Source organism: Macaca fascicularis, chromosome 4 (genome assembly GCF_037993035.2).
Source record: "Macaca fascicularis isolate 582-1 chromosome 4, T2T-MFA8v1.1".
Classification (NCBI taxonomy): domain Eukaryota; kingdom Metazoa; phylum Chordata; class Mammalia; order Primates; family Cercopithecidae; genus Macaca; species Macaca fascicularis.
The window spans coordinates 56,007,421-56,079,509 of record NC_088378.1 but is presented as its reverse complement, the minus strand read 5'-3'; positions in this window follow the sequence as shown (position 1 = coordinate 56,079,509).

Genomic DNA, 72,089 nt, shown 5'->3' with positions numbered 1-72,089 from the left:
GGTACTTATTTTTTCAAACCTCCTTAAAAGCAAACTTCCAAAATGCCACATTCCATTATCCTGAAACTCACCTTTAAAGGTAATGGGACATTAATAGATACCAATTGTACGACAAAAAGACAGAAATGCATATGTAAAGAGTAGACTAGATAAGTGTAAGCCATTCATTGCTACGCCAAGTAAAAATTACGTTTGAGTGAAAAGGTATATTTTTATATCATTGCATTCGGTAATGAAGTGACAGGCACGTAAAAATCGTGCCTTTTCTTTATTTCTATTGTACTTACATGGAGATAAATGTCTGTGTGTTTCTGTTTTATTTGTGGTTCCCATTCTAAGATCTCATAAATTATTTATTTTTATTTGGGTTGTGTCGTCTCCCAGGATTTTACTTCAATGTGTTCGCCAGTGATCTGCTAATTTTTATTTTAAAGGGGAAACATGAACAGAATCTCATTTACATCTAAAGCATGAGCTAACTCCAAATACTATTGCTTCTCCCTGGAACTGGTTTTTAAAATCGCAGACTGGGCTCTTACTTCAAGCCTGACTGTTTTTCCCATCTCAACTTTATGTCTGTGCGATTTGTGAATTGTAAACAACAATCATTTTTTAATGTTCTTAGGGAAATACTTTGGCTGCATTTCAAGCCTTTTATGTATTCTCCTCATGATGTTATCTGTAATTAAGCTTTAGATAATTAACATTTCCCTCAAAATCGGTATCTCTATATCTTTCCCCCTTGTTTGTTACAGAACATTAAATTAAATTCAGTACTGCTTCCACTCTGTCCTCATCCCTGATCCCGAAGGTCAGCCAAGTTTTAGTTTAGTTTTTTTTTTTTTTTTTTGCATGTAAATAATAAAAGAAGTATGGATCAAAAAGTAGCATTTGATGTAGTAGTAAAAACCGGGGTTGGAGACTAGGAAAGAAATTGTCTTTATGCAGCTATACTATTCCTTTTTCACTCAAACTACTCTCAAAAGCCTTCTCAGCCAATTAATGGACTAAGGCAGCAGGTGACGGGATGACTGGAGTCGAGAAGCTGATTCAGCTACACCTCTTAATGCATCCCAGCTACTTTTAGGAGCAACTTGGCTCATAGGTGGTTCTCTAGACTGAAGAGGAGGCATTTTACTGTTCGGGGGTAGTGATAATACACTGGGAAATAGCTCACACAAACCATTTCACCATTATTTTGTTATTTCAGCTATTAGGAAAATAGATGCTACATTTTACATCTAGATGGCACATATCTCTGTAGGAATTCCAACTCTTACAGAATCCATTTTCCTTTATATTCTTGTAGATGGGGGAGAGTAGTAGTGTGAATGAAGCTTGTCTAAAGCATGCGGAAGATGAGGAGAAACCCAAAGCCCTTGACATTGAAGCTATACGACAAACCTGCTGTATACTTTCCCTGGAGATAAAAGTAACCTGTAATGCCCCCAGAAACATGGCTCTTGTTTAACCTCTGCTTAAACATTGACTAAAGACACAATAGCCTCATCTAGCAATGTGATTCTGGAGACAGTGCTGTGGTCTGCAACTGGAGATGAATGGCCAAGCTAAGCATGCAAAGATGGGATGCTGTGTGTGGGGACAGATCTATAGAGTCTCACTCTGTTACTCAGGCTGGAGTGCAGTGGTGCAATCTTGGCTCACTGCAACCTCCCAGGGTCGAGCAATTCTCCTGCCTCAGCCTCCCGGGTAGCTGGGATTACAGGTGCCCACCACCACACCCAGCTAATTTTTGTATTTTTAGTAGAGACAGGGTTTCACCATGTTGGCCAGGCTGGTCTCCAACTCCTGACCTCAGGTGATCCACCTGTCTTGGCCTCCCAAAGTGCTGGGATTACAGGTGTGAGCCACCGTGCCCGGCCCAGATCATTTTTTAATGAAAGTGGAGTCTACCACAAAAATTCAACACATATCTTCAAAAGGGAAAAGGTTATCTTTCACAGAGGGTTTGAATGTAGTTATTAAAAGGTAACAAGCTTAGTATAACAGGAAATGAATTAGGGATGTTTTAGTCACACAAAATAAATAATGATTCATGTTTACTAAGGAAGAAGCTGAAAACCTTTAGTATTTAAGACTGCAGGTGGGGTACTAAGTGCCTCATTACAATTATCAGTGGTTGACGCTGGGAAACCATCCTTCTAAAGAGGGTCAAGACCACTTTCTGCCTCTCTGGACACAGATAACCATGAAGGTTGTAAAGACTGCTCTTTGCAGAGAAATAGCAAAGCCAGCAATCTATTCTTACCGATGTTCTTTAAGAGCTCAGGCCTCTCATACTCAATCATCTAGTACACATTTCCACTGCATATGGTGACAGAATAATGTGTATAATATATGTAGCAGGGAGCCATGGACTGAACGTGTGTGTACCCCAAAAACTCATGTTGAAACTTAATCCCCAGTGTGATGGTATTTGGAGATGAGGCCTTTGAAAGGTGACTGGGTCGCAAGGGCTCATGCATGCATGGGATTAGTATCTTATAAAAGAGACAAGGAACCGCCCTCTCCCTTCCTATGTAAGGATACAACAAGAAGGCACCATCTCTGAACCAGGAAGCTGCACCAGACACTGATTCAGTTGGTGCCTGACCTTGGACTTCCCAGCCTCCAGAACTGTAAGAAATAAATTTCTGTTGTTTATATGCGGCCCAGTCTATAGTATTTCTGTTATAGTAGCCATAATGGACTAAGATACAGGATTTCCATTTGAACCATAGTTGTGTTCAAACTAGTATTCTGATGTGCCTGTGCAATGCTGGGAAAGGGTCCCCTTTTGAGAGTGACCAAGAGGCCCCCTGGACAAAAATACTGAAGGAAAAAGGAGATGCACAAGAAGAGGCCCTTGGGGAGGGACACTGCTTCCGTGGATAGCAAAGTGCCTGTCACACCAGGTAAGATCTGCCTATGGTCATAACTTTGTCTATGGTACTTACATGTTGTACAGCAAATTTGTCGATGGCAATCTACACAATGCTGTCACCTTCACATGCGATAGGAGGGCTATGCAAAAGCCTATATTTTGTTTTTCAAAAATTATCTTGCTTTAAAACTAGTGAAACCTACACTAGAAAAAATCCATGAAATTTATTTATTAGAGCCACAAACCCAGAGGTTATTAATGAAACAGAAATGTTTTCTACCCAGGCATTTCATACTGAAGTTGAAACAGTATGAAAATAAATGTAGGGCGTGGTGGCTCACACCTGTAATGCCAACACTTTGGGAGGCTGAGGTGGGTGGATCACCTGAGGTTGGGAGTTCAAGACCAGCCTGGCCAATATGGAGAAATCCTGTCTCTACTAAAAATACAAAATCAGCTGGGCATGGTGGCACATGCTTGTAATCCCAGCTACTTGGGAGGCTGAGGCAGGAGAATTCCTTGAATCTAGGAGGCAGAAGTTGCAGTGAGCCAAGATCGCGCCACTGCACTCCAGCCTGGGCAACAAGAGCAAAACTCCACCTCAAAAAAAAAAAAAAAAAGAAAAAAAAAAAAAAAAAAAGAATGTAACATATTTAGAGCAGTAGATTTTTTTTTTTTCTTGAAATGTTGTCTTCTTAGGGATATGAACATGTCCAGGCCAGTTATTCTCTCACAAACAGGATTTAGAGGGAGCTGTGTTTTCCATGGTGAAAATATCCAGATTCATCAAAAGAAAAACAAAACACTCACAACTAGCTAAACTCAAACCTTCAAGGGAATGACATGTGGAATCCCTCAAATGTTTACATTCAGAGTTCCAAAGATAGATATACTGTCTGCATAATTTGGTAAATACTTCTTTTGTAAAGTAAATATAATTTTTATTCTGAAAAACTTAATGACGGAGTTTTCCTCAAGGAAATTTTGGATTTAAAAATCCTGATTTAAGATAGCCAGTTTTATTTTTTCCTCTTTTTTTTTTTCCATAAAGTTGCAGGGCCAGGTGCGGTGAATCACGCCTGTAATCCCAGCACTTTGGGAGGCTGAGGCTGGTGGATCACCTGAGGTCAGGAGTTCAAGACAAGCCTGGCTAACATGGTGAAACCCCATCTCTACTACTAGTGGCACATGCCTGCAATCCCAGCTACTCGGGAGGCTGAGGCAGAAGAATTGCTTGAACCTGGGAGGCAGAGGTTGCAGTGAGCTGAGATTGCACCACTGCACTCCAGCCTGGGTGACAGGGGGAGATTTCATCTCAAAAAAAAAAAAAAAAAAAGGTTGCAAAGTAGTCCTTAACTCAGATTACTACTGGGAGATTTGATAAACAGGTGAGCACAGCACTATGGTTAATACCATTTGAATTGTACATGTATGAAATAAAAATATTACTCATTCCTCACAATTAGGGGTCAACTGGCTGGTATATGAAACTAGTGTGGATGTAGGGCTGGGCTGATCAGTTTCTTAGTTGGGCAGTGGTGGGCTACACAGAACTGTGTCCTCCATGACTTATAATGAGTCCCGCATTCTTGTGTTTGGGTGGCAACCATCCTAAGGACACTCATGCATACTGCGTGAACTTCTGTTATAATAAGACAATGAAGATAAAGGATATGCTTCGCAGGCTGATGATACAGTTCTCAGACTGATATGTTCTCAATTTAAGTCTCAAACAAAGGAACTACTGTACTGTCCACTTCAAATCGGATGCCAAGAAACTACAGATTCAACTCCCCCAGGACTCATGCATGAATTTAAGGTAATGGAGCTTAAATAAAACAGCAAGTAAACATTAAATGGTTGTTTTTTAAAAACGTTGGCAAGACCAATGTTTTGGAGTTTTGTGGCTTCTCCATTATAGAAGGTAGTCTTGTTTGTTATGGGAAGAAGAGTATGTGGGAGATCAAATGTTTTCAGGTGATTGTTGCAATTGGTTTGCACACGCGGCAGACACAGCCTGTAGCTGAGCAGGCAGGAAGGATGAATGCCTCGACCAAGGTGTGGGCAGGCTCTTCGGCTGACACGAAGACGGTGCCCACGGCATAGCCGAGGAGGTGGCAGCCAGAGCTCCAGCAATGGCTGAGGTGGTTTTCCAGACCTGAGAGCATCTCATACACACCTTCAGGGCTATGAGGGTGCTCAGCAGCAGGCGGAGAGGAAGAAAGCAAAAGGAAATGAACTAATGTAGCAGAGAAGTCTGTGTGTACAGGTACATGTGCGTCCCACATGGGCACTCCAGATATGGAACACACACACAGACACACACACGTATAAACTAAGAAGACCTGTAGCTCTGGGGTTGCTTCTATTTCTGGTGGTGACAAAGAGAGAGGCCCAGCCCCTGTTACTCAAATTGTGACCTAGATTTTACTCCATTGCTGGAAACCAGAGAATGGCTGTGTGTGGCTGGTACCAGCTCTTGCTGAAATATTACTGGTCAGAAATTATTTTAATTAAACAGTTGAAATAACATATGCAAAAATACTCTCTAGAGCACTATACATTTATGTCATAGAAATATTTTAAAACTAAACATTCATATCATAGCTGGATATTTGCTAAACCTTTCTTAAATAGAATGAACATATATGAGATATATGTATATGTTTACAATATGTATGTGTATAATGAGTTTTATGACAAGTAAACCTTTAAATAAAGAGCATAGAGAATGTTTCTTTTTACAGATTTATTTTATTTTATTTTTTTGAGACAGAGTCTCACTCTGTTGCCCCAGCTGGAATGCAATAGCGTGATCTCGGCTCACTGCAACCTCTGCCTCCCGGGTTCAAGCAATTTTCCTACCTCAGCCTCTCAAGTAGCTGGGATTATGGGAGCCCACCACCATGCCCGGCTAATTTTTGTATTTTTTTTTAGTAGAGATGGAGTTTCACCATTGTTGGTCAGGCTGGTCTCGAACTCCTGACCTCCAGTGGTCTACCTGCCTGGGCCTCCCAAAGCACTGGGATTACAGCTGTGAGCTACCGCTCCCTGTCTACAGATTCCTATTATTAATGTTTCCATGGGAAAAATGTAACAATGAACTTTCCTGACACAGGGTTTCTTTGGGAAGTAGCAGTGTTAGACCTATCCTCAAAGTAGAGCGTTGCTGGCACTATTTTCCTCTGGAATAACAGTTTGAAATCTGCTTGTAAAGTAAATTACAGGAAAGGAGAATATTTAATAAGTTAAAGGAAAGCCAAAAATATTTTACCTTAGCTAATAGTCTAAATATTCACGGGGCATTTATCATGATGAAATGCATGGCTGTAAGTCTCTAATTAAATTGCTATTTCCAGGCCTTGAGCTACAATGAAAATTCTATAAAGAAGGCTATAAACCAGTTATCAACCTATTTTAATCACTGTTTAAATTAATACAAGAAAATAGTATTCAAGGAGAGGGAGTAATTTTAAGTCACACTAGATAGGCTGAACATTCTAAACGAGATGGCAAGTACTCCACAGAAAAGGACTGCTTCTCTGATTTCTTTGCATGCACTCAGGGCATTGAACAGGACTCCGCAGAGTGAGTATTCCATAAATCCTGCAGACTGACTTGCAAGAGTCTCTTAAAAAATAATAAAAATGCCATTTAACTCAAGTTTCAGGTTAGAACATCCTATGAGGCTTTCCCTGGCCAGTAATAATAAACTCATCAAATAATGATGCCAACAATTGGACATGCTCACCAACCTAGTATAAAGGGATCAATGCTGCTAAATTTGCACAGAGGAAATCTTGCTTGCTGTTGAAAATCAAACATGAGGCCATTGTAATTCAGCGTCCATCCAAGAGCCAGAAAGGGAAAAGGTATGATGAAAAACAGATTAATTTGTGGTTAGATGCAAGGCATGCTTTAGTCCAAAGAGAACAGCTACCGTGGCACATTCCCTAGGAGTACCTGTATACCGGCACTACCCACATGGTTTCCAGAATTCCACGTACAGATGTTAATAAAGTCACTGGCTCAGACTCCTCTCAGGGAAAAATGACAAGAACTTTTAAATAGGGACATTCAAAACATTTATTCTACAACTATTTTTAAATATAGCAGTCCCCACTTATCTGCAGTTTTGATTTCTGAGGTTTCAGTTAGTTACCAGTCAACCAAGGTCCAAAAATATCAAATGGAAAATTCCAGAAATAAGCAATGCGTAAGTTTTAAATTGCACCAAGTTTTGAGTAACGTGATGAAATCTTGGGCCATCCCACTATATCCTGCCCAGGACGTGAATCATCCGTTTGTTTAGCAGATCCACACTGTTTACACGGATCACCTGCTTGTTGCTTACATGGTGATCAGACTGACTGTCACAGTATTGCAGTGTTCAAATAGCCCATATTATAATAAAGCCCCCAGAGCTCAAGAGTGGTGATGCTGGCATATTATTACAGTCCTATTTTATTATTAGTTATTGCTGTTAATCTCTTACTGTGCCTAAGTTATAAATTAAGCTTTATCATAGGTATGTATGCACAGGAAAAAACATAGTGTGTATATATAAATGTGTATATATACATATATATATGGCTCAGTACTTTCTGTGGTTTCAGACATTTACTGGGGGTCTTAGAATGTTTTCCCTCCAATAAGGGGGGACTACTGTATCTAGTATGTGCCAATTACTGATCTAATTATTGAGGCTCAAATCGTAAGCAAAATACAGTTTCTGACCTTTAGGAGATTAAAAAAGGCCCGAGGAAAAGAAGTATTGTATACTTTGAAGAGAACTAGATATAAATTACAGAGGAGTTACCCTGCTTACAAATATGCACCAAGCACTAGAAATTATATCCAGCCACAGCTTTAGCCTGGTTCTGCTTCAAGCTACCAGCTTGACCCCAGCACGATGCTTCATAACCCTAGTGAGAATCCTCTCATTTCTGTGTGGGCTCTGAACCTTGAACCTTTTTCCTCCTTTTTCTTACTTTGATCTGAGTCTTTCCTCTTAAGTCTCATTGTTTTGTTTTGTTTTTCCGGTCTTGACACCAGAGTTTTTACCTTTGGTATAGAGCTCTTACCTACCCATATTTCACCAAGCTTATATATTTTTAAATTCTTTATTTAGGAAGTTTTAAAATGTGCATAAAGGAAAATACTCATTACACAGTGAATGATTCATTAAACAATAAATTTCCATGAACCCATCACTGAGCTTCAACAATCATCAATTTCGCCAATCTTGTTTCATCTATCCATAACCCCTTTTTATTATAAAGTTAATATTATTTTCATTGCTTTAGTTATTTTGATTTCTAATTGTTACTGAGAAATAAAATAGTTTCCAGGCACAGGGTTAATGCCTAGCAAAGAGCAGATCTTAAAAATATGTGTTCAACGATTGTATTCAATAAATCTGTCTGCTTTTAACGTGGGAGTTTTGAAACTGTCTGAAGAAAAAACGATATTCTGAAGTCAGTGTTAGAAGGTGAGACTCAGGAGATTTCCTTTTTAGAACAGGCAAACCTTTTCCAGCTTTTCCTGTGCTGTTTCCCACCCACTACCCAGTAAAAGGTGGTACCCAAACAGGAAGAGGGGACAGAAAGCATCCCATAGTAGCAGAACTCAAAGTAAGGTTTATTTTTCTCTGCTCTCTGGAAACATTTAACTAAAGCAATCATTATTCTAAAATATGTAGTTACTTTGCAGGGTGATGGGGTCTTTTTTCTGGAAATACATTTACTCAAGCATATTTGGTTCATTGTATAGGTTTACATACATTAACCTGCATACAATATCAAACGTACCTGTTCCAGAACCAGGGACAAAGCAATACACGTCTCAGAGAATGCTGAACGAAACAAAACAGGCACAGGCTCTGCTGAACTTCAGCAAGAAGTGCCATCAGAGCAATTTCCCGGATCCGAGTTCAGCCCAAATCTACTTAAAAAATTGCCAGTGGAGAGGAAATAACGCTTCACTTATGGGTAATTAATACAGAACTAGTAAAAGTGCTTAAAATCACATTAATTGAAAAAAAAAGATAGTGTCATCCAAGGATGACAAATGAGGAGACCACATCCTACCCTGGCTTTCCGTCCATATCCCAAAAGATCATAGTAAAGTTAAAATCTCAACCTTTACTTTTACCAGTCCAGCAAAATCACGGTAAAATCTCATTTGTATGGATGGCATAAGAATTAATCAAACAGGCTGGGTGCAGTGGCTCATGCCTGTAATCACAGCACTTTGGGAAGCCAAGGCAGGTGGCCAACATGGTGAAATCCCATCTCTATAAGAATACAAAAATTAGCCAGGCATGGTGGCTGGTGCCTTCTATTCCAGAGGCTGAGGCAGGAGAATCACTTGAACCTGGGAAGTGGAGGTCACAGTAAGCCTAGGTCACACCACTGCATTCCAGCCTGTCTCAAAAAAAAAAAAAAAAAAAAAAAAAAGAATCAAACAGTATTTAAGTAATCTGGTATAGTCAGGGGAAGACAGATTGATCTGAGATTCAAAGAACCCAATTGTGTAAGCCTGGGCAGGTCATTTAGCTTGCCTGAGCCTCAGTTTCCTGGCTGTGCCATGCAAATACACTAAGTCAGAGGTTTTCTTTCATGTCTTAAAGCAGCAGAAACTGATTTCACAAGAAATGTTGCATGACTTTTCAATACATAATATACATAAGCGTGGAGCTACTCTGGTTGAAGTAAAGGCAAGAGCCCCAAGTGCTCAGCATCCCTCTCTCCCCCAGGCCTCTCAGGCCTTTTATGGAGGAAGAGGGTTTTAGGATCCCTTCTCTGGAATTCCTGAAGATTTGTCAACCCTAAAATCCTAAGACGGTATCATGGCTAAAGAAATCTAAGGTTAAACTGATTTATAAAACTACTGAGAAATGCAATTTTTCACGTATGAAACATTATTAATATTTCTTTTCTTTTTTTTTTTTTTTTTGAGACAGAGTCTCGCTCTGTTGCCCAGGCTGGAGTGCAGTGGCATGATCTCGGCTCACTGCAAGCTCCGCCTCTCAGGTTCAAGCGATTTTCCTGCCTCAGCCTCCCGAGTAGCTGGGACCACAGGCGCCTGCCACCACACTCGGCTAATTTGTTTGTATTTTTAGTAGAGACGGGGTTTCACCGTGTTAGCCAGGATGGTCTCAACTTCCTGACCTTGTGATCTGCCTGCCTTGGCCTCCCAAAGTGCTGGGATTATAGGTGTGAGCCACTGTGCCTGGCCGAAACATTATTAATGTTTCTATGTGATATTCTGGCTTCTAAAAAGGGTCTGCCACAAACGAAAAGCTATATAGTCTTCCCCTCTTATCCACGGGCAATAAGTTGCAGACCTCCAGTGGATATCTGAAATATTGACTAGTACCAGACTCTATATAAACTCTGTTTTTGCCTATACATACACACCTATGATGAAGTCTAAGATACAACAGAGAAATTAGCATGAAATTCTTTTTCCTTTGTCATAAGTTCAAGGACAGAAGACTGGTTCTTATGGTAGATCTTGGCACCCTCAGCATATGACTTTTTTTTCCTTTTAAAATTGAGAACTTTTACATTTTCATTTAAAGGAAGTACTTTATGGTGTCTCTCTGGCATATCCGAATTGCCAGTATCACTACTTTTGCACTTTAGAACCATTATGAAGTAAAGTAAGGGTGATTTGAGCACAGCACTGTGATAACCCTGCAGTCAATCTGACAACCAAGATGGCTAAATGACCCACAGGTGGGTAGTGTAGACAGTGTGGATTCACTGGACAAGGGGATGATTCACATTCCCGGCAGGATGGAGTGGGATGGCGTGAGGTTTCATTATGCTACTCAGAACAGTGCGCAACTGAAAACTTTTAAATTGTTTATTTCTGGAACTTTCCATTTAATTTTTTTGGACTGAAGTTGACCTTGAATAACTGAAACTGTGAAAAGTGAAACCATGGATAATGGAGGAACTGCTGAAATACTATTCCAAAGCTAAATCAATATACTTATTAGAATTTCTTCTCATGTACTCCATCTGAAGTCAACATTTCTTTTGAAATCATATTTCTGCATTTTCCCCCATTTTCTAACTAACCATGTATGGATGCAAATTATTTTATAGTTATTTAAATAAGAAAGAATACAAAAGGCTTCCTGGAGTAATAGTTTTAAGTAAACTGTTTAGACTAAAGTTTTCTTTATGAACTATTGATCATCACTTAATTTTAGGAAGAAAATTTTTACACTGGCATCTCACTTGAGCAGTCTAAATGATGGCACACACGGAGGAAAAATATTAACAGTGGTGACAATACTTACGATTTTCCTTCCAATTATGCATTTCTATATATACTATGTGCTATGGGCTAAGTTGTTGTATCCCCCCAATTCCTAGGTTGAAGCCCTAATGCCCGGTACCTCAGTGACTGTATTTGAGACAAGGCCTTTGAAGAGGTGCTTAATTTAAAACGAGACTCTTAGGGTGGGTCTTAATCCAGTCATACTGGTTATCCTTATAAGAAAAGAAACCTTGGATGGAAAATCGAGGCACCAGGGGTTGGTGCACAGAGGAAAGGCCATGTGAGGACACAGGAAGAAGAGAACTCAGAAGGGATCAAACAGGCCAACACCTTGATCTTGGACTTCCAAACTCCAGAATAAGTAGAAAATAAATTTCTGTTGTTTAAGCCACCCAGTCTGTGTATTTGGTTAATGTAGCCCTAGCAAACGGTATTTACACATACATATACACATACACAAACACTCTAGCAAAGGATGCTTTCATCTACACATCCACACGCACACTCCTCATGGATGATTACCTTCTTCAGTTGAAAGCTTCTTCATATGTTTAATAGCATTGCCAAACACCGAAAATAGCCCTTCACCAAACTATTTTGGAATTTGGTGCACTGTTATTATGTATGATAGATGTTTTCATCTCATAGTAAAATGTGTAGGTTAAGCCTGGAAAATACTACATTACAAAAAAAATTGAGCTGGGAGTTGTGGCTCATACCTGTAATCCCAGCACTTTGGGAGGCTGAGACAGAAGGATCACTTGAGCTCAGGAGTTCAAGACCAGCCAAGACAACACAGTGGGACCTCATTACTACTAAAAAAAAAAAAAAAAAAATCAGGTGTGGTGGCATGCACCTGTAGCCTCAGCTACTCAGGAAGCTGAGACGGGAGGATCGCTTGAGGCTGACAGATCGAGGTTGCAGTGAGCTGTGATCATACCACTGCATTCCAGCCTGGGTGACAGATGAGACCCTGTCTCAAAAAAAAAAAAAAAAAAAAAAAAAAATGCATCGAAAGATACAAACTTCTTCATGTTTGTTCAGTTTGCTAAAAAAGTTCAGATAATATTTTATACTATGCAGGGTTATACAGAGATGATGAGATTGGCTAACAGAATTTGGGGAGCAAAAATGTATTCTATAATTAGTCAACTTTTCCTTTTAGGTGAGTATTGCTGGATTGTTCCTCTGTTAAAGGCAATCACTAACATAACATTGAGTTTTGTTTTTTTTTTTTTTCCCCAAGGATTTGGTAGCTCTGCTTTGTAATATGTGATGATAGTAATAAATAAATAATTTCTCTGGCATTAATGATATTAACATTTTATGTAACTGATTCATTAAGGTCTCAAGTGAATGCTCAAAGCTGTTGCAATTCAGTACAAGTCACTTAGTATGAAACACACGCCTCCTACAGCACTATATTGGTTTTAAAATTGATAGCACCATCAGGTCTACAAGATCTTGAGAAGAATTTCATTTTCTCACTAGTCTAAAGTGATTGTGCTATGTTCCCTGACCTTCAAAAGCTTTTTGTCATTTTTCTGCCGTGTAGTGCAGAGGTTCTTTCCTCTATCCATTTCATTTAAATATGTGCTATGTGGGTAAATCCAATAAACTAAGTAGTCATTTAGTTAAAACCCTTGTGGGGGTCAGAGCTCTAGGGAACATTTCAAGGCACTGATGTTCCTTCTTCAACTCTGATTTCCTAGATCATTGATCATCTTCTACCAGCTCTTTGAAATGGATCCTCTTACCACATGCCCCTTAATCCCCTGTGTTGAGAGGAATGCTAGGTCTGGTACCCATTGGTATCCATTCCCTGGGGGAATGAATGAAAGGAGAGGGAACTCCTTTTCATGATTAATAGTCTAAAATTCTCCCAAGGAGACACAAGCCCTGGACATTGCCAGACAAAAGTCCTTGAAGGTGAGTGGGGAAGAATCTCTTTACTGGCCTCGGTCCCTAGAGCACCACCTTTGCTCATAAACAAATCTCCTGTCGCTTTCCCAAAGATAAGTCACACGGTCAAAGGTGCCTGTAAGGTTGTTACCACGTTTTTCTTCCAGGGAGTGCTCTTCCTACTGGAGCGCACGTCAAGGTTGAGATTGTGAAAGAAGGTCAAGTGCATCCCAGGGCCTTGTAAACAATAAGTGCTTAATACTGTGGAATACAAATGAAGGAATGAGGGGAATGTGCCATTTCAAAAATGTGTAATTCAAAATAATGGCTTTGCACTACGTACGCTTTTCGTGGTAGGTTTTAGGTACACTATAAGTTAAAAAATGGGTTTTAACTTGAAAACAGGATTCCATGGTGAAATAAATCTGCTAAGCAGTGGGTTAAACCAGGTGAGAGGTATTTTTGAACTGCAAGACCCCTCATAACTTGAATTTTTGAAAGATGGCTGGAGCATTCAGGGATTCTGAAACTTGTTTAGCCACAGGACTTGTTTCTTCTGCAAGATATTTGGAAAAGGTTGTGCTAAATAGTCTTTAACTCGCAGAAGGGATTAACTATTTATCACCTTAGCTGACCAGAGCAGAAATTTTAGATCTTCCACATATTTGTGGGACTGACCTGGCAACAGTGCCCCAGGAAGGAAAGCTTAGTTACCTTGTTGAAATAGGTGCACCATTTCTAATTTTCTTTTCTCATTCTGTGTTCTTTTTTTTGAGATGGAGTCTTGCCCTGTCACCCAGACTGGAGTGCAGTGGTGCGATCTTGGCTCACTGCAACTTCCACCTCCTGGGTTCAAGTCATTCTCCTGCCTCAGCCGCCTGAGAATCTGGGACTACAGGTGCATGCCACCATGCCCAGCTAATTTTTTTTTGTAGTTTTAGTAGAGACGGGATTTCACCATGTTGACCAGGATGGTCTCCATCTGTGGTGGCTCACACCTGTCACCCCAGCACTTTGTGAGTCGGAGGTCGACAGACCACGAGGTCAGGAGATTGAGACCATCCTAATTTTCTGTAAGATGAATGCATGTGTGTGGCAGACGTATCACCGCCAAGTTTACCTTCAACTTTTATCCCATTAAAAAGACAGGTTTTTGGATGAGAGGCATTTATTATACTGTTTCATAGTAGAGTAAGATGATAGGGCACTATAATAAAGTTTCAAAAAGGGAAGAGAAGCAAAAATAAAATTTGAAGATGTGTAGCTATAGAAGATGCTTCCCTCTTTACTCCTAGGCTGATAATGGAGTCTGATAGAAGAAAATGCAATTCAAATCAAACCAACAAGAATACTAGGTGCCCTGGGGAAGCAGAGCAAGATGCTTGCTTGTGGTGACCCACCTGGCCGGGGACCAGCCTTGTCTTGGTAACTCAGCTGCTGTATATTCATTTTGTTACTTAGTAAATACAATACATTTTCCAATGATGATCGAGTCTCATTTAAATATGTATATTAAGAGGTTTGGTCATATTTACCTATAAGTTCAACAACAAAGAAATGATTATTTCAATGTATTAATCCACCCAGGGTAGCCAGTAAACACACGGTTATGAACACTATACTGCAACACAGAAAAGCTTAAGTTTTAGTGTTAAGTTAAAAATATGTAACTAAGCATATTATTTAATTGTATCTATAAAAAATAAATATAGTAAAAATTAAACTATGAATAGCAATTATCTTTGAGAGATGTCATTATAGAGCTTCTTTCTTTTCCTTTCAAAAATTTCTTAATGTGGGATCTACAACTTACAGTGTTTAAAACTTTATATGTTTTTAATAACCTAGTTTCATTCTCAAGTGTGATTTTGTTATCGAGGGGCCATTGTTTTTGACTTGAGTTACTCATTTCAAGTTTTGTTATGAATACAAATTGGAAAAAAATAGAGATTGATATACATGATTTTTAAAAATTACAGTTAAATTTCCAGGAAATCTTGGTCCTGTTGATTAGTAGATGATTGAAAAGACAATAAAGTCTGCCTCACTCTGAGTTAGAGCAGATGGCTTTCATTATAACCAAGGTATTCATTTTAGATTAACTTCCAATAACAGTTTTCCTCCCTCTTCAAAGGGGATGTGCTACTTTCACTTTCTGAAATCGGTGCCCAGTTTTGCACAAGATTTGTTGTTGTATTTGTTGTTGTTGTTGTTTTCCAATGAAGGTGTCAATCAAATTTTCAACAACCATAGAAGAAATCTTAAATAATATTTTCCTTACATCTATATTCAACTGTAGATATAACAAAACAAACCTGCCACCAGACAATAAGGGATATTTTTCCTTTTGTTGTCAATAATAGAAATCACATGCAATGTTGAACTCAGAATATACGACAAAAGTTTACAGAATCTCCTGAAATGTAAACCTAACATTACCCTTACTATGATCCCACTCAAACTTACTATGATACCACTTGAAGAAGAGAGATGACAAATGGCCAGCAACCCCCAGCCCCGACCACCAAATAGAAGTTATCCAGGTTTAACTTCAAGAATTACCCCCAAGAAATCGATGACCTGCTTTTTCCAAAAAGCCCAGATTTAACACTTGGGTGGTCTATATTGTGCCTTCGACATATAACCTACTTTGCCAAACAATTAAAAGATAAACATGTGCTATAATATATACTGTAAGGAAATGATGATACAAAATAACCAGGGAGCAAATCTTCCAGCTTAATACCATGACCAGGTATCTCTGACTGACTCAGTGTTATCCTCAGTCTGACTAGCTCACCTGTGGCCCCATCGCATAGAGGTATAACCCTGAGCAACTTTATAAATTACACTTTATGAATTACTTATGTGATACTGTACCTCAATTCGTAACACAGACCACATCTCTTTTTCTTAGAAAAAAACGAAGGAGGAGATGTGGCTAAAAATCTACAACTAAAACTACTGATTTCCTTGTTTATGCTACATGGAAGGAGAAATCTGTTAGCAAATCTGAGAAGGATCAAAATTCCATTCCCCACTTTCTTCAGTTACACTGTTACTGGAATGTGAATTTCATCTCCTGGCGTTCATTTCTCCTTCCAAAGCCTATGGACGATCCCATTGTTGAAGTATTGAAAGATCCTTTGCTGAAATCTTTGTAAACATGTCACATTTTCTTAATGCATATCAGATCACAAATTTCATGTAATTTCTCTAATATTTTGCCATTAATAGTATACTTTAGTGATCTTCACCCAGAGAAGCAAATATATTAGTGCCAGGTGCTCTGTGCTCACAAGCAAAGCTGAATGCATTTACATTTGTAAATATCCACTCCAGGAATATCATTGCTCTCTCTCTCTCTCTCTCTTTTTTTTTTTTTAACATCAATGTTTGCAGAGCCATCAACCATTCCAGAGCAATCTGTCTTGCTTGTCTGTGCTCAACTGTGAAAATGCATCTTGATCTCCTACTTATTCCCCAAAGCCATGACTCAAGCATAAAAGCAGATCTTTATTACTAATTGATCTGGTCTTTTCCTGTCCCCAAAGCATGTGCTGCTCTGACCACAATTCCGAAGAAAGAAAAATAGTAATTGAATATTTCAGTTAAATGCAAAATTGCACTTTCCATTCTTCTTCCAACTAAGGTTGACCTAGGATTTATAGAAGTCTTCTAATAAATCAAAGCAGACAAAACATGGTGTTCTATTTTCTTTGCTCTAACTAAAGGAGGCATTCAAATATATATTTTCCATTTCCATTTTTATATTTTCCAGGTTTTATTCTCCATGGGATACTGCTACTGCCTTGGACTTAGAATCTATTTTTTCTTGGAGTTCACAATTTGTAATTGATGAAATAATACCCTCTGGCCAGCTTATGTTATGAGCTAGATGTTTTAATTTTCGCTCTAAACTTTGTGAACTGTGTATAATTGCTCAGTAGTTTAAGATCACTTTTTCTTGTCCCATTAAAATGTTGGAAAACAAATAAATCTAACTGAATGGTTTTCCCTAAACTGTTTAAACTAACTTAATAATCTATTAATAATGTGCAATGGGATTTAACACTAAAATGGAAAAACACACATTATTTTGACAAATTACCCTTGGGGTCTGATAAGACTTAACTAATTATTTATGTACAGTGAAGAGCAATCTGGTAAACAAGCAAATCAAGCCCTGCTAAACCATGTGGAAATTTGGTTCCAATTCATCTCACACCTTCCAGGAATGACCAGCAAAACTACACAGTGGCTTATGAGAAAATCCACCATGTGCTGATTTACCTGAGGGTTGGAAAAGATGCTTACATTTAATTAAACAATCAGTAGGACAAAAAACCACCACCATAAAAGTAAAACTAAAAACATTGAAATGTCGTAGGTTTGCTGCATGATTTCTTTCAGTTCAGGATCATTTATTTTGAGACAAAAGCCAGTTTGTTTCAACTCTTAAAAAAAATCAAGGCATTGATTTAGGTAACTTAGAATAATCCCATCTAAATCTTTTCTTATACCCATGAGGAAACTGAGGCCCCGAAAGTTCGGTTGCCTTGTACAAAGTGACAGAGGTATTAACATTGACTTTTGGCTCATAAGCCAGGCCTCTTTCCACCACAGTGTGTCGCCAGCGGAATCTCATTCACAGGAGTGGCCAGCTCTAATGGAAGGACAATGACCCAACTATTTCCCAGATTTCTTTTGATGGCTCAAAAAATCTTTACACTTTTTTTTTAAATGATTTTTAAAGACGTAGTGCTATAGTTTGGTTCGTCTTCTCCAAATCTTATGTTGAAATTTTATCCTAAGTGTTGGATGTGGGGTCTAATGGGAGGTATTTGGGCAGTGGGGGTGGATCCCTAATGAATAGCTTAATCTCCTTCCTCGGTGGGGGCAGGGGAAATGTTCTCGCTCTATTAGAGAGAGCTGGTTGTTAACAAGAGCCTGGCGCCTCGCTGCCTCCTTGCTTCCTCTCTCACCATGTGATCTCTGCACATGCTGGCTCTCCTTCCCCTGTTGCTGTGAGTGGAAGCAGCTTGAGGCCTTCACCAGATGCACATGCTGGCGCCATACTCCTTGTACAGCCTTCAGAGCTGTGAGCCAAATAAACCTCTTTTTTATTATAAATTACCCAGCCTCAGATATTCCATTATAGCAACACAAACAGACTGAGACACTTAGTCTACTTCAAGTTGGATTTCGGGATCTGTAAGCACTTTATTGATAATATATATTGCTATCCTTGTTTTTTTCCTGTATTTCTGTAAAACATCAGTGTTTTCTCCAAAGAAAAATGAATACATAAAAAATAAAAAGAACTATGTTGGCCACGTTTAGCCAGAAAACTTGGGGAATCATTTTATGCTATATACCTGTTTTAGAAATAAAAATTTTTCTTTAAAGAAAAGTTTTAGAAAATGCATTTGGCCACAGAAATTTTGTGTGTGTGTGCGGCGGTTGTTTTAATAACAACTATTCACATGCTCTAGAACACCTAGCATCCTGTCTTGCATTCACATGGTGCTTGTGATGGTTAATTTTCATCTGCAAACTTGACTGGGCCAAGGGATGCCCAAGTAGCATTATTTCCGCATGTTTCTGTGAGGGCAGTTCTGGAAGATTAGCATTTGAATTGATAGGCTGAGTAAAGAATAGAGCCCTCATCAGTGTGGGTGCGCCTCCTCCAATCCATTAAGGTCCCGATGGAACAAAATGTTTAAAGAGGGATGAATTCGCCCTTTCTTTTTGAGCTGGGACATCCATCTTCTCCTGCCCTGTGGCATCAGTGCTCCTGGTTCTCAGGCCTTCAGGCTTGGACTTAATCACACACCCCTGATTTTCCCAGTCCTCTAGCTTGCAGACAGCAGATTGTGGGACTTCTTGGCCCACATAACTGTGTGAGCCAATTCCCATAATAAATCTCCTCTTAAATGTATGTACCTCCTATTGATTCTGTTTCTCTGAAGAACCCTAATACAGTGCTCAATAGTTGCCTAAGAATTTGAATTGGTACACACTGGCTGTATGAATTCCTTTAAAATACTTCTGCACATGTACCTTACCCAGATTTTTCCATGGTCTCTCAATGATTTGCTCCCAAAGACTACTTCTAAAGGGATTAATTTTCAATAAGTCTTTGAATGTTTGCCATTCAGGGAAGAATACGTTGTTTTTATTTTTAGTCAATCATGACCCTTTTATACAAGATGTCTAGGTCAGCAAAAACTTTTAGTGGGAGTATGATTTGAAAGAGCAGAGAAAGTCAATATTCCACTTGAGCTTCTAGAAAATATTTCTAGTTTGGACTCCGTTGGGACCTAAATTGGATGGAGGAGGTACACACAGATTGGCATGATTCTGCTTCTTGAATAGGTGGCAGCCACACAAGTGTTTGCTTTAAAATTATTCTTAAAATTTGGCAGATATATTTTACACACTTTTTATGTGCACCTTTTTTGATTTTTAAAAAGAACAGAAAACATCACCTAACTATATGCCTAACGATAGCCCTGCCTACCCACCAAAAGGTGAGAGTGAGACCATCATCTGCGTGGCTCTTCTTGAAGTCAGCTCCACCATTCTGGCCTTCTCTAGCAGACACCGGAGCGAAAGGGCAGAATTGGGAAGCTGTGTTCTATTTCTAGCTGCTAAATTCATTCTTCAGAATATGGTATCTAAAGCGATGGTGAATTTCTGTCACATTCTGACTCACATGTAAGCATTAAAATATATTTCTGGCCAGGCACAGTGGCTCACGCGTATATCCTATAATCCCAGCACTTTGGGAGGCAGAGGTGGCAGATTACTTGAGGCCAGGAGTTCAAGACCAGCCTAGCCAATATGGTGAAATCCCCATCTCTACAATAAATACCAAAATTAGCTGGGTGTGGTGGCACATGCCTGTAGTCCCAGCTACCCTGGAGGCTGGGGCAGGAGAATAGCTTGAACCTGGGAGGCAGAGCTTGCAGTAAACTGAGATGGTGCTACTGCACTCCAGCCCTAGCAACAGAGCAAGACTCTGTCTCAAAAACAAACAAATAAAATAAAATAAAATAAAATTCTAAAGTCACCTTACAGGAATTTGGAAATTCACTTACATTATCCAAACCTCTGTTCCCTGCTCTGGAAAAGGTTGACAATCAATGTATTCTCATATTTATTCCCTATGGGATTCTATATTTCAATTTGTATTTATTAGAGATCATAAGGTTATTAGCCATTCTCTTTGTCAGGAAAGCCTTTATTAGTATTATTGTTCAAGTATTCCAAGGTACTCTATTGTCAAAACCTGATCTATATCAGTTTTGTTTTGTTTTTGTTGCCAGGCTGGAGTGCAGTGGCACCATCTCAGCTCACTGCAACCTCCGACTCCCGGGTTCAAGCAATTCTCCTGCCTCAGTTTCCAGAGTAGCTGGGACTACAGGCACGCGCCATCACGCCCAGCTAATTTTTGTATTTTTAGTAGAGACAGCGTTTCACCATGTTGACCAGGATGGTCTCGATCCCTTGACCTCGTAGTCTGCCCTCCTCAGCCTCCTAAAGTGCTGGAATTACAAGTGTGAGCCACTGTGCCTGGCCTATATCAGTTTTAAGAAATAAAAGACATTATAGTCTTTGCATTTTAGCCTTCCTGAAGAGAATTATCCTTGTTCTTATCCACAGGTAGTTAAAACAATAACCTTCTTAAACATTTTAACAAGCTGATGGTAAAAAATGACTGAATATTTCCAAGTTCTTTTCTCAGCCCACAGGCTCTGGAATATGAATTAGGTGCACTGATAAAAATGTTGAATCTTTAATATTTCACACCAAAAGAAATGCCTCCAGGTAGCTTTTAGCATACTGCTGTAATCTTGGGTAATGAATTAATCATACCCATCCTTAACATAGAATGTTAAGGTGGAATCCACACAGAAGAGTATGGATCGGATAAGCAAGCACTTTTGCTCCTGAAAACTATTTCAACCACTGCATTAGAGTTCATAGAATTGACTAATCTCCACAGACTAGGATCTAAAATTAATATAGGCCCCAAAGCCCCAGTCTCAGAACAGTGCCAGATAAAAATCCCAAATCAGACTGCCAGAAGTGCTTCCAAGTAGAAGAAGGGCACCCAGGGAACCAGTCATATTAATTCAGTAAATAGGAATTTATGCCACTTACCTTTGTCCTGAGGCCTTTCTGATTAGCAACCCATTTACAGCTAAATCGGGAGGGATTACTTCATGGAAGCCTGGACTAGGGAGGGGCTGTTTGTATGTCTACCAACATTTCTGCCTATCTGGGTGGCACATAATTAATATTGAGGTTCATTAGACGTTTAAATGCCAATAGTGGTCATAACAAAAGAACACAGTCAGCCAGGCGCAGTGGCTCATGTCTATAATCCCAGCACTTTGGGAAGCTGAGGCAGGAGGATTGCTTGAGCCCAGTAGTTCAAGACCAGCCTAAGCAATGTAGTGAGACCCGGTCTCTATAAAATATTTAAAAATTTTTAGCTGGGCGTGGTGGTGTGTTCCTGTCGTCCTAGCTACATAGGAGGATCCATTGAGCCCAGGAGGTTGAGGTTGTAATGAACCATGATTGTGTCACCGTGCTCCAGCCTGGGTGACAGAGCAAGACCCTGTCTCAAAAAAAAATAAAAAATAAAAAAAAGCACAGGCTGACTCACCAGTCACTCTGTCACTCTTTCACATTGTGGCAGAGGCTTTGGCTTACGTGTAATTTTGATTATATGGAATTATTTTATTCATTGAATATGAAAGGTGATTTTATGTTTCCTTATCCACACCTCCAGTGAACTCCTCCACTCTCTGTTATCTATGGCTTTAGTCATTTCTTACAAGTGATATTTTGGAGCCTAGGGTGAGTAGCATGAAACTCGTGAATAAAGGTTGGTTACATATGTGTGGTTGGACCTGGGAAAAAAAGGGCCCTAAGCTGGCAGGCTCCTTGCTTATAACTCTGGGCTGCTGAGGGGCAAGGCAGAGGTGCCCATACCGACTCACTAGTAGTCAGTAGGGAGGAATCTTCAGAGGCGGGAGAACATTTACAAACATGTATTAATATGGTCCTGTATCAACACATCACATATTATTTGTAGATGACCATTGCTTCCCTCCCTTTCTCCCTCCCTCCCTTTCTCCCTCCCTCCCTTTCTCCCTCCCTCCCTTTCTCCCTCCCTCCCTCCCTCCCTCCCTCCCTCCTTCCTTCCTTCCTTCCTTCCTTCCTTCCTTCCTTCCTTCCTTCCTTCCTTCCTTCCTTCCTTCCGCAAATATGTGTTCAGGTTCTATTGCATCTAAGGTACCGTTCTGGTAATGCAGATTAGACAAAAGTGTATGATGTAGATTCTGTCCTTTAGTTTCAGCACGGAAAGCAGAGTCAGGGAGGAGAGGGAGCGATAGAGAGAATCCATGCCATGGTCAAAAGCCGATCATGAATTTCACCTGCATTATTAACAGTTTTATTAATTCTGTAAGATCAGTTTATCCCATACTCATTCTACAGGTTTCCTACTTCTAAATATCAGCTTTGTTTAGAAAGTATCATTCTTTTTAGAAATTTTACAAACAAGATACAGAATATAAATATAGAATGAGAAATTGGCACGTATAAATAACTGCCATACAAGGTCAAGTGAGATAAGTTCTGTCAGAAAAGTACAAAGTGTTATGAGAATTTAGATAAATAGAGATTGATTTGGGAGGAACAAAAAGGAAAGTGCTAGAAAGAAGCTACCTTTTAAATTGGCCACAAAGAACACGCGAGATTTCAAGGGACAAAAGAATTCAAGAGTTCAAATGCCATCTACAAGAATGGGGCAGGGGAGACAGGGACAGGTTGAAGTTTGGCAGCAAAAAGGCTGTATTAAAAGTGATCACTTTGGTGTATACGTGTTAAGTTATAGGGCTGCGGCAAAATCCTAGTGGAAAAGTCCAAGAAGTAGATTAAAACACAGCTTCCAGCCTTTTGAACCTTTTTCAGTCCCTACATATTGAAGATAGCTGACATAGAATGTGCATAAGTTTAAAGGAAAGAGGGCTGAGAAGAAAAAATGATTGAGACATATGGAATGTTCACATTTAGGAGCAGAAAGAAAGGAGAAAAAATAAAATCCTAGAAAATTGTAGCATGTGCATGCCAACGAAGCGAACGTATTAAAGGTTGTGAGGACACTGACTCATGTTTAAAAATTAAAACTGCTTTGACTTTTAATTTACAACATGTGCTCAAATACATCCCATATGGACCAAAGACTTTTAAAGAGAAACAGAAAATTTAAAAATGAAAAGAAGCTACAGATAAGTATTTATCTGATGTTAGAATGGAAAAAGCTTCCTAAGAGTAAAAGCAAAGTGGACTAGTCAGGGTTCTCCAGAGAAACAGAGCAAATAACAGATATATGTGCACACAGATATACATGTATCCTGAGACTTTCATACCTGCATAATCTCATATCAATTTCTTATAAATCTCTCTATATTTATATATATACATATATAAACATATATATACACATTATACATACATATACCCATATATAAAGATATTTATATATGTATACACACATAATGAAGTTTATTATAAATAAGTGACTTATGAGATTATGGAGGCATGCAAGTCTCAAGGTCTGTAGGGACAGCTGGCAAGCTGGAGACCCAGGCGAGTTGATGGTGCAGTTCCAGTCTGAGTTCAAAGGCTTGAGAACTAGAATGGATGATGTAGTCCCTGTCTCAAGACTCATGAAGAGCTGATGCTTCAGTATGACTCAGAAGGTAGTCAGGCAGGAAGAATCCTCTTTTACTTGGAGAAGGGTCTTTTAGTTCTATTCAGGTCTTCAACTGATTGGGTGAGGCCCACCCACATTAGAGTAGGTGATCTGCTTTACTAAGTCTACTGGTTTAAATATTAATCTTATCTGGAAAAAATCCTCAAATGAAACACCCTGAATAATGTCTGACCAAATATCTGTGTACCCCATAGCTAAGTCAAGTTGACACATGAAATTAATCATCACACAATGTGAGATATGGCTACATAAAAGTTAAAAAATCTATATAACCAGGAAAATATTTTGCAAAGATTAAATAGGTACATCCTGATATCCTCCCCCCCCCACCTTAGTTGTGTCCTATTTGTAGCCTCACCCCTCCGAGGCCAAGCTGCAAGAATGACTTCCCAGAGCAGGGGAGGATGTTCATTTGTTCTCTTGAGCAATGCTGGAAAGTCAGGAGGAAGAGGATTGCTAAATGCTGAAATCTGTTTCATCACAGTTGAACTTATCAGAGGATGGGCATGGGGCCCATCAGATCCTTTGCTTCTCCCAGGGTGTGAAGAAGATGTACTTCTGTCCATGGGGCCGGGAGGCCTATTGTTCTGTGCTAGAAAGATGATCCAGCAAAGGGGAAGTTAAACAGCCAGAAGGATCGTATGAGGAAAAGGGAAGCAAGGAGTAGGAGAAGAGAAATGGTTAGAAGTGGGTATCTTGCTTTGGACAATTCAGGAGGAGGAGGGATCTCTGTCTTGACTTCCAGTTAGTGCTTTAGAAAGAGATGGACCCTTGGCTGCTCCTTTACCTACTCAGGTGCAGCCACTTCAAGGTACGGCTTCGTGGTATGGCCTCATGATATGCTAAGTGGTAGGGCTGCTTAGGCACAGGGAGGCCTGGACATGTAGCTTCTCTGGGCACCTTTTGGTTCCCATATGATGTGTTGGTTCCCATATGATGTGTTGGGGACCTGCCCACTGGAGGGTCTTGGTCCTGAATTAAGAGCCCATGGGCCTGGCACAGGCTTACCATGGTGAGGTGAGGAGACCTCTCCACAGGGAATGGGGGTGGACAGCTTCATCCCCAGAAGAATGAGGCAGAGAGGCAGAGGGTGCTGTAGCAGCCATTCAAGAAGAATCCAGTCAGCTGGGAAAGTAGGGGGAGGGAGAGAAAGGGAGGAAGATGGGGAGAGACAGAGAGGAAGGAAGGGAGGGAGAGATGTTAGGTGGAAAGGCTGGCAGCACGCCCAGCGATCATGTGAATCCAAGTTGCTCTTCACTGCACTCAGAGGTTACCTGAGTCCCTTCCACTTGAGATGCTTAACTCCACCTTGGAACAGAGCCAGGAAAAAGTTGGGAACAAGAGAGACAGCAATTACCTCAAAAAACCAAACGTTACTATAAAGGGCTGTTTAAAGGATAAGTTCAGACTAAATTAAAAAAATAAAAAAGGCCTAACATCCATTTCTGCCTCTCTACCAAGTGACTGTGAGCTTATAAGGAAGACCAGGATAATTACAGATAAAATAAACATACCACATATCTGCACGTTGAAAGATTATATTGCCTGAATTTGTAAACCTGGTATGTTTCCATTTATTTATTACAACATTAATAAAAAATGTCCAATAACAAATAAAGGAATAATGCCAGAGATAAAAGGTTAATTGCTTTTACTTACACAGAACTCTTTCAAATAAATAAGAAAAATGCTAAGACCTCTGAGGAGGAATGGGCAAAAACTAAAACAAAATATCCTGGTAATTTATAAACTAGGATATAAGAGTAGCTAATAAGTATATAAATACTTAACAAGTTAACCAAGAAATAAAAGATAAAATAATAATTAGTACCATTTTCACTTATCAGAAGAGAAAATACTGACAACTTATCAATATATATCAAGGACATTCAAAGTGTTTATATCTTTTGATATATTCTACTTCTAGGAAATTATCCTATAGAAACCATAAAAAATGTGGACACATTTAACAATGAAATTCAATGTTGTTCAAGATATATGGAAAGATTTGAAATTGTAAAATATAATACCTTTCCCAAGGTCACAAACAGATAAACATTTACCTAGTCTCATTTTAAAGAGAGACTAGAAGAGAATCTTACACCATAACTTTTCTTGCTAGTTTATTTCAGTCTTTTATCAACTTTGCAGTAAAGCCATCTTTCACATGTCTAATTGAAATACACCCAGCTTTAATTTAAGCCCATGTTTGGGCTCAAGTGGACACAATGAATAACTCCGTGGCATTGTTTCATTAAATTAAAAGACAACAATTCTCTCTTGGACCAAATTTTTCTTCCTTCTTTCAAGTGAACACACACTTCTGGCACTAAAGATATTTCTGACTGCCTAGGATCGATATCTTTCTTCTTATCTGGCCCTTGGCACCCCACCTGGCCAGGTCCTAGATGCCTGTTTGCTCCCTTAGCCTATGAATGGGAAATGGGCCACAGGGAGACAAGCACACAACCGCAACATGGTGTGGAAAGAGCTCAGGCTGAGGTCTACACATCTACATGGGGTCTACAGGTGCATAGAAGATGCACCCAAATCAGTCTGGTAGAGTCACGTATCAAAGAGGAGGAGAATGTCTTAGTTCATTTTGTGCTGCTATAACAGCATACCAAAGGCTGGGTAGTTTATAAAGAACAGAGTTTTATTTCTCATAGTTCTGGAGTCTGGAAGTCTAAGATCAAGGCATTGGCATTTGGTATCTGGTGCCCCCTCTGGAGGGGGCAATGCTGTGTCCTCATGCAGTGGAAGGCAGAAAGTCAAGAGAGGGGGAACTCCCCCTACACCTGATCCCATTCACGAGGGAGGAGCCCTTATAGCGTAATCACATCTTAAAGACCCACCTTGTAATACCGTCACATTGGCAACACCTGAATTTGGGAGGGGGATCCATTCAAACCATAGCAGAAACTGTAGAGCTGAATGGAATTTCCCCAAGTGGACAAGGGCAGTGGAGAGGTGGGAGGGTAAGTATAGTTATTTCTGGTGTGAAAACATATATGAAGGTATCTAGGTGAGAGAGAGTGTGTCTTCAGAAACTGAAAGACTATGCAGTGTGGTTATGCAGAGAGGGTGCCAAGCAGGATCATATGAGCATGAGTGGGAGCTTGGGGGCAGGTGACAAAGCCTTGCAATAACATGAAGGAGTTTGAGTTTCAACCTGTGAACACTGGAGTTAGTGAGTATTCTAAGCAGGTGAAACACGATCAGACTTCAGTGTTAACCAAAACCACACAGATACTGTGGATGTAGGTTGGAGGGATAATCTGGAGGCACATGTACCAGATGGAATGAATGATGGATCCAAAAAGAGCAAAACTGGGGATGGAACAGAGAATCAAGAAGGCTTCGAGACTTACTGGATGTGGGATTGGGTTGAGAAAAAATGAGGAGGTGGTGATGACAACCTAAAAATGTTACCTTATAAAAACATTTGGCCTCTCAGTAGATCTCATACTTGAGTATGCATGAGAATCATTGGAATCCTTGTGAAAAATCTTGATTCCTGGGACATGCCCCAGATTAATAAAGTTGGGGAGAAGGACCAGAAACACATTAATTAGCACTCCAGGTGATTCTGATGTAAGTCTACCTTGAAAACTATAGCACGGCTGGGCACGGTGTATTACATGCCTGTCATCCCAGCACTTTGGGAGGCCAAGGCGGGTGGATCACGAGGTCAGGAGATCAAGACCATCCTGGCTAACATGGTGAAACCTCGTCTCTACTAAAAATATAAAAAATTAGCACATGCCTGTAGTCCCAGCTACTCGGGAGGCTGAGGCAGGAGAACTGCTTGAACCCAGGAGGCGGAGGTGGCAGTGAGCTGAGATCATGCCACTGTACTCCAGCCTGGGTGACAGAGCAAGACTCTGTCTCAAAAAAAAAAAAAAAAGGAAACTACAGCGAAGGTTTTTTTCTTTTAATTTTTCCTTGTAAATAATTTGCAAATTACTACTCCCAATGAATAACTGGTAGGTAACTATGCACAATGAAAGGAACAAAAATATTTGACGGTAGACATGGTAGACTATCTCTATGGTCTACCATCTGCCAATCTAGAAAGTGAGTGGTGGAGGAGGCGGACCATGGGGTGATTTCTATGAAAGAGCAGCAGCATTTAGGGGGTCGACATGGGAAGAGAAATTAGTGAAGATGGGAAGGAGAGAGCAGCAAGAGAGGAAAGGCAAGGAAGGAAAGGTAGTAACCGTGGGGACTAACTCAGGAAGCTCTGCCCCAAAAAATACAGAACAGCCACCATGGCACTGATTATAAGTTCTCAGGGCCATCCTTTCAGACTGCAACATTCTCTCCATCTATTTAACTTTTTAAAAATTAAAAATACATAATTCCTGAATAATACAAAGAAACAAAATTCAAATTCCCTAATACCATGAAATTTTTTCACAGGTTTAGCCATGAAATCTAATTCGTACAAAGACTAAACACATGAATTCTGGGGATGCTACTGATAAGCATATTTAAAGATTATTATTTCTAGTAGTTCAAACCATCAAAGCATTTTAAAAGGCCTCTAGAAATACTTTTATGAAAAGTATATGCACCTCTATTTACAAATAAACATTTTTTTAAAGATTAAAAACTTGCTCCCAGCTGCATCAATAAACCTGTCATAGTCACATAAGTCTAAGGCAGTAGGCAATTTGGAAAAAGCTCACAAATTTCCTTCTTGAGCAATTTCTGATTAGCAAAAGTCTAAAGAGAGCTAGTGAATCAGCCTGCACAAAGCATTTGGAAGTGTGTAATCACATTCACTGACATCAAATGCATTATCCTGGAGGCAAGCTAGTGAAAATATCAGTGGGATTGAAGTGGGTAAAAAAAAAACTTTCAGAGATAAAAGCATCTTTAAAGTTTTCTGGAAAATTTAGTTACTGTCTATCGTACTTGAAACAAAATGAGAGTTAAAAATATTTCTGCCCCTAATCCCTATGGGACACCCATTACATTTTACTGCAAAGTTCTATTGAATGAACTCCCAAGTGAATGTGGGTGGACCCAGACAATGACATCTCTTCATAGGTCACAAGGAGGTGAGAAACAATTCTTGAATTTCAGAACTTCAGCAAAGTGTAGTCTAAATTGGAGTGGCCCAAGACAGCAGATTTGAGAGTAAGTCTAAACAGGTCACCTCCAACAGCAGTCTTTAGTTTAAAAATCCCACTGGGGCAGATGAAGTCAATTGCTTGAAACTTCTCATGTGGCTAGTGGTGTTTTGGGCTTTGCTGGAAGGTCTCTGAGTTTTACCTGCCTGATCTCTTTCAGCAGACCTAGAATCTTGCTTTCCTCTCAACTTCCTCCTCCTCCTCCATGTATCACATCTTGGTGTTGTGACCTGAGTCTACTCTGCTCTCCAGCCAAGGCCCAAACTCCAGGACCTTGACTCTGGGTTCTATTCCTGAGACTGATGTACTTGCCACTACCAAGAGATTGGATAGGAGTTTGGATAGAGTTTCATATGTATTTGCAATTAGATGTCACAATGACATGTATTAATAAAACATGCTCTATATAGAAATAAAATGAAGAAGACATATACATTTTATTATTAGATATTACATAAGACAGTTAAAAATAATGAGATCCCACAGAAAACATGCTGGCTGAGGTGACTTACTCTTATAATCCCAGCACTTTGGGAGGCAAAGGTGGGAGGATTGCTTGAGCCCAGGAGTTTGAGACCAACCTGGGTAACATAGTGAAATCCCATCTCTACAAAAAATAAAAAATTAGGCAGGTGTGGTGGTGCCTGCCTGTAGTCCCGGTTACTTGGGAGGCTGAGGTTGGAGGATCACTTGAGCCCAGGAGGTCGAGGCTGTAGTGAGCTGTGATTGTACCACTTCATTCCAGCCTGGGTGACAGAATGAGACCCTATCTCAAAAAATAAAAAATAAAATAAATAAATACATTTGGCCTATGAGTGGCTCTCATACTTGTTAAAAAAATAGATTCTTGTGCCTGTAATCTCAGCACTTTGGGAGGCTGAGGTGAGAGGATTGCTTGAAGCCAGGAGTTCGAGGCTGCAGTAAGTCACGATTGCAACATTGCACTCCAGCCTAGGCTATAGAGCAAGACCCTGTCTTCCTCTGAAAAACAAAAGATAGATTTCTGAGCCCTGCCCCCAGATTTGTGACATCAGGCAGGAGAACCAAGAAAGTGTTTTTAAGGAGCAAAAAGTGTTTCTTTAATTTTTAATTTTAATTTTTTAATTTTTTAAATTTTTCCATTTCAATGTTATGTAAATTGCTATCCCCCTCTAGTCATCAGTAGATACCATGCACAAGTGAAGAGAACAAAAAAGTGATGCAGTATAGACGGGCTATGTATTTTGCCTTTGTGCCTTGTAAATAACCTCCTTTAGCTACTACATGAGCACAAGTAATGGACAAAGCTTTTTAGGTCATCTGAGGAAAATCAGGAGTTTTCAACAGATATATATTATTATAGCAAGGAACAAGAAAACACAGTATTTTTTTCTACCCTGGCATTTATGCTTGACCAGGTACTAGCTAAAATAAGCAGGTTTTTTTGGGAGGGTAGAATATAGCTTTTTGATTACCTAGAGTTTGTTCTTTTAGAGATAGACTGCTGGGGAGGTAAGATCTTATCTGTGGTGAAGAATGTATCTGAACAAACAGCAAAATGAAATTCTAAGTTGTCTCCTAGCTACTGATCTTAGCTGGCATCTGAGAAATTCTGTAAATGACACCGGCCCCCACGCGCTGACCCTGATATGCTAGCATGCCGAACATCAAAGGCGTGCGTGCACACAGACTAAAGGGGAAAAAACTCCTAAACCTTAAGGGGCTGAGTTCTATTTTTGAAAAACAGCTTTGATGAAAAGCCCATAAAATTACGTAAAACTGGGGTCATTTAAAAATTGGGAAGAACTCTCCCAGGTTGTTCTAATTTCAAATAATGACTTTTTTTTTTTTTTTTTTTTTCATATTAAACATACAGCCTATGGGATTCTGGGTTTCTGTCCCCCTCCAAGTAAAGTAGAAAACAGATTCTCTTACCTTTTTTTTTTTACTTCTTGTTCTTGGCTTCTAAAGCTCTGCTTGTTAAGTGAACTTCTGAGCTTATGAGAAAGATAAAGGCCTTTTTCATGTGAGGTAGAGGGGGAAAGTGGTAGGGAGGGACCGGGAAAATGTTCTTACTAATAACCTGCCCAAATTAGGTAAGCACAGTGGGTGAACCAAACGATTTGATAATTATTTTTTTCTAAGTAAAAATTTAATGGCTGAAAAGGGAAAGACCAATTAATTCAATGGGCAGTGAGTCTAGCTCCTAACTCGCATTTAAGACGTGTTTCATAATGATGGCGGTTGCCCACGTGAACGCCCGCCCACTGCAAGAATGAAAGTGAATGAAATCCCTTAGAAGACCTTTGATCAGGCGCTATCCCCTGACAGAAGTCAGCTTGCACCGAGAAAGAAGCAATCCATCCTGTTGAGGGTGGGGTGATGGCTACCACTACTCAATTAGACAAAAGGTGACACCAGGGGTTTATAATTCTCGAGGTGCCCCAATTAATTTATGTAGCTGCTAGTGTGTGTCAAGCTGAGTTGGGAGTTTAAAAATTTTTTTAATGTATTTCTTCTCAATAGTATTCATATTTATTAATGTTCATTTGGTAATGTTATTCCCCTGCAGAGAAAAGGAAACGTGTTCATCTTAGCATTTTTGCCTACTTCCTCTTTTTTCTCCTTGTTTTAATTAACAATTGCTCAGTGCCCTGAGGGCTGTCATTAATTAAAAGATTTTTTTAAAAAAAATCCTTCAGGAATAAGAAGAACTGATATTTTTTTCTTTTTAAACATGAAAGTGGTTTTAAGATTTATTTTGTAGTGGGTTTCTCTCTTTTAACGTTCCTCTCCTTGTGATTACATGTATTTCCAAAAGATTCAGTTGTTTTTATGTAACTATAGGAGTTCTCAATATAGGAAATAAAATCTCTTGATGTTTTATTAATTCATGCTTTCCTTAGAGTTTGGTAAAAGAGCTTTTACACCATGAGAATGATGCTTTAATAGAAAAGAATATAAACATTAGTAACTCTTATAATAGGGAAAATGCACGGTTTGGTAGTTTCTTTTCTCCGTTGTTCAAGAAAAAGGTAAAGATGTGCTTGGGAGTAAAAGAATTCACTGATGAAGGCAGATGGAGGAGATAAGTAGTAAGTACATATGCCTTGAAGCCACTGAGCTGTGACTTACCCTATCTAATTACTATTTTGACCACTTATAGAATTTTTTCTCCCTTTAGTCTATGAAAAAACAGATTAAATAAGAGACTATAAAGGGACCAAAATGATTCCAAAGGTGGCTTAATGAAAAAAGAATAAAATGTTCTGCAGTTTTATGGAAGGTTATAAACCTTATGAAGTGAGCCGTTTTCTGATGATAAAATGCTGCTGGAAAGGCGGTCCAGAACCTTCTCCGACACAGGAGAACAGTCTCTTTCAGTACCAAGGTCATCAGGAGAGGCTTACAAATATTTTATCACTGCTCATATCCCTTTTGTTGCAGTTTCTGAACTCCACTCCTCATGTTAAAATATCAATGCAAACCCTAGGAATTAATTTAAAAAATAATTTGTGTTTGAGTTGAATTGTAAAAGCCAGTTTGTCTTTATTGAGGCCTCTTGTGGGAAATCCTTAGTGAATCAGTAGGTCCTTTCTTCAGTTCCTCTTCTCCCTATCCTTTTTCAGGATGTGATAAACCCACACTCCAACCTTTTTCAGCAACACCAGCAGACGCACACTTCTCAGTGCGGTCATTTCAGTTAATAATCCATCAACCCCGCTCAGCACATTCCTCTCCTTTTCCAAATCGGGTCACTGCATGGCTCCCTATTGGCCCACTCTGATCTCCTCTCTCTATAGTCTATTCTTCAAAGGCTTTGGCCACAAAGGATTATTTGGCCAACTCTGTGGCAAATAATCCTAAATACAAATCATTAATCCTGAGTTTGTGCACTTCTTGACCTTTTGATTTAAAATACCTTTAAAATCATGAAAGCAAGGCTGGGCGTGGTGGCTCACACCTGTAATCCCAGCACCTTGGGAGGTCGAGGTGGGCAGATCACTTGAGGTCAGTTTGAGACCAGCCTGACCAACATGGTGAAACCCCATCTCTACTAAAAATACAAAAAAAAAAAAAAAAAAAAAATTAGCCAGGCATGGTAATGTGCACCTGTGATCCCAGTTACTCAGGAGGCTGAGACAGGAGATTCACTTGAACTTGGGAGGCGGAGGCTGCAGTGAGCTGAGATCATGCCACTGCACTCCAGCCTGGGTGACAGAGAGCCAGACTCTGTCTCAAAAAAAAAAAAAAGTTATGTTTACACTATACTGTAGTCTAAAAGTGTGCAATAGCATTATATCTAAAAATTTATATATATACAGACCTTAATTAAAATGTATTATTGCTAAAAATGCTAATGATCATCTGTGCCTTCAGTGAGTCATAATCTTTTAGCTGGTGGAGATCTTGCCTCGATATTGATGGCTGCTGACTGATCGGGGTGATTGTTGCTGATTAGGGTGATTGTGGCGATTTTTTTTATTTTTGAGATGGGGTCTCTGTCACGCAGGCTAGAGTGCAGTGGTGTGATCTCGGCTCACTGCAACCTCCTTCTCCTGGGCTCAAGCGATTCTTCTGCCTCAACCTCCTGAATAGCTGGGACTACAGGCATGCGCCACCACGCCCAGCTAATTTTTCTATTTTTGTAGAGATGAGGTTTCATCATGTTGGCCAGGCTGGTCTTGAACTCCTGACTTCAAGTGATCCACCGGCCTTGGCCTCCCAAAGTGCTGGGATTACAGGTGTGAGCCACCACGCCCGGCCGGCAATTTCTTAAAGTAAGACAGCAATGAAGTTTGCTGCTTCCTTTCACAGAAGATCTCTCTGTAGCATCTGATGCTGTTTGATAGCATTTTACCCACGATAGAACTTCTCTTAAAATTGGAGTCAATCTTCTGAAACCTTGCTCCTGCTTTTAAACTAAGTTTATGGAATGTTCTAAATCCTTTATTGTCATCTGAACAATGTTCACAGCATCTTCACCTTGGAGTAGATTCCATCTCAAGAAAACACTTTCTGGCCAGGCATGGTAGCTCACACCTGTTTTCCCAGCACTTTGGGAGGCTGAGGTGGGAGGATCACTTGAGTCCAGGAGTTCAAGTCCAGCCTGGGCAACAAGGTGAAACCCCCATCTCTACAAAAAATACAAAAATTAGCTGGGTGTGGTGGCACGTGCCTGCAGCCCCAGCTACTCAGGAGGTTGAGGTGGAAGGATCACCTGAACCTGGGGAAGCTGAGGCTGCAGTGAGCTGTGATCACACTATTGCACTCCAGCCTGGGCAACAGAGAGAAGCACTGTCTCAAAAAAACAAAACAAAACCAAAAACACTTTCTTTGCTCTTCCATAAGAAACAACTTATCCATTTGAGTTTGATTGTGAGATTGCAGCAATTCAGTCTCGTCTTTAGACTCCACTTCTAATTCTAGTTCTCTTGCTGTTTCCACATCTGCAGTTACTTCCTCCACTGAAGTCTTGACCCTCAAAGTCATCCAGGAGGGTTGGTATCAACTTCTTCCAAACTCCTGTCAATTTTGATATTTTGACCTTCTTTCATAAATCACAAATGTTCTTAATGGCATCTGGAATGATAAATCCTTTCCAGAAGGTTTTCAATGTACTTTGCCCCGATCCATCAGAGGAATCGCTATCTATGGTAGGTTAGCCTTACAAAATGTATTTCTTAAATAATAGGGCTTGAAAGTTAAAATTATTCCTCGATCCATGGGCTGTAGAATGGATGTTGTGTTAGCAGGCATGAAAACAACATTCATCTCCTTGTACATCTCCATCAGAGCTCTTGGGTGACCAGGTGCATTGTCAATAAGGAGTAACCTTTGAAAGGAATAATTTTTTTTTTTCCCTCAGAAATGGTCTCAATGTTTAAGCTCAATGATGAGCTTAAAATATTCAGTAAGCCATGATGAAAACAGATGTGCTGTCATCCAGGCTTTGTTGCTCTTTTTGTGGAGCAGAGGCAGAGTAGATTTGGCATCATCCTGAAAGGTTCTAGGATTTTTGGAATGGTCAATGGGCATTGGCTTCAACTTCAAGTCACCAACTGCATTAGCCCCTAACAAGACAGGCAGCCTGTCCTTCAGAGCTTTGAAGCCAGGCATTGCCTTCTTCTCTCTAGCTATGCAAGTCTTACATGATATCTTTTCCCAAGAGAAGCCTGTTGCATTACGGGCACTTATGGTCCCAGCTACTCGGGAGGCTGAGGCAGGAGAATGGCATGAACCCAGGAGGCGGAGCTTGCAGTGAGCTGAGATTGTGCCACTGCACTCCAGCCTGGGCAACAGAGTGAGACCCTGTCTCAAAAAAAAAAAAGAAAAGAAAAGAAAAGAAGAAGAAAGAAGAAGAAGAAGAAAAGAAGAAGAAGAGGAGGAAGAAGAAGGAGAAGGAGAAGGAGAAGAAGGAGAAGGAGAAGGAGGAGGAGGAGGAGGAGAAGGAGGAGGAGGAGGAGGAGGAGGAGGAGGAGGAGAAGAAGAAGAAGAAGAAGAAGAAGAAGAAGAAGAAGAAGAAGAAGAAGAAGAAGAAGAAGAAGAAGAAGAAGAAGAAGAATGTTTCATTATAGGGAAAATCTATTGTTTTGCATAGCCACCTTTATCAATGATCTTAGCTAGATTTTCTGGAGAATGTGCTGCAGCTTCTACATCAGCATTAGCTGGTTCACCTTGCACTTTTATGTTACGAAGATGGCTTCTTTCCTTAAACCTCATGAACCAACCTCTTCTAGCCTCAAACTATTCTTCTACAGCTTCCTTACCTCTCTCAGCTTTACAGAGCTAAAGAGAGTTAAGGTCTTGCTCTGGATTAGGCTTTGGCTTAAGGGAATGTTGTGGCTGGTTTGATCTTCTACCCAGACAACTAAAACTTCTTCCATATCCGCAAAAAGGCTGTTCCACTTTTTAATCATTTCTGTGTTCACTGGAGTAGTACTTTTAACTTTCTTCAAAAACTCTTCCTTTTGCATTCACAATTTGGTTGTTTGGTACAAGAGGCCTAGCTTTTTTTTTTTTTTTTTTTTTTTAATTATACTTTAAGTTCTAGGGTACATGTGCATAACGTGCAGGTTTGTTACATATGTATACTTGTGCCATGTTGGTGTGCTGCACCCATCAACTCGTCAGCATCCATCAACTCATCATTTACATCAGGTATAACTCCCAATGCAATCGCTCCCCCCTGCCCCCTCCCCGTGATAGGCCCCGGTGTATGATGTTCCCCTTCCCGAGTCCAAGTGATCTCATTGTTCAGTTCCCACCTATGAGTGAGAACATGCGGTGTTTGGTTTTCTGTTCTTGTGATAGTTTGCTAAGAATGATGGTTTCCAGCTGCATCCATGTCCCTACAAAGGACACAAACTCATCCTTTTTTATGGCTGCATAGTATCCCATGGTGTATATGTGCCACATTTTCTTAATCCAGTCTGTCACTGATGGACATTGGGTTGATTCCAAGTCTTTGCTATTGTGAATAGTGCTGCAATAAACATACGTGCGCATGTGTCTTTATAGCAGCATGATTTATAATCCTTTGGGTATATACCCAGTAATGGGATGGCTGGGTCATATGGTACATCTAGTTCTAGATCCTTGAGGAATTGCCATACTGTTTTCCATAATGGTTGAACTAGTTTACAATCCCACCAACAGTGTAACAGTGTTCCTATTTCTCCACATCCTCTCCAGCACCTGTTGTTTCCTGACTTTTTAATGATTGCCATTCTAACTGGTGTGAGATGGTATCTCATTGTGGTTTTGATTTGCATTTCTCTGATGGCCAGTGATGATGAGCATTTTTTCATGTGTCTGTTGGCTGTATGAATGTCTTCTTTTGAGAAATATCTGTTCATATCCTTTGCCCACTTTTTGATGGGGTTGTTTGTTTTTTTCTTGTAAATTTGTTTGAGTTCTTTGTAGGTTCTGGATATTAGCCCTTTGTCTGATGAGTAGATTGCAAAAATTTTCTCCCATTCTGTAGGTTGCATGTTCACTCTGATGGTAGTTTCTTTTGCTGTGCAGAAGCTCTTTAGTTTAATTAGATCCCATTTGTCAATTTTGGCTTTTGTTGCCATTGCTTTTGGTGTTTTAGACATGAAGTCCTTGCCCATGCCTATGTCCTGAATGGTATTACCTAGGTTTTCTTCTAGGGTTTTTATGGTATTAGGTCTAACATTTAAGTCTCTAATCCATCTTGAATTAATTTTCGTATAGGGAGTAAGGAAAAGATCCAGTTTCAGCTTTCTACTTATGGCTAGCCAATTTTCCCAGCACCATTTATTAAATAGGGAATCATTTCCCAGAACAGAAATTATAACAAACTGTCTCTCAGACCACAGTGCAATCAAACTAGAACTCAGGACTAACAAACTCAATCAAAACCGCTCAACTACATGGAAACTGAATAACCTGCTCCTGAATGACTACTGGGTACATAACGAAATTAAGGCAGAAATAAAGATATTCTTTGAAATCAATGAGAACAAAGATACAACATACCAGAATCTCTGGGACACATTTAAAGCAGTGTGTAGAGGGAAATTTATAGCACTAAATGCCCGCAAGAGAAAGCTGGAAAGATCTAAAATTGACACCCTAGCATCACAATTAAAAGAACTAGAGAAGCAAGAGCAAACACATTCAAAAGCTAGCAGAAGGCAAGAAATAACTAAGATCAGAGCAGAACTGAAGGAGATAGAGACACAAAAACCCTCCAAAAAATCAATGAGACCAGGAGTTGGTTTTTTGAAAAGATCAACAAAATTGATAGACCGCTAGCAAGACTAATAAAGAAGAAAAGAGAGAAGAATCAAATAGACACAATAAAAAATGATAAAGGGGATATCACCACCGACCCCACAGAAATACAAACTACCATCAGAGAATACTATAAACACCTCTACACAAATAAACTAGAAAATCTAGAGGAAATGGATAATTTCCGGGACACTTACACTCTCCCAAGACTAAACCAAGAAGAAGCTGAATCTCTGAATAGACCAATAGCAGGCTCTGAAATTGAGGCAATAATTAATAGCCTACCAACCAAAAAAAGTCCAGGACCAGATGGATTCACAGCTGAATTCTACCAGAGGTACAAGGAGGAGTTGGTACCATTCCTTCTGAAACTATTCCAATCAATAGTAAAAGAGGGAATCCTCCCTAACTCATTTTATGAGGCCAACATCATCCTGATACCAAAGCCTGGCAGAGACACAACAAAAAAAAGAGAATTTTAGACCAATATCCCTGATGAACATTGATGCAAAAATCCTCAATAAAATACTGGCAAACCAGATCCAGCAGCACATCAAAAAGCTTATCCACCATGATCAAGTGGGCTTCATCCCTGGGATGCAAGGCTGGTTCAACATATGCAAATCAATAAACGTAATCCAGCATATAAACAGAACCAAAGACAAAAACCACCTGATTATCTCAATAGATGCAGAAAAGGCCTTTGACAAAATTCAACAGCCCTTCATGCTAAAAACTCTCAATAAATTCGGTACTGGTGGAATGTATTTCAAAATAATAAGAACTATTTATGACAAACCCACAGCCAATATCATACGGAACGGGCAAAAACTGGAAAAATTCCCTTTGAAAACTGGCACGATACAGGGATGCCCTCTCTCACCACTCCTATTCAACATAGTGTTGGAAGTTCTGGCTAGGGTAATCAGGCAAGAGAAAGAAATCAAGGGTATTCAGTTAGGAAAAGAAGAAGCCAAATTGTCCCTGTTTGCAGATGACATGATTGTATATTTAGAAAACCCCATTGTCTCAGCCCAAAATCTCCTTAAGCTGATAAGCAACTTCAGCAAAGTCTCAGGATACAAAATCAATGTGCAAAAATCACAAGCATTCTTATACACCAGTAACAGACAAACGGAGAGCCAAATCATGAATGAACTCCCATTCACAATTGCTTCAAAGAGAATAAAATACCTAGGAATCCAACGTACAAAGGATGTAAAGGACCTCTTCAAGGAGAACTACAAACCACTGCTCAGTGAAATAAAAGAGAACACAAACAAATGGAAGAACATACCATGCTCATGGATAGGAAGAATCAATATCGTGAAAATGGCCATACTGCCCAAGGTAAGTTATAGATTCAATGCCATCCCCATCAAGCTACCAATGACTTTCTTCACAGAATTGGAAAAAACTGCTTTAAAGTTCATATGGAACCAAAAAAGAGCCCGCATTTCCAAGACAATCCTAAGTCAAAATACGAAGCTGGAGGCATCCCGATACCTGACTTCAAACTATACTACAAAGCTACAGTAACCAAAACAGCATGGTACTGGTACCAAAACAGAGATATAGACCAATGGAACAGAACAGAGTCCTCAGAAATAATACCACACATCTACAGCCATCTGATCTTTGATAAACCTGAGAAGAGGCCTAGTTTTTAGCCTATCTTGGCTTTTAAGATGCCTTCCTCACTAAACTTAATCATCTCTAGCTTTTAGATTTAAAGTGAGAGAAATGCTACTCTTTCTTTCACTTGAACACTTAGAGGCCACTGTAGGGTTATTAATTGGCCTAATTTCAATCTTGTTGTGTCTCAGGGAATAAGAAGGCCTGGAGAAAGGGAGAGAGACAGGAGAATAGCTAGTTACTGGAGAAGTCAGAGATTCTGACTTCATGGATTAAGTTTGTTGTCTTATATGGGCATGGTTTGTGGTACTCCAAAACAATTACAATAGTAATATCAAAGATTACTGATCATAGATCACAGATATAAACAAAAAGTTTTAAATATTGGAAGAATTCCCAAAATGTGACACAGAGACATGAAGTGAGCACATACTGTTGGAAAAACGGTACCAAAAGACGGTACCAAAAGACCGGTGCCCAATGCAGGATTGCCACAAACCATCAATTTGTAAACAAACAAACAAACAAACAAACAAAAAACCTCAATATCTGCTAAGCACGGCAAAGTGAAGCACAATAAAATGAAGTATGCCTATAAATTATTGGTTCTTCATGATAGCATCTCAAAGTAGAATTACTAGGTTAAAGTTTGTGAACACATACATCTAGATTAAGATACAGACATCTTGCATGTCTAACATAGATCTTAAGATATATTGACAATGCCAACTTTTTGTTGCCAAAGTGATGACTTTTGTTTTTTCCTGCTTTTTATTTTAAAATGATTTCAAACTTACAGAAAAATTATAAGAATGTACAATGGATACTATTTAATCATATCTGATTTAAAAAACCTGGATACCCTTTGCTCAAAGATGAAATCAAGTTTTGCCAATTGGCTCAATCCCGTCCTTCATAGCAAAAGCACCATTCCCGGATCCTGGGTTGCACCCAATTCCAGGTCTCTCTAGTCTCCTTCAATCTAAATCAGTTCCTCAGTCTCTACTTTATTTTCATCCTGAAGAGGACATTATGAATATCAGTTTTAATGTCTCATCATCTTCTGAAGTGCAACAAATCTAAAACTGATTTCATCATCTTTCTCTGCAAATCAACTTTCCCACTAAATTCCTACTTTTTTTTTTTATCATCCTTCTTCCAACATCCTAGGCTTAAAACTTTCCTTCTCCCTTAATCCACACATAGTTCTCAAATTGTTAAACATTATTATTCAATTGTCCCATTTGATACTTTTACCTGCACTTTCCCATGGACTCAACATGTCCGTCACTCAACTCATGAGCTTCTTTCTAAAACCTCCTCCTCAGCTTCCTGCATGAATAACCTCTGCATGGCACCAACATTGGCCAAGTGGGCCAAGGTAGCAAGAGGAAAGACAGGCAGCTGGAAAGGACGTGGACCTGTGTGCTAGAAGAATAGGTAGGAACAGAAGAGGGAGGGCATAAAGTGTGAATAAGCCTTTAAATGCTGTGCTACATATTCCAATTTTAATTCGTGTCTTCTTTCTGGACTATTCTGTGGGCATTTTAAGACTCTAGCCATTTAAAAACCTGCTTTAGAATGTGATCGCTAGTAAGCTTTTTGTATACAGAGGGACTAAATAAAGGTTTGCTGATAAATAAAGTCGATAAATTACATTGAGGCTTAAAGTCTTTGAGAATTCATACTCCACTATGAATTGCTTTCTTCTCTAAATGTGGCATGAACATATTGAACCATCTGATTTTAAAAACATGGGAAATCATCTCACCTTCCCTCTAAACAACAGTAGAAAGACTGTGTATACTAATTTAGCAAACACTGATTTTGCAGAAAAGAAACATTCAGCAAATACTTATTGAGGGCCCAGTACACACACACACATGTATATATACACATACATATTTATAGACAAATATAACTGATGCATTACTAAGGAAGTGATAACCATTTGCAAATAAAAGTATGAAAACATCAATTAAATAGTGTACCTTTTAAAATGATAAACACATTGGCTTAAATTTTTTCACAGTCTTTTAGAAATTGGGTTTCCAGTTTTCATAAGCCAATAAGGAAAGCTAGTGCTTGTGCTCTTGGAGAGGAAAAGCGTGTTTTTGGCTGGCAATGTGTGTGGTGGCAAATGCATAAATTCTGGATCTAATATCTGGCTTTCCATTCCTGTTCTGCCACTTGCTAACTGTGTGATGGGGTGAGATGGGTCCTCCAGACCCCAGCTTCTTCATTTGTAAAGTGGGGGAATGATGATAGTTCCCACCTCATAGTGTTATTGCATTAAATGAATTAATACACATGAAGAGTTCATAACAAATGGTGAAGATGGATGATGCCCTCCTAAGGATTCTTTCAGTTGCAATAATCTTATTTAAATCCAATCAATCCTGATTATTAATACATTTACTGATTCAATTAACATTCACTGTAGTTCAGTAAGCTAGGTGCAGTGATGGGTAAGACATAGTTCCCGTCATCAAAGGCTATCATATTATAAAAACTGAAGAAGCAAAATAATACTGTTGGGTAAGGACGAGACACTTCCCCTCTCTTCCCAGCTTTCTATCTTGGCTCATAAGAGAAAACATCCATCCTTGCATGGCTCAGTGGATTCTTGGATGAATCCCTCACAGCTAGCTCTTTACTTTAGTTCTGAACTAGTTCTCATGGGAGAGGAGCTGCTTATCTGAATAAATCTGTTATTTGTGGGGCCATGTTTCCCCTAGTGATCAGTAATGCTGCACAGAAATATAATGGGTATCTCTGGGCTCAGTTCAACCTGATATTGGACAAGTGAGCATGCCCACATACTCAGGATCCTTTTCTTTCTCTCTGCTGTCCTTGGCCTCTCCTTTTCCCTCTCCCTCCACCCACCAGGTCTCTGAATATGAGCGTGCATGTGCGTATATACCTTCTCCCACACATGAGCATAGGATCCCAAGGTCTAGATTTTGGATGGGACATAAGAGACTCCATTCCTTCTTTTCCCCAAATTATGCCTGCCATCCAGCTTTCCTTTGGATTTTCAGGAAGTGGTTCAGATATTGATAAAATTTACATTGGATTTCTTATTTGATTATTGATCCTTTTGTAGGTGTTCTTTGGCAGAGAACCCTATAGGTAAGAAGAACAAGTGCCAGGATTTGGATATCCTGAACACCTAAAAATGTGTTATTAAACTTTTTCCACAAGACATTTTATCTCCTAAGAACAAAACTCTCTTAAATTATAATCTTCCAATTGCTCTGTTTCTTTAGTCATCTTTATCTTGGATGATATCTACATAAATTGTCTCAATTTCTCTTCTCCTTCTCCTCTTCCTCTTTCTTTTCATTTTGTATTTTAGTTATGGAAGCGGTTCTTTGAGATAATCTTCTCAGCCTCTCTGTAGCTGAGGAAACAAACAGAGTGGTTAAGTATTTAATTAACCTGTAATCCCAGCAGTTTGGGAAGCTGAGGGCAGGTGGATCACCGGAGGTCAGGAGCTCAAAACCACCCCGGCCAACATGGTGAAACGCTGTACCTACCAAAAATACAAAAAAAATTAGCTGGGCGTGGTGTTATGTGTCTGTAGTCCCAGCTACTCGGGAGGCTGAGGCAGCAGAATCACTTGAACCTGGGAGGCAGAGGTTGTAGTGAGCCGAGATGGGGCCACTGCACTCCAGCCTGGGTGACAGAGTGAGACTCCATCTCAATAAAAATAAAAATAAAAATAAAAATAAAATAAAATAAAATAAATATTTAATTAACGACATGCAGCTAGTTAACAGCTAAGCTGGACTTCAGTCCAGATTTGCAGACTTCATGTACTGTTCTTCCCATCAAACTATGTTATCTTCTAATTTCTAACTCCATCTTTGACACACTTCAGTTTTCATCCCAGCTACATCAACAATATTGTCTCAGGTTTACCCCTTCTTCTTTGAGCCCTGCTGCCATTGTCTTAACTCAGGCCTTCACCATCTCCTGTTTCCATCTCTTTCCTCCAATCTTTCCCACATGGGGCTGCTAGAGTCAGTTCCCTAAAACAAAATACGAATGTACTAGTCTTCTGGTGTATAGACCTTCAGTGCTCTTCATTGCCTCCTGGATTGGCTCCAAATTCCTTGGGATGGCATTCTAGCTGGAAGCTATCGTTTTAGACTAATTTCTTGCCACTCTTTCTCCACCCCTCCAACTTCCCTACCCCCATAGTGCCTATGCCTTGGTAACAGACTGGTCCCCAATTACAGTATGCCAATGTCTATTTATCACATTCTTAAAAATTGAACTAAACTCTAATCAATGCAAACATTATCTCTTCTAACTATCTGAGTCAGACCAATCACTCTCTTACCAGTAATTTTATCGCACCTGGTCATACCATTGATGGCATTTCTTGCATGATATGGTTTTCATTTGGATCCATGCTTTCTACACTAGGCCATGAGCACCTAGAGAACAGGGACTAGTGTTCTCTTCCTCTTTATGTTTCCAGGGCTTAGCCCTGGTTTGTTAGTTCTAACAACATCTAACCCTGGACATCTTTAGGGTTTTCTATATGTAAGATCATGTCATCTGCAAACAGATAATTTTACCTCTTCATTTCCAATCTGAATGCCTTTTATTTCTTTCTTATCTAATTGCTCTGGCTAGGACTTTCAGTGCTCTGTTGAATATACATGATGAGAGTGGCCATCCTTGTTTTGTTCCTGGTGTTAGGAAAAAAGGTTTCAACTTTTCACCATTGAGGGTGATGGTAGCTGTGGGTTTAACATACATGGCCTTTATTATGTTGAGGTCTATTCCTTTTATACCTAGTTTGTTGAGAGTTTTTATCATGAAAGAACATTAAATTTTGTCAAATGATTTTTCTGCGGCTATTGAGATGGACATATGATTTTTATTCTTCACGCTGTTAATGTTGTGTATCACATTTATTGACATGTCTATGTTGAATCATGCTTGCATCCCAGGGACAAATCTCAATTGATTATGGTGTATGATTCTTTAACATACTGTTGAATTTGGCTTGCTATTATTTTGTTGAGGATTTTTGCATCCATGTTCATCAGGGATACTGGCCTGCAGTTTTCTTTTTTGGTAGTGTTCTTGTCTGTCTTTGGTAATGCTGACCTTGTAAAATGCATTTGGAAGTATTCCCATTCCCTTCATTTTCTTTTAAGAGTTTGAGAAGACTTGGTATTAATTATTCTTTAAATGTTTGATAGAATTCAGTAGCAAAGTCACCTGGTCCTCACTTTTTCTTTCTTGAGAGATTTTTGATTAGTGATTTAACCTCCTTAATTATTAGTAGTAACTTCAGATTTTCTATTTCTTCATGATTCAGTCTTGTTAAGATATATGTGTCTAAGAATTCACTCATTTCTTCTAGGTTATCCAATTTGCTTACACATTCATAGTATTTGAACTTAGTATTTTTATTTCTGTGGTATCAGTTGTAATCTCTCCTCTTTTATTTCTTACTTTATGTATTTGAGACTTTTCTTATTTTTTTCTTAGTCTAGCTAAAGGCTTGTCAATTCTGTTTTTCAAAACACCAACTGTTAGTTTTGTTTACCTTTTCTATTGTTTTTCTAGTCTTTATTTCTGCTCCAATCTTTGTTATTTTCTTATTTCTGCTAAATTTGGGCTTAGTTTATTCTTCTTTTTCTGGTTTCTTAAAGTTTAAAGTTAGGTTGTTTATTTGAGATCTTTCTTTTTGTTTAATGTAGGTGTTTATTACAATAATCTTCCCTCATAGAACTGCTTTTGCCTCATCTCATAAGTTTGTTAAGTTTCTATTTTCATTTGGCTCAATTTTTAAAAAAAATTCTTTCCATTTCTTCTTTGACTCATTGGTTGTTCAGAAGTATGTTGTTTACTTTCCATATATTTGTGAATTTTCCAGTTTTCCTCCTGTTATTGATTTCTAGTTTGTTACTTTTGTGGTTGGAAGAGATAATTATTATGATTTCAATCTTTTTGAGTTTGTTAAGGCTTCTTTTGTAGACTAACATATTGCTATAATCTGAAAGTTTATGCTTCCCTACATTTCACATGTTAAAACATAATAATCAATGTCATGATACGATATTAGGAGCCAGGGCCTTTGGGAGGTGACTAGATCATGAGGGTGAAGCTCTTATGTAAGAAGCTCTTGCCCCTTTCATCAGTGAGGACAGCTGTCCATGAGCCAGTAAGTGGACCCTCACTAGACAGTAAATCTTCTGCCACCTTTATCTTGAAATTTCCAGCCTCCAGAAGTGTGAGAAATACATTTCTGTTGTTTAAAAGCCATTTAGTTTATGGCATTTTGTTATAGCAGCCCAAAAGGGCTAAGACACATATGAGGATCCTGGAGAATGTTCTAGGTGTGCTCGACGTGCATGTGTACTCTGTTGCTGTTAGATGAAATGTTCTGTATATATATGTTAGGTCCATTTGGTCTAAAGTATAGTTGAAGTCCAATGCTTCCTTATTAATTTTTTTGACTGCATGATCTTCCCATTGTTGAAAGTGGGGTATTGAAATCCCATACTATTATTGTATTGCTTTCTATTTCTCCCTTCAGATACACTAAAACTGCTTTATATATTAAGATGCTCTGATGTTAGATGTATAGAAACTTATAATTATTATATTCTCTTGGTGAAATTATCCCTTTATTATTATATATCGACCTTCTTGGTTTCTTGTTTCAATTTTTGACTTAAGCTCTTTTTTGTGTGATTTTAGTATAGTTACCCCTGTTCTCTTTTGGTTTCCATTTGCATGGAATATCTTTTCCTACCCCTTCACATAAACTTAGGTATAACTTGAAGTTAGAGTGAGTCTCTTCTAGGCAGCAGATTAAAAAAAAAAAAAATCCATTTAGCCATTCTTTGTCTTTCAAATGGAGAATTTAGCTCATTTACATTTAAAGTAATTATTGATATGAAAGGACTTACTATTGACATTTTAGTAATTCTTTTCTGACTGTTTTGTAGTTCTTACTTATATTCCTTTCTTCTCCTACTATTTTCCTTTGTGATTTGGTGATTTTTTAAAAAACAGTAGTATGTTTTGATTACTTTATCTTTATATTTTGTGGTCTACTATAGGTTTTTGTTTTGTGGTTACCATGAGGCTTGCATATAACATATTATAGTTATAACAGTATATTTAAGCTTATAACAACTTAACTTCAATTACTTACAACAACTCTCCACTTTTACTTTCTCATTTTATGTTTTTAATGTCAGAATTTACTTCTTTTTATATTGTGTATCCATTAACAAATTATTGTAGCTATAGTTATTTTTAATACTTTTGTATTTTAACTGTTATACTAGAGCTAAAAGTGATTTATACATAATCATTATAGTATTAGATTATTCTGAATTTGACTGTACTTACTTACTCTTACTTATCTTGACCAATGATATTACTAATTAGTGTCTTTTCATTTCAGCTTGAAGAACTCCTTTATCATTTTTTGTAAGTCAAGTCTAGTGGAGATGAACTCGTTCAGCTTTTGTCTGTCTGGAAAAATGCTTATTTTCCTTCATTTCTGAAAGACAGTTTTGCTAGATAAAGTATTTCTGGTTGATCTTTTTTTTTCTTTTAGCACTTTGACTATATCATCCCACTCTTTCCTGGTCTGCTGGGGTTTCTGGTTAGAAATCTTCTGACAGTCGATTGAAGGTATCCTTGCATGTGACAGGCCTCTTTTCATACTACTTTCAAAATCCATCATCTTTGCTTTTTGACATTTGATTATAATGTGTCTTGGTGAAGTTGTCTTTGGCTTGAACCTGTGTGGGAACCTTTGGGCCTCATGTATCTGGATATCCATATTTCACTCAAGACTTGGAAAAATTTTAGCTATGATTTCTTTAAATAAATTTATTTTCCTTCCTCTTTTTATTCTCATTTGGAGACTCCTATAATTCATACAATCTTTTGTTTGGTGGTGACTTATAAATCCCATAGGCTTTCTTTGTTCAATTCTTTTTTCTTCTTTTCTCCTTTGACTGGATAATTTCAAATGACCTGTCTTTGAGTCCGCAAATTCTTTCTTCTGCTTGATCAAGTCTGTGGTTGAAATTCTCTGTTGCATTTTTTAGTTCATTCATTGTATCTAAGAGTTTGTTTTTTTAATTATTTCTGTTTCTTTGTTAAACTTCTTGGCTGGTTGTGGTGGCTCATGTCTGTAATCCCAGCACTTTGGGAGGCTGAGGCGGGTGTATCACTTGAGGTCAGGTGTTCGTGACCAGACTGACCAACATGGTGGTATTTCTCTACTAAAAATACAAAAATTAGCCGAGTGTGGTGGTGGGCACCTGTAATCCCAGCTACTCAGGAGGTTTAGGCCAAAGAATCATTTGAACGTGGGAGGAGGAGGTTGCAGTAAGCTGAGATCACACTACTGCACTCCAGTCTGGGTTACAGAGTGAAACTCTGTCTCCACAAAAACAAAACAAAACTTCTCATTTTGCTTATGAACTTTTTTCCTGATTTTTGTTTAGTTGTCTGTGCTTCTCTTATAGGTCACTGAGATTTCTTTAAACAATGGTTTTGAATACTATTGTCAAGCAATTCATAAATCTTCCTTTCTTTGGGGTTAGTTATGGGAAATTTATTGTGTTCCATTGGTGATGTCATGTTTCCTTAGTTTTTCATGTTCCTTGAAGTTTTGCACTGCTGTCTTTGCATTTAAATAAGCAGTCGCTTCCTCTAATTCTTACTGACTGGCTTAGGGAGAGAAATAACGTGGCCAGTCAGCCCAGTTAGGTATTCTCTGGATTTCTCCCCTCCTCCCTCCATCCCTCCCTCCCTTCCTTCCCTCTTTCTTCCTTCCTTTCTCTCTCTTTCTTCCTTTCTCTCTCTTTCTTCCTCTCTCTCTCTTTCTTGTGAAAAGGCCTTGCACTGTTGCCCAGGCTGGAGTGCAGTGGTATAATCATGGTTCACTGCAGCCTTGACCTCCTGGGCTCAAGCAGTCCTAATGCCTCAGCCTCTGGAGTAGCTGGAACTATAGGCACACACCACCACACACAGTTAATTTAAAAAAAAAAATTTTTTTTTTTGTAGATACAGGGTCTCAGTAGGTTGTCCAGGCTGGTCTCGAACTCTTGGGCTCGAGCGATCCTCCTGCCTTGGCTTTCCAAAGTACTGAGATTATAGGCATGAGCCACTGTACATAGTCTCACACCTTTGCTATGCATGCATCCATACCACTCTCTGCTTCTCTTTTGAAGGGGAATTCTTAAGATTGTATGGCTTCTCACAGTCTCACTGAGTCACAGTGCATGCTCAGTGCCTCTGCTTTGTTCCTAAGGGTGATACCCTAGGGAAAAAAATGCTCAAGTTTATGTGTCTTCTCCCAATCTTGCAGAGGCAAGCTGGCTGATTGTGCAGGCTCCCAAGCCATCTGCAAAGGCTCACACTCACTGTGCATTGGGAGGAAGACTGTAGGGGTGAGAGGGAAATGCACAGGGATCCAGCCACAGAGTGTTTGTGAAGGTGAGCCATGACAAACATTGTAAGTCCTCATGGGGCCATTTGGAGTGGGCGTGCTGTTGAGGCATTCCAACTGACTTGTAAGTGGACTACCTGATGGAATCTGAGAAGATGGTTAGTAGGTTACATGCCCCTTTGTTGGGTTTCTTGGTTAGTTGCTGTGAATCCCTTCCTCTCTTCCCTGCTCCCAGGCTCCCCCAGCTACTCAGTTATGCTGATTTTTTTTTCAGTATTCTGGGTGGGGCAAGAAGGAGTTAGGCCTCTTGAGCAGCATTCTGCACAACTGGGAAGGCCAGGGCTCATTCACTATGCTTTTTACTTCCCTTAATGGGAGAAACTTGTGGACCACGTGGGTGTCTTTTGTCACTGACCTATGCCAAATTGGGGGAGGAGTAATGTGGGTAAAATGAAACTGTTCTTCTTACCCTCTTCAATGCATCAATTCTTAGATTTTTGCTTCAACAGCATGCTGAAGCTTCTCTGGACTCCCAGACTCCCACAAAGCTAATCTCTTCCATGGGTGGCTGTCTAAATTGGTGCACTATAGGGAGATGAGGACAGAAAGCTCCTATATTCCTCCATTTTGCTGACATTACTCTTCTGGAAGACTTAACATTACAAAGATGGCAATATGCTCTAAATTCCTCTACAGATTCAATGCAATCCTTATAAAAATACTGACTGCCTTTTTTTGCATAAAATAATAATCTGATCCTAAGATTTGTATAGAAATGCCAGGGACCCAAATAACCAAAATAATCTTGAAAAAGAACAAAGATGAAGCACTCACACTTCCAAATTTTAAAACTTATTATAAAACTACAGTAATTAAGACTTAGTGATACTGACATAAGGATAGGCATATAAATCAATAAAATACAATTGAGAGTCCAGAAATAAGCCCACACATTTGTGGTTTATTGATTTCAACAAAGTGGTTATAATAACCAAAAATTGAAAAAATCAAAATATTCATCAACTGATTAAATAAAATACGACATAGCCACACAATGGAATTTTTTGACAACAAAAAGAAACGCAATACTGATACATGCTGCAACATAGATGAAACTCAAAGACATTATGCCAAGAAAAGAAGCCAGTCACAAAAGATCACATATTATACGACCCCACTTATATGACAAATCTAGAATAGGCAAATGTACAGAGAAAAGTAGGTTAGTGGTTACCTAGAATTTGGGAGTAAGTGAGGGGAGAATGGGCAGTGATTATTTTAGGTGGAGGATGACGAAATTGTTCTAAAATTAGGTTACAGTGACAGGTGTGCAACTTTGCCAATATCTAAAAACCTTTGAATTGTACACTTTAAACAGGTGAACTTTATGGTATGTAGATTATAGTTCAATAAATCTGTTAAAAAGTTGAAAGACAGAAGCATTGCCTTATCTCCGATGTGCCCTAGGTACGCATGGTTACTTTACTGCCATTTATGGTTACTTTACTGCCATTTTAGGTTAATATGGGCAACTTGGATAGTTAACTGTTCCCTGTTCATACCTAACCCTCCATAACTATAAGGAAGTCATGACTACCTAGAGATGAAAACTCTACACCACACAGGATTCTCAACTTAGTCCACTAAAAAAAAGTTTAAGCTGCTCTTTGTGTTATTTTCATTTTCTGTAATGAAACACTTGTTTTAGTCCAGCCAAACAACTCCTAGGTACTCATGAACTCCATTCACTTTCTTCTTTTCTCACTCTTGCTGTCACTCTCTTCTCACCTTCAAAGTAATATCCATTTCCAAAGTATTAAAATCAGGTCTTTAAGAAAGGTTACTCTTATTTATTAGTATGATGATATCATCTCTACCCTCCTTGAATCTACTCTCCTTAGAAATACACTGAACATAAACTACATGCCAGACTCTGATTACCACTGAGGATCCAAAGATGAATGACCCAAATTTCTGTCTGGAAGAAGCTTTCAATCTAAGTGAAGTGACAGATATTTGTACATGCACTCAACGAGTATATGACAACATAAAACAATGCAACAGGTGCAGAAGGGGAGTATAATTACTTTCAATCAGAAGAGATGGGAAGGCCTCCAAATTCAAACAGATCTTTGTAAATCTGTCATATTGTCAGTTGACTTCAAAGCTTTACAAGATATCATGAATCAAATTCCAAAGTTAAAGAACAAAGTATAGGACCTAACAGTTGGTCCCTTTTCACAAATGGAAACTACTAGTTAATTTCATATTCATGTGGACCCTATAAATATTAATAAGATTAGGTTATAAGATGGGATTCTAATAAAAGGAACCAAAAGAATGTGAGGACGCTAAAAATGAAACCAACATTTTAAAGAGTGAATATTTCTGAATCACAAAATGAAACTCTTTTATAGCCAAAACCTGCAAACCAAATAAAAACCAAATCCAACCAAAACAAACAATATTCTACCTCCAAATAGATAAATACCGTGTTTCCTAAGGCTTGATCTTCTCACTGTCTACAGGATTCCTGTACAATTCATGGTCACTGTGAGAGTGACCCTTCGAGTTACCCTTGAAGACACTGAGAACCAAGAGGGAAGCTTGGCTCTATGGTGCCACGCTCATAGGAACTTTGACTAGTTCATTAGTTGATGGTGTCACTCCCCACTCTCTCTTGCACATTTTGCTGTGTATTTTGGCATTGCATGAATGACTCTTGTCCAAAACCTGGAATCTTGAATCAGTTTTTGAGCTTTTTCATGTACAAGGATCATCCTAACACAATAGGCAAAACAAAGTGAGATGGAAAGCAAAGAGCTTCTTTTGTGGGATCTGAGGTCACAAATCCCCACTTCCTCATATGGTAACTGATGATACATCTCCCGGATTTTGTTCCCCACAGACCTTGACCTTAATTAGTCTCCTGGCCCTTGAGGATTTTCCTGAATTGCCCATCACTCTTTCCACTTGAATCTATATGACACGAGATGCCTATTCTATTGATCTTTGCATCCACACAGGGTGCCCATCATCATCTTCATTCTTAGTTAGATTCTTGGTCCCATTTCTTCTTGCACAGCCTTGTTCAGCCCAGAATGACATCTCCCTCATAGGAATTTAACTTTCCAGTGTTCTGTTATGCGCTTGGTTCATGGTTGTTTAGTGAATGAATAAACCAATTCTATCATTTTTTAAAGAATTTATGTAAAGACAAACAGAATAGTTGTTCTCCAGTTCACTTACTAGTCAGTTGTCTGTAAGTCATATAACTATTCCTAGACCCAAATAGAATGCGTAAAATTCCAACTTTAAAAACCTGCAGGATGAGAGAAAATGAAATCTGCTACTATCTTTTAATGTCTTTAAGGTGATAGGCAATAAGAAAGCTGCCAAAATCAGAATCAATCTCAAATATATTTTTTTTTTCTCTGGGAGTGATTGAAAGGGAGCATAAAAAGATGTCAGGCTGACAGATGGATTACTACTATTTCAGATTTGCAACTAGAAAACAAGGCCAGGCTGTGGATCTCAGTGTGAAATTGCAAGTCCTCTATCTATTTCAGGAGATCATACGGGAACAACTGATTTTATTTCCCAGTCATCCCCCACTTCTCTTACATACACAGCAGCTGTCATACTTGATGCGAGCTGCTCAAGGACAGTGCTAGAGTTGGATTCCTCCAGACTTTCCTTTACCCAACCGTTTTAAAAAAGTGTAACAATTTACAAAAGCTGAGAGGCTTGTAAATATATGTTTCTCTATGGTAAAGAGGTAATCCCTAAGATTGGATTATATCGTTGAAAGTTACAATATTGAATACTGTCTTTAGCACCATCCAGCATCTCCTAGGATCATCTTTCCTCTGGGTGACCTCACTTCCTACATTCCTTTCTTCTGGGATAAATTGCTGCCTGTACTTAGACTGCCTGCCCCAGGCATTCTTTCATTTTCTGACCATTTCCATATGAGCTTCCTCCCATCAAAATTTATCTTTTATATTTCCTGACACCAAAGAAAGAGATATGCCAAGCCCAAGCTCAGAGAGAGTTTAATATTTGAGAAACTGCTTTACGTATTTCTGCTCCAGAGTTATTTTCATTTAAACAGATGGCTACTGAAACATATTGCTTTAATGTAATATAATGCATGTAAGAGTAGAAATTTAGACTGTGCAGCAACATAATAATGCCCCATCTCATTTCACACTACAGAGGTGACTATTACCCCTATAAATAAAACTGAGGTTATGCTTTGATCTTCAAGAAAAAAAGCCTATATTCTACTTCAGTTGAGTCATTTATTATTCAAATGCTATTGTTTGATATTACTTTTCCTGGACACTATATTTTCTCACTCACCTTCACACTCACATGATTTTAAATATTTTAAATAATCTTTTATTTATAGTCTGTTTTTTGGTATGGAACATTTCCAATGTTTCATCATGAAACAACGAACTTAATAGCAAATTCCTATAATCTACTAACAAAACAGATCTAAACTTTAAAAAGCAATATTATCTTGCTTCATTTTCTGAAGTCAACTTATTAAAAAGTCATCAAGAGTGATGTAGCATCTTATTATCAAAGGGCAGTCAAAAAGAGTATGGTTCCGGCTCCTTTCTGTTCATCAATTAGTGGTGTATCATTAGAAAATGACTCCACTGTGCTGGGTCTCTAAACACTGAGAACTGGATTTAATAATTCCTGAAATTTTTTAGGTCCACCTTTCTCTGGATCTAGAAAGTTGTGGTCCAGTTTTCTCTCACAGACATAAACACATAATTTTTATTATTTTATCTAGACTATTTGTTATAGTATCATGGTTATCAGTTCTGGCCTAAGTTTGGATTCTACCTTCACCACTTTCTACTTCTGCAAACTTGCGAAAATCACCAGGCTTCTCTAAGCTTCAGTCCCTAATTCATTAAAATGGTAAAATAGCACCCACTTCATGGGGCTATTACAATTTTAATATGTGTATAAGTACTTAGCTCAGTGTCTGGCGCATAGCAGACTTTCAATAAAGGAGAAGTCCAAGAAATTTATGATGCTAAGAAAACAACTGAATTTAATTATTTATAATTATTAGTGTTTAATTTTAAGTCCACATGTACTAAGCAAACATCCCAAAAGGTTGTTTTTCAAAATATTCTTCAGGGAAAAAAATCAGAGGGTGGGATGTTCCATTACGTTGGGGAAGCTAGGTCTCCCTTTTTGAGATTTATAATGTTCATGGCATGGTAAAAGGTCTGATGAGCCCTAAAATATAGAAAAAAATGCTAACCTGGCTTATCTCAGCATTTCTCAAACTTATTTCACTGAGTTACCCACTTCCCCCCAACTCAAATCTTATTAACTTCTCCAATAAGTAGTGTTCTCCGACACACTTCAGGAAATGCTCTTTTGGGTTGTGATTCTTTTCCCTTCTTTTAATCTCATCTTCCTTTAGGATTGCTTCCTTAATTGATCAGTGGAAATTAGTGTTGCTGGAATATTCAAGTACATATAAAAATAGCTAAGCAAGACGGATGAACTCGATGTTATGTTTTGTTCATGTTGACAAGGCCTAAAACACAGCCCAATCAATCAAAGTTCCTTGCACACTGAACACCAATTGCTAATTATGCTTGCAGTCAAATGTAGTGAGGAACTCCTTGACAGGATCACAGACTTAAGACTCACCTCCTACAAATACTGAATACAATAGTATTTCACATAGCTCTTCATCCACAGAGATGCCCAAGATGGCTGGCATCTATTTAGTTATTTCATTAAAGTATTCAACTGAGAACTATAGAAAGCAACTAGGAAACCACAGCCATGGAATTGATGCATGTGAGGTCATCATTCTGGCATTGGCTCTGGATGATTGGTGTGGAAATTTGGCTAATCACATCAGATTTGGGACACCCACTTGATACCAAAGAGCCAGTAACTGGACTCACCAAATACTCAGAAAATTTCAAATTCCTTGACTTTTAGGTATCCAGACCATCCAAGAATCTTGCTAGTTTATTTTTGTCCCTTTTTCTAGACATACATTGTATTTCTGTACTAGTGATCCTAATTGTCACCAGAAAGTTGGACTACAGAGACAAAAAATAATTTTTTTTTAAAGTGAGAAAGAAACCTCATTTTAAAAAAACCATGAAAAATGAAAGTATAAAAACCAAAAACGACTCAGTGAGGGAAAGAAGATTAGTTCTGGGACTAAAAGCATTGAGTATTTCCTCCAAAAATAAATGTTTCAATGTTCATATGAATTATTATACATCTTTTATGGGGAAAAAACTTGACCTAAAGGAAAGAAGAAAGTCCAAAATTCTGTCATATATAAACAATATACCCTGGAAACAAATAACTGTAACCCACAACTTAGCAAAATAACGGTAAAAATTCTTCTTTTCCAAGAATTCCAAGTAACCCACAAGGATTATTGGTTTTGGCATATGCTTATATTTTACAGGGAATCTCAGGAGAGGACTTCCAATAAATGCTTTCCATGGGTAAAATTTTTACATTAAAAATGTACATTAAAGTAAAACCTTGTTTCTAATCACTCTTCAGCCTCGATATTCTACAGACACCAGTTTAAATTACTATTATGTTTTTACTAGTTGCTTAACAGAATTTTGTTCCATCAGAAAGGCACACAAATAAAAAAAATTGCGGTGACTCACACTACATCATAGCTGGAAACAACAAAACATTTTAAAGGTCTTTTGTATAACATATTGCAAGTCACCAGCTGTTTTTCTGATCCATAGAGCAAATCCTGCACTGAAAGACTGCTGCCCAGAAGGCATGAGCTGACATTGATTTGAATCCACCAGCTCTCCCAGTGGATCAGATGGCAACTCAGCACTGGAATCAGTATTGCTATCACATACTCATCTGTCGCCTCATGGGACAAGAGCTGCAAGAAATATGAAGGGAAATTGCTCCTGTTAAGGGATAGCTACATTTATTTCTGTTACAAAAAGGCCACCACCTATCCTGTACATGTTAAAATGATGCCTAACTATGTAAAAGGAATCCATCCTTTCTGCCCAAATGTTAATAAACTCCACAAAATAATACATTATTTCTGCTTCCCAGCCCTATTCATAGCCTTTCTTGAGGTTGAGCTAACCAAGTGATTGTCAAGGCTGCATGAAAGTGATCTGTTCTCTTAGAAACTCACACTCAGTGATAATTCAGAGACACTGCCACTTTTTGTGCCTATTTCCATCCTTGTGAGCTTACTCACCAAAGCAAGGATCCTTGCATTTTTATTTATTCACCAGTTTCCAGGAGAGTTCTGTAATTTGAAAGTCTGCAACCATTTTGGAGAAAGCAATTTCAAATTTGAACTCATTTTCGAAGCCAAAAATAAACTGACTTTGCTTAATGGAAAGCAGTGCCATCCTCCTAAGAGTTCATTAGCCCTCTGCACTTTTGTTTCTTCACATGAACAGCAGGACACTGACTTCCAGTAAATGTTTGTGAAGCTCAGTGATGCAAAACAGCCTGACTTAAGCCTGGACTCACAGAAAAAGCACAGCCTTCAACCCCAAATCACACACATATCTACTTCCTCCATCCATTCATCTGTTAATCCATCTATCTATCCAACAAATATTTATTGAATACCTATTATGTACAGCGTCTTCTGTTATAGAGCTTACCAGGTAGAAGGGAGGTGGGATTATTCATATGAAGCACACAAGGACCATAGGCCATGTTACCCTAAAAACACTGTGATTTGGTGATAATCACTGTTGCTGTTTTGAAAAGGCATACTTTAATTCTAAGTTTTGTGCATACATTCTATGCCATGAAAATGCGCACAAACAACATCTTCAGTTTAAGACTATAAAACATATTTACAAAAGCAAAGATGACACTTGGCCTTTAAGATGCACACTGTCAAACATTCTTAAACAGAAAAGTAATATAACAGAAGAATTCATAAATACATTTAATAATACTAAATATAGTATTACTAAAAACAGTCATGGAAGCATAAAGAAAGATGATTGCATGATAAACTGTTGACCAAGTATTTTATTCAGAAAATAGTAAAATACATTCTTGTGGGTCTCAGACCATAAAAAAAGATGGCATTAAATGCAAAGCTTGTTTAGTACAAAATAAATTCAATCGTCACAGTAGCAAGCGCCCTTGGGGAATAACAGGTCATTAGAAGCTTTTAAGATTCTCATAACAGATGACATTCCCTTAGGTCCCTTTCAATCCCAACTCGGCCCTAATCATTTTCTTTCTTTGGCTACTTTTTTATAAAGTCAGTAGGCTGCAGTATAATATATCTTGACATCATAACCTAAAATATCAGATCAGCTCAATTGTTATGCAAGTAATGTTGCTCTGCAAATGACTGCTGGGAGACGAGATGCTACCAAGTGAAGAGGAAAATGCATGCCACGTCCACTCCCCGCTGTCTGTGGCTTAATCTGAAATAACATCTGTGAGGGAACATGTGACACTCTGATCCAACAATGCATTTGATGTGCAAAAGTATCTGTAATGAAATTTCTAGTACAAGGGAATGAGGACATAGAAGCTTCTACCTCCAGCATACTGTCACCACCCCACCTCTGCCCAGCTCCCTCAGAAAAGGGAGCCTGGGAAGTCAGCTCCTTGCTGAAAGCAGCATTTCACATGGTTCACCCACATTAGGATTCCAACATCAGGAAAATTTGTCTCCTATGGCGCAAAATTATTTAAACCTGCCATAGCCTCAAGAAGTCTGCTAACAAAACGTTCATCTCTGTGCAACCTTCATTGAAACAAGGATTTAATTCAAAAAACTACATTTGGTAATTAGTATCCATGAATAGTGATATTCATTATCTTTTGTTTCGTCCTTCTTTATACATTACCCTGAGACACTGAAAACGGTAAAGAGGCTTGCAGATGATCACAGGAGTTGTTGGGCAACTGATTCATGCTGAGAGATGAAATGATGATGAAAGGATGTCAAAAAAACAGACTCTGGGAAATAATATCTCTCAATGCACATACCCAGAGCCTGCCTGTGTCAACTTATAAATTTCTTCTATGATAAAACTCATATGTGTATATAGATGCAAAGATATCAGGAGTATTCGTTGGAAGTTTCCTATTTCCCCCAATCCTCAGCATGCACTGTCAAGATGCCTTTGGGCTTGAAAATGTGCCTATTATCAGCAACCACTCCCTGTATATTAATAAGAAGATTGAAGCTGCCTAACTGCTGAGCGAGGCTCAAATTAATCACAGCATTATGTAAGCCCCCATTTTCATATTTAAAACACCATATTTCATAAGGTTTCAGAAGCAGCTGGTGCAGGGTGGGCACTCAATGAAATGATCATTTTTGAAGGGAAAAAGGATAGAAGATGGAGACTAATGCAGTGTTTTATGCTCTGGCCATCACAGGATTCACACCCGAAGTACCACAAGAATGCTGGCCAACTCGGCTGTGTCTCAACAGGTTTTTGCAATGGTCAACCACATCTCCATTCGTATTAAGCCAGCATAATCAAAGGGCATGCGAGTCAGCTCCTAGAGAGGCTGTACCGTCGGCTCTTGTTTCAGGGAATGAATGAAAGAAATTAATGAATGAATAAGTAAATAATAGATGTTATTGTGACTCTTCATTACAGCTGACAAGAGGTGGGAGTGAGTAAGGAAGGTTTAGGGGCTAGCATATCCCTTCTGCCCACATTCCATTGGCCAGAACTCAAGCACACGAGGACCATAGTCCATGTGCCCAGGAGGAAATAAAAATGGGTTCGATGAATAGCCGGTCAGTCTCTGCCACTAGAGGCAAAGATTCAAACACCCAGCCACTCTGCTTAGTTCATGCCTCTAGCTCTCCTTAGACTCTGTACCCTATTGAGCTCCTGCTGCCTTCCTTGCTCCACCAATTTGCAGCATCTGTGAATAGCCTTGTCCCCTGGAAGACCAGAAGAGCCCTTCTTGCGGAGTCCTGGCCCATCAGTCTCAAGTCAGATTTCTTCCCAGTCCCACCCCATTCTGGTCCCTCGTTCACTAGGGCATGCTTGGCCCTGTCTCCCTTGTTCTAGGTCATTGTAATTTCAATTCCATTTGCAGGGTCTGTGTCTTGCTCATGTGCCTTAATCCAGACATTAGATTCTGGTACCCTGGTCCTCTGGGGTCAGGTCTGATCAGCCAGGAGCCCATCAGGAAACAGAAAGCACACTCAAACTGGGTAATGTGAGGAGTCCAACAAGAAGACCATCAAGAAAGGTATGGAAAAGGTATAAGAGAAGATAAGTAATATAGTGCTGTACCTGGGGCTAGGTCAGAAGGGGCAAGAGGAAGAGTAGGAAAAGGACCCTGTGGGGAAGGCTGTCTTACAGGAGACTGGGGGGTGCAAAGTTCTCATGGCAACCTCAAGGCAACTTTCCTTTTGCCAGTGGAAGCAGTAGGTGGCAGTGGAAGCAGCAACAGAGGATCAGAGGTGGAAGGAGAGTGAAGAGGGATAAACTCTCCTTCCTCATTCCCCTTCTACCTCTGATCTGATCCTCTGTCACTGCTTCCATTGGCAAAAGGCAACCACAAGCCAGAGAGCAAGGGGGTCCTTTGATCCCGTCCCAAAGAGAGAGTAGGATGAAGGCTTGTAGAGAATAGATCTGGAGAAACAAACAGGAGCCACACAGACCTCTGCCCTGGGTCTGAGCACTGAGATCTCCTCCTGCAGCCCCTTTGCCATGGCTAAATTACCACTGCCAGCTGCCAGATCTATGGACACAGCACCGCCAGCCTGCTGGGACTCCAAACGGGCGCTTCCAGACATCTCTCCCTAAGGTCACCTGCCTATTTACTTGAGACTCCTCTAGATCCCTAGTTTGAAGAAGAACAGTTCTGCAAGACAGGTCCATTTAATTTCTCAGGAAGCATGATGTAGGACAAAGATCACGGGCTCTGGGGTCAGGAAGACTTGGGTTCAAAATCCCCATTTGTCATTTTTAACTGCATGATGTTGTCTAATTGAGACTCTCTGAATCTCCTTAGTAATGTAGGGCGAATGAAACCCATATTCCCAATTGGATAGGGTCATTCTGAGAATCAGATGAAGAAGACTGAGTGAAAGCAATTTATAAACTTTACAACATTATACAACACTAGGGTGGTATCACGTCTTAAGGAAGTGACCCTTACAGTCAAATCATGCACTGATGCAACACATTTTTAAAAGTACATAGTAATTGATTTCCTTCATTTTATAAAGAGAATTTACTGATTTATTCTCATTACTATACCAGCATCCATACTGACAAACCTTGGCAGAATGTACAGTATATTTTCCAGCGTTCTTTGATTTGTCATTCCTAAAATTTCCTGTCTAAACCTATTCTGTTAATCCCAAACAGCATAATCAGAGCATTATGGAAACAAGTCTTTCAAGGAAATATCCTGAACCATCAGGCAGCAACATACATCATAATTACCAGTTGGGACTCCAGGCTCAAAGATGCTATATGACTTTTCCTAAGTCCAAAGCTCTGTGTGACACCCCTGGGGTCAGAAGCTACTGATAGAGAATCCAGTGTTCTAGGATACTGTTTGTCCCCAGCAAGGAGAGTTTTCTTTCCTTAGTCTCCCTGAGATCCAGCTCACATATCTTCTTCTAAGGGAAGGGGAGTGTTCATAATGGCATGGCTTCCTCAAGTTAGGACATCAAATTGTAAAAGCTGAGTTGGTGTTCTTGAATGACAAGCAAAGGAAGAGGGAGATCAGAAATTCCTACCGCAGGGTGCTTTCCCCTGCATTCAGTATGTGTTCAGAGATGACAAGAACATTAAGGTTTTTGATTTAAATTCTTTCTGAAATGGAAAGCAGGATTATGAAGAGAGATTTTTTTCAGAAAGTGGAGCCCCTTCAAACTCTCACCTTGCTGTGCTGCAAAGTACTTCCACCAGCATCTCTGCATCCCAGGAACTGAGGTGGAGGAGGTCTGGCCAATTATTCTGCCCATCACTTGCCAACCCAGGATGGATAGATTCTTAAAATCTTACCCAGTCTTGCTTTACTGAGATGGCTAATTTGTTTAGCAGTTCTTTTGCGAATACATGACTATAGTAGGGGCTCATGCACTTTTTCCCCGGGGTGTCAACTGTCTTAGTTTCTTTCTCTTTTGTTCTTTTCAAGTTTACACTATCATTGCTTATCTATAAGTAAAGTTCCTTTTTGTGAGCCTCTTGGGGATACTCAAATACTCCATCCCTGTTACTCTGGACTCTCCTCTTCGGACTGTAACACAAATGACTTTGCTTTCCTTTCTTCCCTTGGAGGCCAACACATTCTCTCTTCCTTTTGCTTCTACCTGGTTGCTCTTGAACAATGCTCTTACCTTTGCTCCCTCCTTTCCCTACATGGAATGAATCCGAAGAGCCTCAATTTTTGCCCATCTTCATTTTCCTTCCACATGTTCTGCCACAGCAATATCAACCTCCATCACCACCACCTTCTCCTCTTTTTCTGTCTCCAGTGGTCATGTATCACCTGCCCTCCAGCGGCATTTGCAGCCCCCGTTGGGGTCCTGTTCTTAGAATATTCCCTGAAGTGGAGGTGTGCTGGGACACCCACTGGGATGCCTCTATTGCTATTTCTTTATCTAGAAAAGGAAAGAATTGAAAACTCACAAATATTTAAAGTATGGTTTGATAGTACTACCTGTTAATGATTTGTAAGTACGTTTAACTCATTTATTGAACAAGACAGACCTAATATAGGTAAAATTAAACAAGAACTTCATGGCTTCATCATACCACTGCCTTCCAGCAAGTTCTTTAAATTATTCTCTGTACCCAGATGAAATCTCAGCCAGGTCCCATACTTTTTCCAGGCACCGTTCTGACATTGGTCAAAGGTCTTGTTTAACCTACTGGTCATCTAACACTTTCCCTCCCCTGGCTCAGGCTGTCAGAGGCTTAGCAGATTACAGTGGGGATGAGAGTGCAGTAGTAATGATGCTCGCTGTTTCCCTTCTGTGCTCTTCCATTCAACTCCTGGAGCTTCTTCTGCCTCTTCAGGCTTGGATGGGGGAGAAAGGGGAAAAAGTGTTCTCAAGACTCCCTTTCTTTATGAAAATGAGCATATATTCATGAAGCACATACTAGGTACTACTGAAAATAATGGCTTAATGATTTTGTTTAATTTTCTCAACAGTCCCAGGACATAAGTATTACTATTCTCATAGAGTATTCATTGTGCCTAAGTAACTTGCCCAAGGTCCTATGGCTGTCAGTGGTGGGATCCCACCGCAGTGGCATTTGCAGCCTCAATGCCACACTCATCCCGTATCATCGAGATGCTTTCAGACCTACTCTTACCCACACTCTCCATCTGCTCTTCCTCTGAACCACAGTTCCTGTCATGTGTTCTCTTGAGTACATTCGTCTTGTTGTTTAACTTTGTATGTATACATGTCTTGCAGAATTCATGAATATACTCCCTCGTGTTTCCATGGAACTAGCACAGCTCTATTCTTTCACATGTTTGACACAGGCAGAGGCCATACAGGAAACAGAAGGAGAGTGGGTAGTGAGCTGTAAGGAGAATGTGAAGCTTTGAACTCTGAAGAAATAGAGAGCTCTACAATGGAGGAAATAATTCAGAAGTTCAAACAATGTGGAGGAGAACAATAAGATAAGAACTCAAAACTGTCTACTGGATTTCCTAATTAGGAGCAGTACCATTTGTGATTTTAGCAGGAGAAGCTTTAGCAAATTGTTGGGAATAGAACCCAGATTCTTGTGGATTCAAGAGTGAATAGGAGGTGGGAAAATGAAAACAGCAGGAATAGAACACTCTGACCAGAAATTTATCCTTGAGAAGTGGCGTTAACAAATTGCATAGTGCCTGAATGGAGACATTTTTAAGGACAGGGGGCATTAGAAGGAAGAGAAACTGAAGGGAAGAAGAAAGGAAGGAAGGAAGGAAGGAAGGAAGGAAGGAAGGAAAGAAGGAAGGAAGGGAGGGAGGAAAAGGAAAGAAAAATAAGGGAGGGAGGGAGAAATGCATAGTATGTGTTGATATTTATAACAGATTTTGACATTTATAACAGACTTTTTTGCTTATGTTTCTGAAATCTCATGAGATATTTGCCCTGGGGCTATGATGACTTAGAGTAGAATTGAACATAGGCTCTTTCTGCAGTTAATGTGTTCTCCCAACCCTCTTTGTCCCAATCTCTCTAATTAAAATGACTTGAATTATTTAAATTTTCCTAAAAACACTGTATACAAAAGCACTTTAGGGAGGCTGAGGCCGGTGGATCACGAGGTCAGGAGACTGAGACCATCCTGGCCAACATGGTGAAACCCCGTCTCTACTAGAAATACAAAAAAAAAAAAAAAAAAAAAAAAAAAATTAGCTGAGTATGGTGGCACACACCCATAATTCCCAGCGACTCAGGAGGTTGAGGCAGGAGAATTGCTTGAAACCCGGAAGGTGGAGATTACAGTGACCCGAGACCGCGGCACTGCACTCCAGCCTGGCAACAGAGTGAGACTCCATTTAAAAAAAAGAAAAAAAAAAAGGAGTTTCTTTTTCTCTTTCCCTTTCGTAAACCTTGAAAAGGGAAACTCTGACGCGGTGAAGCAGTTGAATGGCACTCAATACTTTCTGAGAACTCAGAACACACCTCCAGCCCGCAGGCCATGTTGGGGAAGAAGGTCCATATCTCAGGCGGTGCTGAGCAGTGTCAGACGAGCATAGTGGCAGCTATCCTTCCTTTGAATGCCAAACACTGTCAGAGGAACCTGAAGAGATGCGGTGCAGAAGTGGATTGTCCATGATGTGGTGTAATTTACCAGTTGTCTTGTTTTAAAAGTAATAGAGGTACAGAAACCAGGAGAACTGTACATATTACAAGTCTGTGATCTATCACCTGGCCTCCACACAGTGCGTTTATGGGTCCTTGAGGGATGGAAGCTAAATTCTGATACCATTACCTCTTCAATATGGCAAAGGTTAAAGTGCTACACCTAATGTAACTTTGCAGTTTTATACGACAAGATGCTGGTGGCAGGGGGTGTGACTTAATGATCACACTTTGATTTAAAGGTACAAGAGTTTGCTTAGGGCCCTGACTTGGTCTCTAGCAGTACCGGCTGCATCCGTGAAACATGGGCAGTGACAGATGGTTATTAGCACAAGGAAACCTCCTAAAGGTCTCAAGCAAGCTCAGAAGGTCCACAAATTGAACCAGAATTGGTGAATTCCCCAAGTTTAAAGGTTTTAATACCAGAGAGCAAAGGGATTAGTGGGAGACAATCAGGGAGCAAAGGTAAAAAGCTGCAGGCAGCACACAGTCCCAATTTATTAAACAGCCTCTAATTGGAGTGGTCTGGTGAAAATGCACAGAGGCATTGGTCAGTCACTATCTAACACTGGAATCCTATAACCAAAAAAATTTATAAAAAATAAGAACAAAGAAAGGAACCCCTTCACACCAAACTCTACCCCCAGAGACCTGTAAGATCTTGGGTTTGGGAAATAGTTTATGGAGGGAGGATGTCTTTGTGGTCAGTTTAGGCCAGTGGTTTTACTGAAATTAAAATACTTCTCAGTCTTTCAGCTTTTTGGACATTTTCTAAACAAATAATATTGACAAGGTCTAATTTTTAAAGTTAACTCTAATTAAGACTTCCAAAAGGGTCATGAGGGAGTTGCCAGCACTTCCCTTAGTGGTTGTTATCCTAAAGCAAGATAGAGTAGAGCATCAGGGACCATATTCTTATCCCAAAATGCTGCCCAGTGCATTCGGTTTAATGTGTGTGAGTGTGCGTATTTATACATATGCATAAGCACAAACTATTTCCCCTAATCGCAGCTTAGGAAGAATAAGTTCTAAGCAGAAAACTACAGGAGAAATTAGAAATGGACATAAATCATTATTGAAATAAAACACTAACACAGGAATCAAATAAATACCCAGAAAAGCAAGCCTTTCCCCATTAATCTACTTTCTCACCACAGGAAGGCAGGTAGCGTCTTTTAATACCAAGCCAGGTGCCAGGTGATTAATTAGGAAAGACCTCAGAGAAATGTGTGGAAAAATGTCTAATGAAAATACTTTATATCTGCAAAGAACTAAAAGTGAGGGTAGCAATACGTTCATGCTATGATCCCTTGGGTGGGGCAGCTAGTGGAGAGAAGCCAGAGGTGTTATTAATGGAGGCATTCCAAGAAATAGGTAAGAAGAAACATGGGAAGTCTACTCTTGTTACTTCCTTTGCTTCTCAGGGGATGGGAAGAAGGCTGAGTTGAATCACAAAGGAAAACATTATAGCACAAAGTTCTATCTTCCAACTTTAAACAGGTAGAGTAGAAACACCAAAGGAATGGAGAGAAACATTAAGAATGTATAGCAAGAATTGCTGTTGAATAATTAAGGCCAAGGATAAATGGAATAAATAAACAAATGTTAATCATTTTCAAGGGAAATATAATGATATATTAAGTTAATACATGTGTGCAATGCTGTTTAGAAGGAACTGTTAAGAAATATAACTTTAAAACATTTAATTTATACTGGCTATACTGCCCAAAGTAATTTATAGATTCAATGCTATTCTCATTGAACTATCATTAACATTCTTCACAGAATTAGAAAAAACTACTTTAAACTTCATATGGAACCAAAAAAGACTAAATATAGCCAAGACAATCTTAACCAAAAAGAACAAAGCTGGAGGCATCACGCTACCTGACTTCAAACTATACTATAAGGCTATAGTAACCAAAACAGCATGGTATTGGTACCAAAACAGACATATAGACCAATGGAACAGAAAAGAGACCTCAGAAATTACACCACACATCTACAACCATCTCATCTTCAACAACCTGGCAAAAACAAGTAATGGGGAAAGGATGCCCTATTTAATAAATGGTGCTGGAAAAACTGGCTAGCCATATGCAGAAAACTGAAACTAGACCCCTTCCTTGTACCTTATACAAAAACTAACTCAAGATGGATTAAAGACTTAAATGTAAAACCCCAAACCATAAAAACCCTAGGAGAAAACCTAAACAATACCATTCAGGACATAGGCATGGACAAAGACTTCATGACTAAAACACCAAAAGAAATTGCAACAAAAGCAAAAATTGACAAATGGGATCTAATTACATTAAAGAGCTTCTGCACAGCAAAAGGGACTATCATCAGAGTGAACAGGCAACCTACGGAATGGTAGAAAATTTCTGCAATCTATTCATCTGACAAAGGGCTAATATGCAGAGTCTAGAAGGAACTTAAACAAATTTACAAGAAAAAAGCCAACAACCCCATCAAAAAGTGGGAAAAGGATATAAACAGATGCTTCTCAAAAGAAGACATTTATGTGGCCAAAAAACATGAAAAAAACTTCAACATCACTTATCATTACAGAAATGCAAATCAAAACCACCATGAGATACCATTTCACACCAGTCAGAATGGTGATTATTAAAAACTCAAGAAACAACATACGCTGGTGAGGCTGTGGAGAAATAGGAACACTTTTACACTGTTCGTGGGAATGTAAATTAGTTCAACTAGTGTGGAGGACAGTGTGGTTATTCTTAAGGATCTGGAACCAGAAATACCACTTGACCTAGCAATCCTATTACTGGGTATATATCCAAAGGAATATAAATCATTCTGTTATAAAGACACATGCACACATATGTTTATTACATCACTATTTACAACAGCAAAGACATGGAACCAACCAAAATGCCCATCAATGATAGCCTGGATAAAGAAAATGTGGTACATATACACCATGGAATACTGTGCAGCCATAAAAAGGAATGAGATCATGTCCTTTGCAGGGACATGGATGCAGCTGGAACCCTTCATCCTCAGCAAACTAACACAGGAACAGAAAATCAAACACCACATGTTCTCACTCATAAGTGGGAGCTGAAAAACAAGAACACATGGACACAGGGAGGGGAACATCACACACCAGAGCCTGTTAGGGGATGTGGGGATGAGGGGAGGGAGAGTATCAGGACAAATAGCTAATGCATGTGGGGCTTAAAACCTAGATGATGGGTTGATAGGTACAACAAACCACCATGGCACACGTATACCTATGTAACAAACCTGCAAGTTCTGCACATGTATCCCAGAACTTAAAGTAAAATTAAAACAAAAAAGGAAAACAGAAAAAAATTAATTTCAACAATACTGTAAGAGGGAATGGGGGGAATTTAAAAAAATAAATAATTCATAAGAGGCAACATTTTCAGAGGAAATCTCACAACCGAACACATTCCTGAATGGCCTGAATTCCAGTTAGCCAAGTTTGCCCAGTTATCAGCCAGAGCCCCGGAGACAAAGGTGTCTGTCTATTCAAGGAACTCAAACAGTTTAAAGTTCCTGAGATCTAGAGCTTTCTGGTCCCATTTCCAAGGCATGCTTGTGAGGGTAGATCTACCAACTGCTCTGATCACTGTACATTTGGGAACCGCACCTGGCTCAAGCTTCCCTGCTCCATGTGTTCTCGAGGTGCCAGAGAGGGGGTTATCATGATAGGCCCTGGGCTCCAGTGGCAACAGTAACAGCGACAAAGCCCAACTTAGATCTAATAGACCTGCTTTCTGACCGCCTTTTCCAGGGTATTTCAGAGCATGTCAAGGACAGTTGGCTGGTAAGTATTAAAAAGAAACTAAGTGGATAGTTGTATGGAGTTATAAAAACATCATGGCACTTCTGTTCTTTGCTATACTTTTCTTTAAAACCATCCCCCCAAAGAGGAATAAATATACATAGGCCAGAATTTGAGCACTCTGCAAACTCCCAGTAACGGTTGCTTGAACTAAAAAATGAATCTTACTTGATAAAGCAAAGATTAGTTCTTTGAAGTCTATGGGAAAGTCACTTTCATGCAATGGAATACACAGAGCCGGTCACAGCAGTACTGAATTCCAGTTGCAGAGTTAAATTACTAAAATATCACATTGGCAATTGGTTAAAAAAATCCATATGAAGGGTTTGAAGACCTGGGGACACGTAAACATAATTTTAGTTCTCCCTGATTTACAGGCCTTTTCTTTTTTTCTTTTACTTTTTTTTTTTTTTTTTTTTTTGAGATGGAGTCTCATTCTGCTGCCAGGCTGGAGTCCAGTGGCACGATCTCAGCTCACTGCAACCTCCATCTCCTGGGTTCAAGTGATTCTCCTGCCTCAGCCTCCCGAATAGCTGGGACTACAGGCACACGCCCCCACACCCAGTTGATTTTTGCATTTTTAGTTGAGATGGGGTTTCACCATGTTGGCCAGGATGGTCTAGATCTCTTGGCCTCGTGATCTACCCTCCTCGGCCTCCCAAAGTCCTGGGATTACAGGTGTGAGGCATGTGCCCGGCTACAGGCCTTTTTTAACAACATATCCCTCTGTGAGGGCTCTGGCCTGAGCAGTGGCCATTGCAGAATCTTGGGGTGGTGAGAGATTTGGAGACAGTAGTGACCAGCCTGTCCACTGAGAGGTTTGCCCTCTGATCTGACCACAGCATTGTTCAGCTCACAGTGCAGATATGCTAGTTCTTCCTGGCAGCCAAATAAGAGGGCTCCCTGGCTAAGAAGAATCATTAGGGGGAAATAATTGCCACTGGGAAAACTAGCAACTGAGATTATAATTATTCTCTTATCTTACCCTTCTTTTGGGGGCTGGTCAGGAAACATAATCCAAATATCACCTTTCTCTTCAACTTAACTGAATTATATACTTTATCACCCCAGCAGCTTAGGCAATAAATGTTACTGAAAGGACTAATTTAAGATCTAAATTTATTTTAATGAGTCTTTGTAATATTGCAGCAGATGTGAGTCTGCTTAAATGCAACCTGTACTTGCTAAGAATCTCAATGAAGTCCCAAACCTTTTAGATTGCTAGACAAGACAATTTTTAAATAATATGAAGGGGAAAATGAAGCCAAAAGAAGAGGGAAAGAAGGAAGCAGGCTTATTTTGTTCTGGATGTGTTCTCTGCACACACACAGCCATGGAAGGCAGGGTCACGGCACAGGATTAATAACTGACAGCTGTTGTTAACTCCTATGGAAGAGTAGATAACCTTATGTGGAATCCATACCCAGATACTGGGCAGCAGAGTAATGAGTCCCCTTGGAATGAAAGCTCTGGCCTTCTTTGTTGTAACTATCGATCTACTGTAGAGTCCTGATGTGATTTAGATGAGGGAGGAAGAGATAATGGCATTGATTATTCTATTTAGGAAGCAGACTAAGACAGAACTCAGGTACAATACATGAACAGAAAAAAATCCCATTCAATCATTCCTTGTCTTTTCTTTGCAGTCCAAAGCAACATGAGGTGGCCATGGTGACAGGGGAATACATCTTGATAAACATGTAGCTCTGTATTTCAGGGACACTCGTGTAACACAACCGTAATATTACATTTCCTGCTCTTACGTTTCAATGATCATCTATCCCAGTCCTAAGACAAGGCCTTAGATGGTTGTATTCCAGTGAGGGTGAGCTTAAGGGACAGAGGACTCACCCAGGGAGAAAAAGAGTCTTTCACAATTGACATATTACTTTCTAACTTCATTAGGTAAACATTTCTTTGATTCAAAACTGGATTCTGTAAAGTAATTGTCTTAGCTCAGGCTGCTATAACAAATTATCATAGACTGGATGGCTTAAACAACAGGCATTTATTTCTCATGGTTCTGGAGGCTGGAAGTCCAAGATCAAAGTGCCAACAGATCTGTGTTGGATGAGGGCTCACTTACGCTTCCTGGCTTGCACACAGCTGGTTGTATCCCCACATGGTGGAGAGCAAAGAGAGAGAGAGGGACCTTCTGGAAATAACTAGGTCATGAGGCTGATGCCTTTATGAAGAGGATTTGTGCTGTTCATAAGGGCACCACCCTCATGACCTAGTTGTTTCCAGAAGGTCCCTAATACCATCATTAGGGGGATTAGAATTTGAATATATAAATTTTGGGGGGCATGGGTGGGGCAAGGATGCAAACATTCAGTCCATAATAATAATGAAGTTCAGTCCACGTACTATTTAGTTTAGTTCAGTGATTTCCAAATGGGAATGGGGAAACTGGGAGGTGAGGGGACTTTTCCCCCAGGGGACATTTGGCAATATCTGGAGACATTTTGGATTGTCATGACTGACAGCGTGATGCTACTTGTATCTAGTAGGCAGAGACCATGGATGCTGCTACACATCCTACAATGTGCAGGATGGCCTGCTGCCAGAAAGGACTATCCAAATCATCCAGTCTGAAATGTCAGTAATGACAAGGTAGTATTTGGGAGAGCTGGAAGGTGAGCAGAGAATGATAGGTTTCAATAAGATGTTACATATTCTGCCTTTTTAAAATGGAAATATTTATGTTGATACGACTTCACAGTTTACAAAGTATTTTCAAGTACTCCTATCATCACCACTACTACTACACCATGATGAAATTAACAATTACTGAGTACATTTTGTGTATCAGGAACTGTGCTAAGCATTTTACATGAGTCAATTCAGGTATTTTTAACAAAAAAATCTATGAGGAAGGTATTATAACTGTGTTAATAATTAGTATTTATTAATTATGAAGCAACTGAGGGTACAAGGGACGTAGGGACTTGCCTTAAGTTATATACTACTTAATGGCAGACCTAAACAGTGGCTAAAACAGGGTTCTTCTGACTTTGTGTCCAACGCTCTCTTAATGGTCATGTGTGCGTCTTACATCTTCCCTGTTCCTCCTTGCACCTACTTCCCTTTTTAGATTATAAATTCTCTCGGGGCAAGGTCTATCTGTCATTTGTGCCCACTGCAGCTTGGGTGGGGTTAGGGGGTGGAATGCAGATTTAAGTGCCTGGAGCACAATCAAGATTGAAGAAATGTTGGTGGAATTTAATAAAGATAGTTTTAACATTGGAACTTAGTTCAAACAAGTTCTCTTTTTTAAGAGGTACTGATAGAAATGGAATGATATTGAACATGAAAGAACTAGTTCAATTAGAAAAAGAATGATGGTTGTAGTCTCACTATTTGGGAGAATTAATGGAGAGTGCTGAATATTCCCTTCTCTGCCCAACTAGACTCTTTTCTTGGTTCAGGCTACAAGTGTTAAGATTCCAAAGGGTTTTCATCAGCACATGTGCCCCAGGGAGGCTTCAAAATGAATGAAACCTTTTTGAAAGACTAAGCTTTGCTTGCTTGGAAGTGGGAGAAGTTATTTCAGTAATGATGCCAGCGGCTTAGTAAGAATTGAACCTGAAGACACTGGAGACTTCAAGCCTCCCCCAGCCTGGTGCCCATGGAGCTCTGTGGGACTGTAGATGTGTCTGAGTGTCTGGTAATTCACAGAACAGGTACCTGTAACAGTGGTTTTCTCTCTTATAACTGGTTCTTCTGGACTAGGCTTCAAATAAATAAAATTTTCATACTTGAAAATTATGAACACTTAAAGCACACATATTGACTGTGATATTGTGATCCACATTTCCACTTCAAGGACTTGCATCAGTATTTAAATGCAAGAGATTGGAGTGCTTTCTCTGATGCAGGTTGAGTTCATCACGGGTGACTTGGGGAAGGTATAGAGAATACAATTGTATTAAGGAAGCTTCTATCCCGCCTGTCTTATCAAGTTAACTACATGGTAAGGTTTCACTGGATTTATCCACTGTGATGTGTCTTTCAAACCTTAAACCACAATAAGAAAAATAAATTTCTTCCATTTCATACATCTCTTTGTTAATTTTGATATTTGGGCATAACCTCTTCAGTCTAGACCTTGGTATTATAGATTGAGAACAGGAAAAATATGAATTTTATTTTGGATTCCACTGACAAACTGCAATATGATTATAGATAAACACCAGCTTCTCAGAGTGATTTGGTAATTTCAGCTCAAGAATTATTATGGCCAGGTTTGTGGATACTAGCAGTTTGGCAGACTGGATTTTTCAAGATGGCTGCAACAAGATCACCCATCCTGCATGCTTTTCTCACAATGTTGAATTGCCACTTTTCTCAATAAGAAGTAACTTCTGTGTTCCTGCTCATTGATTCTGGGTGGGCTTGTGACTACAGGGGAAGAAATGTCAGGTGATTTCTAAGACAGATTTTAAAAGGCGATGCATCTTGCACCTGGTCTCTCTCTGGGGACACTTGCTGTTAGAACCCAGCTGTCATGTTGTGAGGAAGCCCAGGCCACGTGGAGACACCACATGTAGGTGTACTGGCCAAC